At 42.0% G+C, this 72,089-nt stretch overlaps 2 long non-coding RNA genes across 6 annotated transcripts in view; both read right to left on the bottom strand.

The window, feature by feature from the left end:
- Positions 1-16,708: 16,708 nt before the first annotated feature.
- Positions 16,709-53,319, bottom strand: LOC131925323 (uncharacterized). Of its 4 annotated transcripts, none has more exons than XR_009383220.1 (3): positions 52,701-53,319; positions 50,518-50,609; positions 16,709-17,103 (listed from the first exon to the last, which is right to left on the bottom strand). It is a non-coding gene; the product is annotated as an uncharacterized LOC131925323 (long non-coding RNA). The 4 variants fall into 4 exon arrangements; XR_009383217.1 differs by lacking the exon at positions 16,709-17,103 and adding an exon at positions 23,795-23,923; XR_009383218.1 differs by lacking the exon at positions 16,709-17,103 and adding an exon at positions 37,013-37,111.
- Positions 53,320-62,757: 9,438 nt separating this feature from the next.
- The window catches only part of LOC131925322 (uncharacterized), a 10,051-nt gene continuing 719 nt past the window's right edge, over positions 62,758-72,089 (bottom strand). For both annotated transcript variants that reach the window (XR_009383216.1, XR_009383215.1), the window contains exons 2-3: positions 67,586-67,658; positions 62,758-63,040 (exon numbers count right to left, since the gene is read on the bottom strand). This is a non-coding gene — a long non-coding RNA (uncharacterized LOC131925322). The remainder of the gene's footprint in view (positions 63,041-67,585; positions 67,659-72,089) is intronic.

The following is a 72,089-nucleotide window of genomic DNA, read 5'->3' as shown; positions in this document are numbered from 1 at the left end:
TCCAGTCAACACAGACACGTGAAGCCCGGGAGCTAGTTCAGCATAAAGCTTTCATGGAAGCCTGACAACTTTAGTGTGAATCCCCAAACGCATGTTAAAATCAGTGACACAGTGTGTCTGTAATTCCAGAATGCTTTGGAGATGGGAGGTGGTGGTAGGAGAATCTCTGAACTCTCACAGGCCAATTAGCCGAGCACATGTGGCAGTGAGCAACAAGAGAGCCCGCCTCAGACAAGGTAGGAGATAAAGACTAACACCAAGTTGTCCTCTGACTGCCACACATGTGCTGTGGCACACATTTATTCACACTCACACCCAGACACATGAGCATGTACACACATGTGCACTCACACACACGGGTGTACACATGCATGCAGGAGCACACATATACACACTTGAGCGTGCACACATGCACAGAACATTCATTGCTGGAGTGTTGCTTCAGAGCCTGTAGACCTGGCAAAGCCCTACTTAGACCGCTATCCTCAGGAGGTTACAGCTCCATTCATTTCAGCCACTTCTCTAATACCGTTCCAGAATGCCAGGAGTTCTTTTTATGTCTGTCTTTGTCCTGAGTGCCCACCACTGGGTAACGGTGGATTGACTCTCAGTGACTGAGCCAGGGGAGACTTTCTTAGATTGGTGATGGACAGTATGTTGGGGCAGGGAAAAACATCTTTCCTTGTTTTTCCAGAGGGATAGTGGCTCGATGGGTCTTCAGAGAGTACCACTCTTCCACACCCACCTCAAGAGGAGCTTATTTCCACCGTACAGTGTTGGACTGGCCGTGTTGCCCATGGAGTTGTTAGGATCATAGCCTGGGCTCTGGCACCTTTTATAAGATGGGTTCCTTCAGCCAACTGTCTTCAATAGGCCAATTTAACAGACAAATAATGGTGACACACAGCAAGGAGGTGTATTCACTGTGGCCACACCATGAAGAAGAACAAAGGACCAAAGGTCCAGTGACCCCCCACCCCCACCCCAAGTCCATCTTTTGGGTCTTGACATGAAGTGTAAGTTTAAATAGAGGACAGGAGTAGTGCATACCTAATAAGTCCTGGTCATGGTGGGGTCCCCTCCATCAGGCCATGTGGAGAGCTACAGTCTCTCCTACAAGGTGAACTGACAGGCTGTTAGAACCCTGTTAAGTAAAAGATAAGCCCTCCTCACCCCCCACCAGCTGGCAACAAGCTTCAGCCCTTCCCTTCTCCCAGCAGAAGATTCCTGGGGAAATTCCAATTCCTTGGGCCCCATTGCTTCCATGGTCTGATAGCCAAGCGGAGGGGCACAGGTGTGTGCTGAGACCATCTTTCTTCCTGTCAGGATGGTTACAATGTGACTTGCTTTGTGCAGTAGAATAGGCTGGAAGTCTCCCTGTTCCTGTTGTGAGCTGAGACCCTAAAAGGCCCTGAGTGTTTCTGCTTGTTCTCAGGATCCCTGCTGTCACTCTGAAGGAATGTGTCCCTGGGGCACAAGACACACCTGGAGCTGCCTGGGATGGGCTTTTCCAACATCCTCCTAGACATGTGCTTGAAAAATAACACTTATTGTTGTACAGCTGGGATTTTTGTGTTGTTCTGCGGCAAAAGCTTACGGGTACCTAGAGAGACAGGATGGTGATGGAGTATAACCATGGCTCAATGTATGAGAGGAGGAGAAGGCTGTGATGCGTGATGTCTGCCTCCAGCACAGCTGAGGCTGTGTTGGTCCCTGTGGGGCGAGACTCTCCTGGGTGGGGAGCAGGATTCTGCTCCAGGCCTTCCTGCTCCGCCTCTCCCTGCTGTAGTTAACTCAGTGAGACAAGCCCATCTCTTCCAGGTCCCATTGTTTAATTCCCCTTCCTCATTCCACTCTGTAAGTGTCTCCCTAGCAACCTCCAGGCAAGTCAATTATGGGCCTCTGGATGGGCTGGTAACGCCACGATTATTCAGGAGGGATTACTGAGTGCTGCACATTTTAACGTTAAGTGTTATAATTATGTCAAAACTTAAATGACAACCGTTTGTCCTTTAGATAGCATCGTGAGAGATCTGGAGCTTTTTTTTAATGCTTTCTTTTTTAATGTGGTTAAACCACTAATGACTCCTTTCGCGGAATCTCAGTTCTGAGCTGCCTGTGTTCAGAAAGCTATCCTGGTAATTACAGGGAGAACAAAATATCAGTAGAGCAGCACGGAATATCGTTGTCAGGGACTCCCAGAAAGGTGAAGTCCTGAGCCATGGGTGTGACGTGGTGCACCTTTATAATCTAAAAATGTAAGGGGACATACCTCAAGGTCACAAAGCCTTTGGATGAAGGTGGGAACTGAAGCATGAATGCGCATGTGCTTGTGTGTGTGTGTGTGTGTGTGTGTGCATGTGTGTGTGTGTGTGTGTGTGTGTGTGTGTGCATGTGTGTGTGGATATATAGGAGAACATGTTCATGTGTATGTGGAAGTGTTCTTCGTTAGGTTCAGTCCATCATTTCTTTGAGATAGCATCTCTTATTGGCCTGGAGCTCATCCTGTAGGAGGATAGGCTGGATATGGGTGAACCCCAGTGAGCTCTGTCTCTGCCTCTACAGTTATGGGGTTATAAGCACATTCTACCATGCCCAGCTTTTTTTAAACATAAGTTCTGGGGTTTGAACTCAGGTCCTTGCACTTTGAGACAAGCATTTTAATGACCGAGCTGTCTCCCCAGCTGGGAACTTAGATTTATGGGGCATCTTTCAACTGTTTTGTTTTGTTTTGACTTTCTTTTCTCTGAATGTATCTTAATCTGTACAACAAAGCAATAAATACTATTTTCTCTCATTATTTTGTAGTTGGTTATTCTTCAATAACTGAGCCTTGTAGAACATAGCAACCAATTTCCTCCCAGTCCTCAGACAAGAGTATTCTTTCCTAGTAACGGCATACAGAATGGCCCTCCCAGGTATTCACTAAGCTCGGGGGTTTAATATCAGTAGTATGAAGGGACAGGAAAAGATGGCTTAGTCAGTAAATGGTTTGTCCTTGGAACTTAACCTGGGTTGATCTCTAGAACTCAAGTGAAAAATCTGGCTATGGTGGTGTGTGTGTGTGTGTGTGTGTGTGTGTGTGTGTGTGTGTGTAACCCTGACAGTGAGGATGTGGAGACAGGAAGATTCTTGGTGGCTGGGGTTTAGTGGAATTGGTAAATTTTAGGCCAGTGAGAGACCCTGTCTGAACAAACAAGCAAACAAACAAACAAATACCAAGGTGGGGGCGTCAGTGGTTAAGAGCACTCTTTCAGAACACCCAGGTTTGATTCCCCGCACCCACATGGGGGCTCTCAATCATCTGTAACCCCAGTTCTAGGGGATCCTACACCATCTTTTGGCTTTCGTGAACATCAGGCACACATACACGGTCACAGACATACATGTAGGCAAGATACACATACATATAAAAGTAAATAAATTAATTAAAAAACTTGGAGTGGACAGTATCTGAGGAAGGACAGCCAAGGTTGATCTCTGGTTTCAACAAGCACACACATGCGTTTGTGCAGCCCTCCTCTCCTGACCGGCACACACATACATAGGAGCATCCAAGCATTACACACCTCATTTTAACCTATTCCATTGTCATTGAGCCACCTGCTTGCTGGTCAGGATGTTTCAATTTAGTAGATATGTACCTGAAATCCTACTACATATCTGACTAGAAAATGGGTTCCATTTGGCTCACACAGTATACCTTAAGACAAAAGATTTGAAGTTTATAAACTGGGATATTTCACGCAGGCCTCACTTTCCTGATTCTATTCAAAGAATTGAAGCCTTGGCAGTACTAACTGCCACACCTGGCTCCCACATTCCCGTCTTTTGTTGTCTGGGTCTCAGGAGTCTTCCCCATCTGCTGGCCCCAAACCAACATTCAAATCTGCAAGTTTTCTGCACTGTGTTTTGTGGGGAGTGCAAATTCCCGAAGGAGCGAATGACAGGACTGTTGTAGAGAGAGCTTTTCTTTAGTGGCTAGGCATGTCCCCTGTTTCACTTTTACGAGCTTCTTGTGTTGGAGACGTTATCTGGGAAAGGAGACCAGCAGCATTTTGGTGACACTCTTTCTTCAGCAGATAAAGCAATTTAGTTTCATCCATACCATGAAGTAGCTGCCACCATGTAATTGTGACAGGGGACTTAGTTTCTTTCCCAGGAAACCCCATGCTGAAGACGAGAACAGGCTGAACCTGTGGAGTCAGAGGAAAGGCTGTTCCATAAGAAAAGACTTATCATTTCAGCCAGGACAACTCCTTATCTGACAGCAAAGTCTCCATATGCATATTTTCTCAGCTTTTATCTTTCTTATAAATTGTAACAGTGCCAAAGGCAAGGCAGAGAGAAAATAAGATTTCTTTCTCTTCCCAGTTCTGGCCCAAGTGTAAATAAACTAATTTCATTTTGCCAACTCTGTCTCCTGGTTATTTAGCAAAGTGCTGGGATGAATCCGAGACTCCAGTCATGATACAAGAAGTGTGTGTGACCAGTGAAGTGGCTCAGTGGGTAAAGACACTTGGGCCAAGTCTGATAAATTCAGGCCCCTAGACTTACTTGGTAGGAAGAAAGAACTGCCAGGTACAAGTTGTCTCCAAGCCCACCAAGCCCCCAGACAGACAGACCAACAAGTAAGTAAATAAATAAATGATTGGTTTACATGATGAACCAAAAATCATTTACTTTGAGAGAAGAAAGTCTTTAGTTCTTGTACACTGTGATGTTTGGGAGGGATGGTTACTTCTGGAGAATATTTATAGACTGGGAAAGTCATGTAGACAAAGAGAACATCAGTAGAAACAGGTGGACCCAGGGTATTCAACTGACCTTCAATAGCTTTGGGCTGGGGCATGAAGGTGTTATTCTCTCTGAGGACACCCAAAGCCCAAGTGTGGTGGAGGATGAGGTGTGTGGCTCTACTGACCCTGGGGAAAGCTATGTCTTCTCATGTTGTGTGTCTTCTCATGTTCTTCAGAGGCCATGGCTACAAGGAGAAGCTTAAGTTAATTCAATGTCATCTTTCTGTTGTATGGTGTGCACTTTCTGTGAGGAGACTGTCATGATCCATGGCTTCCTCCAGCATAGACCTGCATATGTACAGTGTTGTCCCAAGAGTAAGATTCCTGGAAAATGTTCAAAATCAGAAATCAGGATGGAGAATCACCCACAGAACTAAATTTAGAAGCATATAGAAATCTGGTAGAGATGACTTGCAGGTAGGAGGAGAGGATTTGATCCCAAGAACCCACATTAAAATGCCAGGCTTGGTGGCACATGCCCATAATCTCAGTGTGAAGAAAGGATGGAGACAGGAGAATTCCTAGGGCTCACTGGTCAGCAAGCCTGGCTTAGTGGGTGAGTTGCAGGACAGCAAGTGACTCTATTTTAAAATGTGTGTGGACAGATTTCCTGAGGTTGCTTTCTGGCCTCCACACATTCTCAGACATATGTGTACACACCTACACACACACACACACACACACACACACAGTGTGTGTGGGGGCTTCCCAGATGTCCTTATGTTTTCAGATAATTGTAGTAATTAAGAGGTGTTATTTTTCCTTTCCCAGGGCCTTCCTCTCTCCTTACTAGATGTATAGACTTTGTTTTATTGTGAAATGGGTCATTGTTGCCACAGATGGTGGGATAGATTAAATGAGGACATTTGTGATTATAGGAGAAGAACTTCCCAGATGCATGTGACAGATGTGCTTGTGCAGGTATGTGTATGTGTTAAGTGAATGCGTGTGAGTACATGTGTGTGCATGCACGTGTGTGTGAGTGTACACACACACAGAGACAGGAGTAAGCAAACTCATTGCCAATATTGCAAATGCATCTTGTCTTCTAAATACTCAGCTCATCTGCTTCCCTAACGTGTCCAGGAAGCTGAGGAGAAGTGATTACTCCTATTAGTCCAGAGGAATGTCAAATGAGCTTGATCTTCAGAGCATGTCATCTCAGAGCAGTCCTCTGAAAAAAATCATAGCAAATTACCTTCAGTTTGAGGAAGTCATAGGACTGCTTATTAAACTCCTAAATCAGCTTGCAGAAAGCCTGCACCAAAGCCACTGGTGCCTGTCTCCCTTGATGCACTGAGTCAGAAAATGAGGACATGAGACCAAGGACTCTCAGTAATATCACCAGGGGATTCCTACACTTGTCCTTTCTCATGGTCCTAGATGACCACCTTTGAAGAATATGGTTTTAAATGTTCTCAACACAAAGCAGTCATTGTTTGGGGAATGGTTAATTGGTATGGTTTAATCACCCCATGCATACCTGTATAAAACATCATGTTATGTACCATAATTATACATCATTTGCCATTTATTAATCAAAGCATTTAAATGAGAAGAAGAAACAGAGGGCAATCCGGATATATAGCATTCCAGATATATATAGCTTTCTAGATGACCTAACAGCAGGTACAAAGGTCTTGAGGTATGAATTGCAGTTTTGTTTACTGAGTAGAGAGGAGGCCTGTGAGTTCAGCTTGGCTGGAATGGGGCAGGTATCACAGGTGAGGCTGCAGCATGATAGAGGGAAACAGAGGAAGGCAGCCCTGGGCAACTGTGAGTCTGCTGAATTTGTCCTGCATTGTGAACGGTAGGTAGATCAGTGGTTAAGAGCTCAGGGATGGCGGGACCTGAATCACATCTGACAAGATCCTTTGGGCTGCTTTGGAAGAAGGGGGCCAGAATTCAGGAAACTATTATAATATGAGCTAATCAGTTGGCACTGCCTAGTTTCAATGCCCCTCTTCCTCTGCACTCCATTCCACAGCCGCTGAAGCTTATGGAAAAGTTGTTAGTAAATTACACGTGCTTGATAAAAAATACTTGCTGCAAATGGACACAAGATGTCAGAGGAGGGGGAGATAACACAGTTGGTAATAGAGGGTCCCTGCAGGCTTTACAGCAGGCAGGGAAAGGATCCACAAAAACACAAGAATGAAACTTGATTCAGCCCGATTTTGGTACTGGTGCTGGGCCAGGACTTCTAGAGTGTGACATCGTATCATTTATATTAGCCATAATTAAGCACAGCACAATTTTGGAAAACAAAATTTTCTGGTAGCAATTAACTTAGTCCCAAGTACACAACAATTTTAAGACCTGATTACATTGAGACTTTTTACAAAGTACATATGGCTTTTCACAAAGGCAGGTACTGTTGTCTCAGAAATAGTGTCCAAGATTTAGGGTCTAGGAAGACTGATAAATGTAATACCTGTGGATGTCAGGACTAGCCTGGCTGTAAGGTAACATAGAAGTCACTTAGGCTGTTGTAAAGCACAAGTGGCATCAGTCATAAGAGTAGGTTTTATGGTCTAAAAGCAATGCTCATAATTTTTGGGGAAAGGGTCTGGAATAAGCAAAACATACATTCTAGAAGACACAGGCTGAGCCTGGCTCACCAGACAGCAAAGGATCGCCAGGTGGTAAACTATATCCATTCCCAGCATTCCAAGAGGAACTGGTTAAACAATCCCTTTCTTTGAAGGATGTCTGCGTGTTTAACTTTCCAAGCTTCTCCAGTGCTTATCTGGGTTTATGGAGACTTTTTTGCGCCCCCAAAAGTGCTTTATAGGAGGAGTGCAGCCAGCTAGCCTGATAAAACTGCAGCTGCGCTGTTCCCAGTAGTGTACATAGGCATGTGTGCTAATTACTTTCTGCTGAGCCAACTTGGAGTCTGCTACTGCACCTGGTGATTGGTGACACATGACCATCAGAATGCTGGGGGCCAATGAGAAAGAGACAACACAGCTAAGAATCTCCATCTGTCAATGGGAAATCAGGAGGGGGTACATAGGTTCTTCACATAATCGCAATAAGCGAATCTGCTGTTTGCTTCTCATCTGACTCCCAGTGTATGAGTCATTGATGCTGCACCTTCTCACCTCCTCCCCCATGGGGTGTCCAGATAGAATGACCCTTAACAGTACTTGCCATGAAAGTAAGGACACCTGGGTCTGATCCCTTGAACCAAATAAAGAAGAGGGAGATGGTGGTACATGCCTGTAATCCTAGGGCTGAGGAAATGACACAGGAAGATCTCTGGGACTTCTGGTTAGCCAGCCTGCCTATCTGATGAGTTCCAGGCCAGGAATAGTTCTTATCTCAAAAAACAAGGTGGATGGCTCCTGAAGAACAATATCCAAGTTTGTCCTCTAGCCTTCACACATGTGTGCAAATGCATTAACACACATGTGAACACACACACACACACACACACACACACACACACACACACACACACAATGCAGGTAGCATAGAGGCCAGAGTGTGGGAATTTGGAGTTCAAATCTTAGCTACTCACTGTTGAGCTAGCTATGTCTCTGTCTAGACTCACTGCTTATGAGTGGGATTATAAACAGAAGCAATTCAGCATACTTGCAGAGAAGACAGTGTATACCAGGATGTATGAAGGGACTCAGTGTACTTGTAGAGAAAATGGTTTGCTACAATGTATGCAAAATGCTGGAAGAGAGACTGACCCATGGTGAATACTCATTAAACATCAGAAATTACTACTTTGAGAGCAAGACAGGAGCATACTTTTTGTATTTAAACAATTTATTGAGAATTCTATATAGACAAATTGCTAAAAGGTCTTATTCAATAAAAAACATGAAACCAGATATAGGGGTGAAAACTTGGGATCAATAGAAATAAAAAAAGCCACCAGTTAACCTCACCTCACCAACTCCACAGCTTTCCAAGAGAGCTACTTCCTGTCTAACCACACCTATATGCCTTTCTGTTCTATTCTCCCATTTGCTCTCTTAGCCCAGCTATATCACTTCTTCTTCCTGCCCAGCTCTGTCACTTCCTGTCTGTCTGTACAGCCCTCCAGACCTCTATGGTTGGTGCTGGTATTAAAGGCGTGTGTCACCATACCTGGCTCTGTTCTCCAGTGTGGCCTTGAACTCACAGAGATGCAGGCAGATCCCTGCCTCCCAAGTGATAGGATTAAAGGTGTGTGCCAGTATTGCTTAACTTCTATGTTAATATAGTGGCTGGCTTTTTCCTCCAATCTTCAGGTAAATTTTACTGGGAGACACAGTATATTGGGGAACACAATACATCACCACAATTCTACATGTATACAGTGAAATATGATAATATCCACCCTTCCATTTTCTCCATTCACCTGCCTCAGGATCCCCCCAAACACTCTCTCCCAGCTTCATGTTCTCCTCCTCATCTTCTTAACATCTTCCCTTTTACCCCCTCCCTCCTTTTCTTTTTAACAACCCATTAAATCCAATTAGTGCTGCCCATATGTGCATGGGTGGGGGCATCCGTTGGAGAATGGGAAACCTACCAGTGGCCACATCCTCAAAGAAAAATGACTGTCTCTCTCCCATCAGCCATCCACTGCCAATAGCTCCTCAGATGGGGGTGGGGCCTCATGAGCTCCTCCCCCATCTATGCTGATATTTTGGCTGGCTCGAGCTTGTGGGGGTGCCTCAGCTGCAGTGAGTTCATGAGTGAGTGCAACAGCCATGTCATGTCCAGAAGACATCACCTCACAGGCCTCCTTCCAGTCCTCAGCGTGTAGTCTTACTCCCTTCCAGGAGTTCCATGAGCCTTGGATAGGTTCATGATAAAGATGTTGTATTGAGAGCTGAGAACTCCCAGTCACTTATGCTCAGCGCTGTGACCACTTACGAGTCTCTGTATTGATGGCTCCTCACTGCAAAAAGAACTTTCTCTGACCAAGGCTGAGAGCAGTCCAGGTCTATGGATATAAACATAAACACAAATATTTAGAAGGCACAATGGAAGGTTCCACTACAGGGACCAATGACTTCCCAGGATTTGAACAGTTTTGCTGTACTATGTATGCATTCCAAGAAGGTTAATGTTGAAAGGAAAATTGAATCTTGGAGAATTGTTTGTAAATGTGGGAAGCACATAGAAAATGTGGGGTCATGTACTTTTTGGTGTGTTTCCATTCAAGTAACACCACTTTTACATGTTGTTATTTTTCTCTCCTGTTACAAAACCAGACTTGTTCCTTGGTTCTGTAAGTGACAGTTTGCTAGTGGTCCCTTTCAGCCAGCCCTAGGAAACGGGCTCCAGCACATGCCAGGCCCTCATTCCATCACACAGTAGCCCTGTATCCTTTGCCTTTGATCAAGCTTCATGGCAGTCACGTTGAGAGTTTATTACTAATGTTATTAGTTTCTAATCAGAGATGACTGTGATTATCACCTAATAGTTATTGCTTTGCACTTCCATCCAGATGTCAGATATAATGAGCCAATAAAACTGCTATTAATTTAGACCCAATGACAATTTTAGGCCTTCTGAGCTGAAGATTAGGGGGTCTCATAAAAGCAGGGCACAATTGAGTATTCAAAAGTAATAACGAAAGTAAAATAGTTGGAATATGAGTGAATAGGTGTTTCTGGCTTAGAAAGGAAATATAGCTCAGAATATCAACATTTCTGTTTGCTAGTGAGATGACGGAAACACTCCACAGGAGAGTCGGGCTTTCTAGGACCTGGACAGACTGGCTGGGAAAGTTGGCTCTTTAGCAAAGACACTGTGCTGTCTTAGGTTTGTTTGTCATAGATCTTGAGAACAAGGGGCCACAGCGATGGTGGTGGGAAGAGGGCTGCTTTCCCCAGTATCACTGAGAGCACAGTGAAGGATGCTCTTCCTCTGCCAGGCTCGGGTGTTTCCTGATGGCCACAAACTGATCTGTGTCTCACACTCCTGCCACTATTGCCCAAAGAAATGGAGCTAGCCAGCCTTGGACCAAATCAACTGCAACTGAGTAAGACTAAATCTTCCCTCCTTTGATGAACTCGGGTGTTTTGCCACAGTGGTGGAAAGCTGGCTAAGGTGTCACCTTATTGTGGTGGTGTCATGGAAAATTTACTCCCATGGTAAGTTTTCTGTTAATTTTATACTGCTTATTTATATTTTTAACATATATATCAATGACACATCACACTGTTTCATTATGACAGTTTCATAGATCTGTAGGAGATACTTTGATCATTCCCACCCTGTTTCCCTCTTTTCTTCTCCCCCAGCCCTGATTGTCTCCTTCCTCTTCCCAGTCAGCTCTTTCCTACTTTCATGTCTTGTTGTGGTTCTTACTGACCCAGTGATTTTATATAGTGTTGTTCATAAAAACATGTGCAACTTACCAGTGGATGCTCCACTGAAGAAAACGTCTCCACTGTAGATCTCACAGAAGGATGGGATTTCATGTGCCCTTCTCTCCTCCATGACACTCTTGTGACCCCCTGAGACATCCAGACCTTTTAACCCTCTATCACTGCTAATTTCTTTCTAACTAACGTCTCTTGTTTCTCCTTCTCCTCCCACTCCTGGAAACTCAAATAAGTGGCTGTTTTGAGCTAGTTTGGATTGCTCTACCTTTATATACAATGACGCATGGGCTGCTACGCAGTTCAGTCTGGTTCTTGCCTCAGTGGGTTGCTCATTCAGACCAAATGAAGGTCAGCATTGCTTTTCCCTGCTGGGACTGGGATGTTCTCTGTGCTGTGGTAAAGACACTGGGTGCCCAGGGCCTGTATTCTTTTCTCTGTCTCCTTGGCAGTGACCCCTCTATGCCTTATTAGCATATATAAATGTATGTGGGGGTTTGTGGGGGGTTGAGTGGATGTGGGCATGCCTATGACCTGATATGCAAGTGGTGGTCAGGGAGCATCAGGTATTGGTCCTTATCATCCACCTTGTCTGACAGAGAGTCGTTCACTGCTGCATGCACAAGGCTAGCTGGTCTGGAGGAATCCAGGAATTTTCTTTCCTCTACCTCCCACATCTTCCTTATAGACACACACTGCCGTGTTTGGCATTACATGGGTTCTGGTGACACAAACTCAGGTCCTTGTGCTTGCACAGCAAATGCTTTACTCGGAAGGTCATCTCTCTAGCCCCCCATGGCTCATTCTTCCCTTGGAATCCCTGGGATTCTGCGGATTAAAGCCACTGCATGTTCAAGTAGGCTGAGAGGACACAGCAATCCTTTTATTCCAATCTGTTTAAAATCCATCCTAAGTCCAGAAGAGGGGAAATGATTTTAAATTGATCTGAGCAGAGTTTGCACATGTTCAACACAGCTAACTTTTCCTTTGGTGCCCTGCTTGAAGCACGGCTTGCTAATTGAGTTGTCTGCTTGGCTTGATGACTTTTGCTGCTGTCGAAGGAGAAATCAATGTAAGTATTTCCTCACTGTTAACCATCTGTCTCGAACCAATGTTTTCCCTCTCCCTCTCTCCATGGTTTTGTTACCTGTGCATTTTAGTTGTGTCTGGAACTTATGGAGGTCTCTCTCTCTCTCTCTCTCTCTCTCTCTCTCTCTCTCTCTCTCTCTCTGTGTGTGTGGGGGTTGGGGGGGGTGTGTGTGGGGTGAAGAACACATGCTTTGTGATGATCCTGCATTCCTCATCTCATCTAGATTCAGTGTTTGTGATAGTCTATCCTGCTCAGCTCAGGAATAACACCCTCATTATCTGATAAAAGAAGATTCATTTTGTGGCTTTTTTCATAGGTAATGGATTCTTTTCAGGGTATTCTTGCATATTGTTTTCTGTGAGGGGAGGAGAGGTTTACCCAGTGTGTGCTTGGATGAATGTACCAGTCACTGAAGAATCCTTTGGTGGCCATGTACTGCTTACCATAGATCTCTGTGGCTTGCTTCCCCCTGGACCAAGATGGAGGTTCCCACCCTTTGCTTGTCAGGATGTTCCCTGAGCATATGTCCTCAGCCCTGTCGATACAGTGGGTAGCATATCTTCTGAATTGTGGGCACATAGCTGCTATTTCTACTGGCAGGACCTCTCCTTCTCCCCCTTGCCCTTCATTTAGTTTTTTAAAGTGGTTTTTTTTATTATTTAGTTATCTATTTTTGTGCATGGGTTTGTGTGTATGTATGTGTGTGTATAAACTTGTGTGCAGGGGGTGGTATATGCATGTACATATTCATGTGGAGACTAGAGATCAACCTTCACGGCAAATGCTTTATTGACTGAGCCATCTTACCCATCCCTCAAAGTTCACTACTCCTCTAGGAGTGTATGATCCCAACTCTTTAGCATGATTTTTGTTGCCCGCTATGATCTGTCTGGTTCTTGTCTCCTTGGCCTTACTTCCTGGCTTCTATGCTAGAACTTCGAGGTTTTGTCCTGCTGAGCTGCCTTGAACACCCTGAAAACACCTCTCAGAGATTTCATTGTGAGCTGCTCCTCAGCAGTTTCCTCCCCGCCAGCCTGGATCCCTTCAAGGCTGAGTGCTGGGGATCCATCTCTGCTTCCTAGAGTGTTATCACTTTCTGCCTTTCAGATCTGTGTTTTCTGCCTTTCTTTTTTCCTAACTAGACTCTGAGAACCTCGAGTGGAGCTTTGGGTTACCTGCCCCACTTGCTGTCATCCAGCATGTGCCCTGCTGTGTAGACATGATCAACTGTGGCTCACCAAATGCTGTCTTTTCACATCTCCTCTGGAAATTCCCTTCTGTTGTGTGACTTTTTGTGGGATATATGAACAAATGTTATCTTAATAGGACATCAATGACAGAACAAAATAAACAAACAAACAAAAAACTGATTCTACGTAAGTCAAGCTGAGTGAATTAGTGAGTTTGTTGTTGTTATTTAAAGAAGTATGGGCCACTCAAAGTCAGCTGCTTCACTGAAAGCCCACCTCAGCACCACCTAGAAGAGCTGCACCACTGGGAGTTTCTGTGCAGTCCATATGTAGTCTGGCTGATGAGAAAGTCTCATCTCCCTGCCAATTATTACTGTGCCTATAACCTTCGGGGTGGAGCCTTTGTGTATCTTGTAAGTTTCAGGAGTTTCTGAGACTTGTAAGTTTCATGTATGTCCTGCAATTGTTTGAATGAACTGTCCCACATTTTATGGGTCTTAATGTATTAATTATGAGGAGAACTGTCCCCCATAGGCTCATATATTTGAACACTTGGTACCTAGTTGGTGCCACTGTTTGGGCAGGTTATGGAGACTTTAAGAGGTGAGGTTTTACTGGAGGAATTATGTAACTTTAGGGTCTGGCTCCCTGCTCCTTCTTTCTGCTTCTTGTGTGTGGATGAATGTGATCAGCCAGCTTCTTTCTCCTGTTGCCATGCTTTCCCACCATGATGGACCATATCCCAATGGAACCATAAGCCAAAATAATCACATTGTTGTTTAGTTGTTTTTATCAGGGCAGTTTATTGTAGCAACAGAAAATACATTAATACATTTTATGGGTCTTAATGTTTTAATTATGAGGAAATAACTATACAGCAACTTCACATGCCTGGCTTCACTTCTGCAATGAAGGCACATTGCCACTCTCACAGATGAGTCACTTAGGGAACAGAGAGGTTAATAGATTATCTATAGTGGCTCAGCTTTTATGTAGACATGAGAAGAACAGAAGCCAAGTCTCTTGTTCTTTGAAGCTTCAGTTCTTTATGACCTTGGTTCATGGTCTTCTCTCTACTCTTTGCTTCTGCTCCTACATGCTGAGAGTTCCTGGTGCAGGATTTCATGCTTCTATCTCACTGCTGTAAAAGAACATGGTGAGCTCTGCTCAGTGTGACTCTGTCCTGGGCATGCACTGTGTCCTTGCTGTCTCTGTTCTTCCTGTAAAGATTCTGTGTCCCTCTGCCCTCCTCTGGTCTCAGGAGCAGAGTTCTATGTACTCCTTCTTTACCCCCTCACCTGAGCGTACCTTGTGTAAGGTCCTGAGATGAGGGAGACAGGGAAAAGGGCTTCCTGATTGTGCTCCTCAGAACAGGGCTCTGAGAACTCTACCAAGTCTCTGTATGGTGAACATTTCATACCTTGTGGCTCTAGAGATAAAATGAAGGAGATGATTTGCATCCAGACAGTTCCCAACTTAATAGGGTTCAACTTACAAGTTTCCAGCCATGTGACAGTGCAAAACCGGTATGTATTCAGTACGAATTGTATTTCCAGTTTTGAATTTTTGTGTGTATTCGTCCTTCATTGCCATCAGAAACCAGTTTCTTCAGCCTTCCAACATGGACTGAAGACCAGCTGCTATCCAGAAAATTTCCAGGCTTTAGTAATCTGATTGTGACTACTGAGAGGCCAGTCTTGGGAACTGAGCAGCTACAGGGTTCTCGGTCTCTCCTGCCAGGAAATGGCCATTGGTGGACCACTTTGTATCATGTTAGCCAACATAATAAATCTATCTTTGTAACAAGCATTTGTTTTGTTGGTTCTGTTCCTCTAGAGAGCCCTGGGTAATAGATCATCCTTGTGACTTCCCATAATGCTGCCCAAACCACTGCCTAGTGTCCTTATCCAGGCTCTTCTCAGCAGAACCTTTGTTTTTTGGAATCTTACTGATACTACAAATGATCACTTCTGGAACTATCCAGGAATGTGTATGCCTGTATGATTTTCATGGCCGTGCCCTCAAGGGGGAGATTTCTTCATTCATTTAGTCATGTACTGATTGAATGTCACCCATGTGGCTGGAGAAAGCATCAGTAAAGCACTTTCCCTGTAAACTCGAAAACCTGAGTTGTTTGTCCAGAACCCATGTTTTAAAAAAAAGCCAGGAGTGGTGGTGCATGTTAGTATTCCCAGTAATGTGGATGCAGAGATAAGTAGATTTCTGGGCTAGCCAAATATGTCTATTTCCAGACAAGTGAGAGACTGTTCCGCTATAATTAATGTGGACAACACCTGCAGAACCACATCATAGGTTGACCTCTGGACTCCATGTATACCTACACTCATACCACAGGAATGTACTCTCACCATGCATACCATGCACACTCACATACTATACCACACACACATACATACACACGCTCACATGTGCATGCACACACATGCATGTACAACTTCTCAGATGATGTAGGGGAAAAAGAAGGCATCATGGATGAGGACTCAGAGGGCTCTCCAGTAGCAGAGCATGTGTGGATGCGTGCAGGGAGGACAGAGGCCTTGGTGTGGCTTAAGAGCAGTGTGCTTGTGGTACCAGAGTTAATGAAGTAGTGTGTGGAATGACAGATAATTCCTGAGGAAGTAAACAAAGGCCAGATCATAAGATATTGATGTTGTTTGTTTTCACTCTTTATACTCTTTGTGTCTTTTGGAGGCCTACCACCCAGCTCCCAAATAAATCACACATGGAGGTTTATTCTTCATTATAAATGCCCAGCTTTAGCTTAGCTTATTTCTTGCCAGCTTTTCTTAGCTTTAATTTATCTCTTCTACCTTTTGCCTCTGGACCTTTTCCTTTTCTTCTGTAAATCTTACTTTCACTCTTAATCCATGGCTGGCTGTGTGGCTGTGTGGATGTCCCCTGATGTCCTCTTCTTTCTCTGGCTACTTCTTCTTTTCCTGCCATATTTCTCCTCCTATTTATTCTCTCTGCCTGCCGGCCCCACCTATCCATTCTCCTGCTTTACCATTGGCCATTCAGCTCTTTACTAGACTATCAGGTGTTTTCGACAGGCACAGTAACACAGCTTCACAGAGTTAAACAAATACAACATAAAAGAATGCAACACATCTTTGCATCATTAAACAAATGTTTCAAAGCATAAACAAATGTAACACATCTTAAAATAACATTCCACAACAGATGGGTTTCCTAAGAAAATCTATGGAAATTAGAGATTTTAATCATGGGATGCATGTACTACTTCCAGCAAGGCAAGGTGGTACATCCCTCTAATATTAGCTGGAAGGTAGAAGTTTGAGGATCAGGAATTCAGGGATCATCATCAGGTCAGTTGGAGGCCATTCTGAGCTACAAGAGATCCTGCAAAAAACAAAACCAAAAACAAACAAACAACAACAACCACCCCTCAACCTCCAAAATGGAAAAACCCCAAACCAAACCAACCCACCAACCAAACAAACAATGAACTTCCATGCCTGAAGTCACTAGACTGGACTGACTGGGTCAAAGTAGGGTCTGAGGGAATGACAGAAAAGCTTTATAATCTCAGGCTGGCCCAGGCATGGCTTATATGTCCTGTCGTGAATGTGTGAGATGTGGACCCCTTGGAGGTGGTGCCTTGCTCTGAAACATTGCTGAGACCCCAGATGATCCTTTCATTTCACCGACTGAAAACATGAAAGAGGTAAGGCAGTTAACAGCGGTACAGTGTCTGTACCCTGGGAAGCCAACGCTTCTCTGCAGCATTTACCCAGCACCTCGGAGAGTGCCTGTCAACGGACCTGCTTTGAAGGAAAGAAAGGTCAGCCTCCTCAAAGGTTAATTGTTACCCTTAAGAGAAACGCAAAACAAACTGCATTGTACATGTTTAATAAGCGTCTGCTACAGCATTTCCCAGAAGGCAATTCTAGGTGATTTGATTTCAATAAGGAATTGTCCAGAAATAAAATGCTCTTGGCCATGTCTGACTTGGAGATAGTATAATACACTGTCTTTGTGTGTGGTTTAACGAAGACTTTTTCTTCTGATGAAGTGTCCCCCCTGCCCCATTTATTTCTCAGAAAAAAAAAAAAACCCACATAGCACCTTGTGGCTGAATTCTTGGTCTTTGCTCCATGATAGTTGAACAAGCCTTCAGGATCTCCTCCTTGGCCATCTTCTCTCATCCACTCTTCCTTCCTCAGCAATCTCCTCCATCTCAAGTGACTGGACAGTTACCCTCTGACTCTGTCCTGTCCTCTCCATGGTGGCCCAAGAGCCTTCCAGGATGCCTGGCAGGTGTCGCCATACAATTTGCTTCATCAAGATTGGTATCTGTTGAGCTGTAATTATGCCCTGATTTCTCCCTCCCACAGAGCAATTTCTTCCTGTCTATGCTTGCCTTGTCCTGAGGCTTGAATTCACATTCATTGTCTACCCAGAACCCTGTCTACCAGGGTGCCAACTCACATTGATTTTTCCTCAAAATCCGTTTTAGGATTGTCTCTTTTCAATGTGCAACTCATCGTCCTCTTCAGCACCTCCGTCTTGGATCACTATAGTAATGTCCTCATGTGTGTTGTAGCTCATCCATTATCTAGAGACACACGATACATTTTTCAAAGATTCCTTATGATTCTGTAAATTCTTTTCTGTTCTTTCTTTCTTTCTTTCTTTTCTTTATTTTTATTTTATTTTATTTTATTTTTTTTACTGCTTTCTTGTATATGGAATAAGTTGTGGCTTGACTTTTTTTGTGTATTCCCAAACTCATTGTGAAACTTAATTCTCAGTGGAACCACGCTAGGAGATACTTAGGTCAAGAAGGCCCTACCGCATGAATAGATCAATGCTCTTAGAGAGAACTTCGTAGAGGGATTGTTCTCTCTGCCTTTCCACCGTTTATCATGTAAGGGTGTAACAAGAAGGCCCTTTGTCTGGGCTGGGGAAATGGATGTCAGTAAAGTTCTTGGTATGCAGGCATGAGGGCCAGAGCTTGATCTCCAGAATCCACATTTAAAAAGAAGCAAACAAATAAGCCCAGGTGTTGGTAATTGTAATCCCAGCACTAGGAAGGGAGAGAGATCTGTGGGGCTCACTGGAGAACTCAGGGTCAGTGAGGGACCCTGCTTCAAAAAAAGTAGGGTGGATGAAATACTGAAGAACACTCAAGGTTGTCTCCTCTGAGTTCACACATAAGTTCACAGAAGTACGTATGCACCTACACACACCTATACACACACACATACACACAGAAATCACATTTTCCAGTTATCAGTACTCTGATTTTGGACTTTCCAACCATAGGAACCATGAGGAAATAAACTTCTTTTTCAATAAATTGACCAATGTCACATTTTCTAGCAGGACAAAAAGGACTAAGGTAGACCAGGATGTTGCTGTAATACCTACACATATACAACTGACTTTAGAATAGGCAATACATAGAAGCTAGATAGTCTGCAGTGCAGGAGAAATTCCTTTTGTTATGAATGGAGCATTAAGGATGGTTCTTCTTATATGATATTTTGTTTGTGTTCTGACAAATAAAGCTTGCCTAGAGATCAGAGTGTGACCATAGAGGCCAGGCAGTGCTGGCACACACCTTTAATCCCAGCTCTTGGGAGGAGAAAGTAAGAAGATCAGAAGTTCAAGGCCACCCTGGGATACATGAGATTGAACCAGTCTAAAAGAGAAACAGAGCCAGGCAGTGGCAGTGCACACCTTTAATTCCATCACTAGGGAGATGGAGACAAGAATATAAGGTGGGTGGAGACAGGATCTTGGTCCGTTTAGTCTGAGGATTCATAGAGACAGGATGTCCCCCATTCGATCTGAGATTTCGTAGAGGTAAGAAGACTCTAAGTGACTGCCGCTCTGTTTCTCTGATCTATCAGCTTTCACCCTAACACGTGATTCCAGGTTTTTATTGTTAAGACTAATTAGGATCACACTTCAGGTTTTGATAAGGACACAGAAAAGGCTACAGGGAAAGTTTGAAACAGGCTAAAGATTACATAGGTGGTGGGCATCAGATAACAGAGCTATAGACAGTAATGATCATTCGGACAAGATCTCAGCCAGACAGCAGAAGAGGTATTGGAGAAAGGCTGTTTTTGTGATACAGTGGGCAAAGAGGGACTCAGTCCATAAAGTGAGTTTCAAAGCTGGGAATGCTGGTTTATGTCTGTAATCCCAGCACTGAAGAGATGGTCACAGGAGGATCTCTAAGGCTCACTGACTAGTCACTCTGCTGAACCAGTGAACTCTAGACTCACTCAGAGACCCTGTCTCCAAAGACAAAGAAAAGTCCTGCTGGGGTGATGGCTCAGCATTTAAGGGTAGGGTTGTTCTTGCAGAGGACGGGATTTGATCCCAATAATAGCTCACAACTATCTGTAACTCCAGTCCTAGTTTATCTAATGCCCTCTGCAGATACCAGGCACACATGTGGTCCACATACATACACGTAAGCAAAACATTCATACACACAAAATAAAAATAAATTTTAAAACTTAAAAAAATAAGGTGAAGAGCAATTGAGGAAGACACTTGTTGATCTCTGGTCTCCATATGAGTGAAGGCACACACACACACACACACACACACACACACACACACACTACAAACACCACATACACATACGTACACCACACATGCCCACATACACACACACCACAAACACCACATACATATACACAAATACACATACACACACCACACATGCGCACATACACACACACACATATACACACATATACATACATACACAGTAACAAAGAACTTGGCTGAATTAAGTTTGTGCCCCAACATTTTGTGGAAAACAGAATTTAAGAGCAATGAAGTAGGATATCCTGCTAAAAACAAGATGCTGGGGGTTTGTGGCTTCTCTTAAGAACAGGTAGCAAATGTTAAGTGAGGAAACGATTTAAAGGAATAATCCCTAATTTAAAAGGACAGAACACAAAGGTTTGAGAAACTCACAACTTAGTCATTAAAAAAAAATACAAATCAAGTTCAGGCAAGAAAAGCAAGGGCTGTCCAAGGAAGCTTGGGATGACTTAGTGTGAACAGGAAGGAGCTGGGAGCTGTACGCTGCTCTCCAGAAGATGGAGAGCCATGCTCGAGTCTGTAAGTAAGGACTTTCTTTTCAGAGTTGTTTAAAAGCTGCTTGTCCTATACCAACCATGAGTTCCAGGTTTCAGGGACAAAATAATTGGAGGAGAGGGATCCAGAGCTCCTATGGGACCTCAAGCCTTGCTGCTCAGGGTCACCTCACGTCCTCGTTCCTCACATCACAGTGCAATATTTCCTGGCTGTGTTCAGCTGCCTCTCAAGAGAGCTCAGGTCTGGCTCTAGCCTCTGTTTTAGAAGGTACAGCTGGCAGCCTTGGCTCTCTACATGGTGTGGGTCCTGCAGGTCCACGTAGTGCTACAGAGAGCTGCTGTGGAAGTGGATCTGGGCAGATATTCCCTTTGAGAATAATGCCTAGGGAACCCTAGGTCCTGGGAACCCAGGGCTGGAGAGTCATCTGCATGCAAGAAAAGCACAGGCAGTCAATTCCAACTCATAAGATTAGCTTAAGTTACATCCAGTAAAGTGAGGTTTCAGCATCCAGGAGATGTGAGGGCCCAGCCTCTGCCTCAGTGTATCCAACGGGAGGACATGGAATCAAAGATAATCATTCTCATTACTTAGGATGCACTGGTGTTTGCTTTGATGGATTTTGCTTGTGTTTGAGAACTGTTATCTCTTTCTCTACGCTCCCTTTTACCTTTACAGTGGGAATGACTGTCTGCTGTCTGTCCCAACATTGTTCTTAGGAAACTTTTATCTCATTGATTCTTCTTTTCAGGAAAACAGATGAAGGGGATTTGCCTTATGAATGGTGCCCTTATTCTCACTTATATCTGATTTAGATCAGACTTTCTGAATTCATTCGTGCGCATAGATGTTTGTGTGCATATGTGAGTGTAGATGCCTGAGGTCAGCCTTTGGGGTCTTCCTCAGTCACTCTTTACCTGGGAATTCAAGTGTGTGTTTACCTGCTTATGTGTGTGGGTGCACATGTTTCCATGTGCATGTGGTGGCTGGAAATGTCTTTTGTCTTCTTTAGCTGTTTCTCTGCCTTATTTTGCAAGAAAGGGCCTCTCACTGAACATAGAGCCTACTTATTCTTCTAGACCTGCTGGTCAGTAACGCTTCACCTGTCTCTGAGTACCAAGCACTGAGATTACATGTGCACACTGCTATGTGCAGCTTTCTATGTGAGTGCTAGGGATTCAAACTCAGGTCCTCATTTTTGTGTGGCATGTCCTTTCTTTACCAACTAACTGGTCCATCTCCCTGGCTAGATCCTGAACTGTGAACTTTTGAGTTGATGCTGAAACAAGACATCATTAGGGACTATCAGGATAGAACAAATATTTTTTCATGTGAGAAGGACATGAAGTTTGTGAGGCTATGGGCAGAAGACTAAGGTTTGGATATTTTTGTTCCCTAGGATATCAGTGTTTGAAATAGGAGGAATGGGGGAGGGGCTGAAGAGTTGGCTTTGTGCTTAAGAGCAGGTACTGCTTTTGCAAAGGACCAGAGCTCAGTTACCAGCATCCCCGCTGGATGTGAGCCTCCTGCAACTGAAGCGCCAGGGCATCTGGCATCCTCCTCTGGTCTCTGTGGGTACCTTGTGCGCGCGCACACACACACACACACACACACACACACACAGACACACACAAATGAAAGCAAATCTAAAACTCCAGTATTTGGAGGTGGTCTTGGAGGCCCCATCCTTGTGCTCCACCAACGATCTTTAAAGAACAGTGGAGGGACTTGCTATCTCTTGCTTTTCCACTTCGCTGGTAGGTGGTAGAGCAAGAATGCCCTCACCGTCTGCTGGTTCCTTAATCTAGCCTCTAGAAGATAAGTTTCTCTTCTCCATAGAGTATCCAGCCTATGTTTTCTATTGTAGCGGCAGAAAATGTACTCAGAGCAGGGAAACTGGGGTTCAGGTTTCACTGTCCTTTAGTGTTGATCTCTCACGGACTTTTCTTTTTTGACAATCCTTAGCACTTCCGCTTCCCCAGCTGAGGCCCATCTCTCTGCTTCAGTGTCCTTGCTGCTGCTGTTTCCCTGAGCCCTGTGTGGGAGTCTTCCCTCTTCTGGGTGTGAGGTGGGCATCTGGACTGGTGCTGTGGGGGCTCCCAGCCCAGTGTCTTCTCTGATATACGTTCTCATTTGGAGATGGCTGTGTACTACAGCTGTTTGTGCCATTTGTGTCCATGGCCTGTGTGGCTGTTAATACTGTAAACTTGGGACCTGGAGACATCTGTTGGAGAACTTTTAGAAGGGGGTTAACTGACAGGGGGACCCACCCTAAATGTGAGTGGCACTGTTTCATGGGTTGGGTCCTTCACTGGATACAGAGGAGAAGGTGAACTGAGCACCAGCGTTCATCAATTTCTGCTTCTTGACTGTGGATGCCATGAGACCTCACACTCCTTTTACCGTGACTCCCTGTCACTGTGGGCTGTTATCCTGAACTGTGAGCCACAATAAACCCCCTCCCTTTAGGTACATTTATCAGGTGTTTTTTTTACATTAATGAGACAGTAATTAATGCAGGTCATTAATCCTGTTGGATGACAATGTATTTACCTTGTCATCCCCACAATGAACCACTCTATATTTCTGTTTTATTTATTTAATTCTACTCCAGAATAGAGAAGATCATTCCTTCATCATTGGTGTCTGGATAACGTTAATTGGACCCTAAACTTTGAAATAAACATAGTCCAAGCATTTAGTTTCATAGACTGTGTGAGCCCAGAACTCCCTGCATAACTTCTGCAATTCCATACGTAAGTCTCACTGGAGCCAGACTGAGTTCCTTCACTGACCTATACAAATTTCTGCCTATTCACAGTTTTCCTTAAAAAGTCTGCTAAAATCCAGCTCATGGCTTGTCATTTTGAGCTGTTTGTTTCTTTTTCTTATTTGTTTTGTTTCTGGGTTCATTAGGAAAGAGCCACTATAGACCACTTAATTTTATTTTTCCTTCCTCGATTATGATACATAAAATTTCCCCTCCTTTCTTCGGTTAATAATTTTAAGTTGGGCCTTGCTGGATCACAACTATTATTGTAGACTCAGTTGTAGGCACTGTTTTCAATGTGAACAGGTTTTTATTGTAAATGAGGAGGATGGTGGTGATTACCCAATGGTATTTCGCTTAATAGGTACAATGTAGTATCAGAGAAGTGTGAAAACGAGTTAAACTACTAATTCCCTATTCACATATGTTTTTAAAAAACCCACGCTAGCTTTTCTGAAAAGTATTTTAAGTTTTTTTTATTTATGTTTTTATGTGTGTGGGTATGTGTGTAAATATGTACATATGTAGTATAGGTATCCCAGAGGCCAGAAGAGGGTGACGGATCTCTTGAAGCTGGAATTATAGGTTGTTTGGAGCAATCTGCTGACATGGGCTCTGGGAACCAAACTTGGGGCCTGGGCAAGAACAGAAAGTGCTCTTAACTTCTGAGCCATTTCTCCAGCTCCATATGCTAGTCTCCCCCTCTCCATTCCTCAGCTGTCTTTTTTTTTATTAAAGTAATTGCAATTCATATTATTATGCACTTACTGTATTACTACTGCAAGCAAGATTTATAATATGTATCAAGCAAACATCCTCACTGACTTGCTTTTGGGAATTTGCTTAGTTCCAATTTCCAGTTAATTGTTAAATCACCATGACTGCAATTCTGGCTTTTATGTTGAGGAATAAATGCATTTATCTCACATTTCTTATTCTGGGGGTCAGATTGCTTCCTAGACAATCCTTTTCTGAAATATCCAGCCTTTCAGAAATCTAAGCATGACTCATAATAGGAATTTCTGCTAAAACATTTTAAACATTTAACTACTTAGAATAATACTATCAATTTTACCACCTCAAGGCTTTTCATGAGACTGGGGTTTAAATATCTGCAATACGTTCTTGTCTGAGGCAAAGAACAGCCTCTCCATAGTTTTAAGATGAAAACTTCATTCCCATCCGAGTTTTAAGTGGTACCCTACTCTCACTTAGTGACCACTGACATCTTCATCTTTATTTAAGTATAGATTCTGAAAGTATCAGATGCTCATGAAATTTATCTTTTTATTTTTGTTCCCTTATCCTACATACATTCCAGTGCATTATTTTATTGTTGTTGTTGCTATTGTGGTTTGTTTGTTTTATGGACAGGGTCTCATTGTAGCCCAGACTAGCTTCCAACTTGCTATGACAATAATAACCTTGAACTTGTGATCCTCTGTTAATCCCACAAATGCAAGGAGAAAGACCAGCGACCCAAATCTTATTCATGTACGCATCACAGCCAAATCAGTGGCTATCTTCCTTTAAGATGGGGTTCATGAGACCAACCTTGAGCCAATTTCCCATACCCCTTTTACAGGACAAAACCATAAAATGAAGAGTTTTACATGTAAGCATGTTTACAGAAGTGAGAGCAGGCAGTTAAGGAAAGTGGCTCATGGAACAATGGGTACAGGACATGTCTGCAGACAGGTGGCTCTGAGGGGGAGGTTGGTTTACAGTTCATTCTATGGTTACTGTGGGAGGGCACAGCCTAGGTTATGAGAAACAGAAACTTAAGTTTTATGGTAAACAGAAACTAACTAGAGGATCAAAATGATGCCTGATTACACGATGGAGGTGGACTGGTTTCTCATCTCTCATTTCCACTTCTCAGTATTGGTATTATAGGTGTGCACATTGCACTCAGTTTATGTGATGCTGGTAAACAAACCAGGGGCCTTGGGCATGCTAGGTAAGCGCTCTATCAACTTCTTTCTCAGCCCATAAATGTGTGCTAATTGACTTTATTAGATATGTTTCTTGTGGCTGTAACCAGATAATTGGCAGTAAGCAATTTGATGGAGGAAAGATTTATTTTGAGTCGGGGTTTGAGAGTGTAGTTCATCATGGCGAGGAAGATGTGGCAGAGGAATAGTTTCTGTCTTTGGTAGCAGTGATATGAACCTGCTTATTCACATCTGGGTGGCTCAGAAGATAGTGAAAGAGGGGTTCAGGTGTCAGCAGACTTTCTCCTTTTCCTCCTTAAAAGTATTTATTTTTGTAATTTTAATTATGTATATGTCTGTGCATGTCTTAATGTGGATATGTGCAAGTGAGTGCAGGGGCCTGCAGAGGTCAGAGGAGTCAGATTCTGGAGTTAGTTATAGGTTGTTGTGAGCCACCCAGCCTAGATGCTGGATACTGAACTGGGTCCTCTGGAAGAGTAGCACATGCTCTTAACTACTGAACTATCTGCAGACCCACATTTCCCCCATTTTATCCAGTCTGGGTCTCCAGTCTGTGGAGTAATATTGTCTACATTCAGGCAAGGTCTCTTCACCTCAGTTCATCCTTTCTGGAACCACTCTCATAGACCGATCCAAAGGTGTGCCTCACTCATGCTGTGAGACTTCTTAATCCAACCAAGCTGGCAATTAAAGTTAGCCACCACAGTGACATATCTGTATCTTCAGTATTCAATCTGTCCTTTTTCCAGGACAGCCCTATGTGCCCTTGCCTACCACACTGCCTTTAGATGAGGCTTTAGAAACACTGCCTGGATAAGACTTCTTGTCCGCACGGCTCTACCTCTATGGCTTCCCATAAATACTCATTACCCCTCAGGTCCCCATCTGCAGCAGCTTGTTAATAACTGTCCATTCTCACAGGACTGAGGTGTCATTACATGAAAAGCCTTTGTGTCAGGGTCCGACGCATACTAAGCCTTCAATAAATGCTTCTTCTAATTCTCTTCTCACTCTGACACTTATTTTCACAACTGTCTATACTGGAACATGCCATTTGGTTCACAAGGCTCCCTGTGTGTCTGTAGCTCTGCCCCCTCCCCAGTTCTTTTCATTCTTGGGTTTACTATGAAGCATCCTCCAGAAATTCTCTATTTTGTGATTTTTCAGGTAGAGTAAAATGAAGTGGCTTTGTGTGGAGACCAGCTGGCCATCGTGAATTAAGTAAAGGAAGGAAAATAGCAATTCTAAAAGAGCAGCTGCTGCTTTTGAAGATGTAGGTGACAAGATCTCCGATGTGCATGCTTTGTTTGACAACATGCAATTTATTTCTCATAGAGAGATGCCAACCAAGAGGCAGCACGAAACTTAGGAAGTGGTGTATGGAGGAGTGTGCATGCATGTGTGCACATGTCTGTGTGGGCTCATGAGTGTGTACATGTAATATTAAAACAACTACATTTTCTTGACATGAGCCAGCTGACTCTCTAAAGGAACTGGTCTTCAGCTAATTCCATATCAGTCAATACTCTTACCTCTGTTACTTATTAGTCCAGATTATACCATAAGGAGTTTAACCTGTTGAATTTCCCCCTCTATCACAATCTTTCAGCCATCAAACAGATAGAATAAGTTGTCATGGAGCTTTACACATTTATAAAATACTTGAAATGTAAATATAACTGTAGATGCATGTTTATAGCACATGATAAAACATTATGCAAATAAATATGAAGACCTTAATTCAAGTACCCATGACTCATGTAAATGCTGGGCATGCCTATGTGCTGGTAGCTCCAGTACTAGGGTTTGGTGACAGGGATCTTGAGAGCTTGCTTACCACCAAGCCTGGCTGAAACGCTGAGCTTTTTACCTCAATGAAAGTCCCTGTGTTAAGGCAATAATGTGCAGTGATAAAGAAGTCTCCTGATCGCTCTGATCTCTGCATGCATGCATTAGTCAAACACCCACATTCTCAGGTGCATGAACACGCACATATACACCACTATTAATGTAAATATCTTATTACAGCTATACATTTTTTAAGAGAGATAAATTCCAGTAATTGTTCTAACTCACATTTTCAGGAAGCTTAATTTCAACTGAAATTGGTAATAGTAGGCTTTATGAACGAGAAAAAGTTGAGATGTATGGGTCACCTATAGGATGGGGAAAACTCTGTTCAGAACTCTGTATGATCCAGGCTGCCCTTTCTTCCCAGACACACCTTAACTTCTCAAAGACCACCTGGATGAGTAGGTGAGAAGACCAAGAGCTAATTCATAGACTTCTCTACTGTGTGTTAGTGAGGTAGTACTTCGAGTAAACTCAAACACAAAAGAACAAAAGAACAAAAAAAAAATCTTGCATGAAAGAAAGAACAGTTGATTTAAAATTAGAAGACCCATAGTAACCTTTGGGCCTCCTGAATTATCTCCACTAAATCCAAGGCTGTTTCTCTTTGACCCTGAATTTCTACCTTCTTGTAGATTTATGCTGAAAGATGCTCTCTGTCCTAATTGTTCAGATACCTAGCCACTTCTGTTCTGAGGATCACTAGACTCCAATACTAGTACTTTGTGATTACAGTTATAGACAACTGCACACACAGGGTCATCAAGATGGCTTCAAGAGTAAAGATGTTTGCCATCAAGCCTGACAACTTAAGTTTGATCCCTATGCCTCACATAGTGGACAAAGTGAACTAGTCCCACAAATTGTCCTCTGACCTCCATATGTGTGCCATGGCATGAGTGAATGAAGACTTATACAAACACACATAAATAAATGAATTAATTTACAAAAAAGAATTAATAAAAAAGTTAAACAAAACTGCACACATAGCCAATCTAGCTAGCCATATTGATTTCCAGAACTTTTTGGGAATCATAGAGACACTGTAGTTCTGCCTCAGAACTACTGCATTTCTGTATTTTAATCTGTATACCAATCTCATACTATCCTTCAATTAGAAAATAATATTTATTAAAATAAGATATTGAGAGCCTAAGAAAAGATTAATTTTTTTAAGAAATGGAGGATATCAGTTATCCCTCCATTCAGATCTCCCCCAAACCCTGTGGCTCTGAGCAAGGATCACCATCTCCTCTTTTGGGCCCCCTCCCTATTTTGGGACTGTAACTGAAAAATAGAAGACCCAGAATAGATACTGTAGTTCTAAACACCAGACAAACAGAAATTGACATCTAATCATGCTATGGATTAGCTCCCTGGTGAACATTTTAAGCATCTCTGTTAGAAAAGAAGGAGGAGAAGAAGAAGAAGAAGAAGGAGGAGGAGGAGGAGGAGGAAGAGGAGGAGGAGGAGAGAAAAGAAAAGGAAAGAAGAAAACTAACAAACTAGCTCCAGATGTGAGAACTCCCAAATAGAAATAAACACACACACACACACACACACACACACACACACACACACACATACACACACACATATACACGGGTGTCCTCCGAAAACCTACAAATCTCATTGTAATGGTCCTTAATTAAAATGACCTAGAAGAGTTTCCAGAAAAAAAGTTCAAGAGAAAAACAGACCCAACAAAAATTAGGAATTATAGGCCGGTACCCCACAAAATAGATGTAAAATTATCAATATAATACTTGCAAACAAACTTCATTAACACATGTACAGATTATCCACACAATCAAGTTAGCTTCATCCTAGAGAAACAGGGATGAAGTCGTAAAACAAATACAATATACCACATAAATTGACTTAAGCATAGAAACCACAAGATTATCTCATTAGACACAAAAAAGGCCCTTTACAAAAATCTAATATCTTTTCATGATAGGAGTTCTGGAGAATCTAGGGATACAGGAAACATATTTTAATATAATAAAGGCATTATACAGAAAACTCATAGCCAACATGAACTAAATGAAGAAAAAGCCAAAATATTTTTGTTACAAACCACCTATATTACAGAAAAACGTCCACTCTCAGCCCACTTTCAGAGACTCAGCACCAGGAGTCACATGCAACATCAGCCACCAAATGCAACATGTGTACCCTGTAAAAAGTCCCCACCATCATGGCCCACTCTCTTGCTCTGTCTCTCTCCCTCTATCTCTGTCTCTGTCTCTCTCTCTCTCATCCCCATTCAGAGACAACCTTTTGCTCCCCACACCGTGCATAAATCACTTTCACGAGATCTGTTGTGTGGTGTGATTTCTGCAACCTTCCTTGACCCTGATCTGCCAAAGTCCTCTTCCATCACAGAACCCTAACAATTTCGACAAAAATCAGGAGCAAGACAAAGATATCTACTCTTCTCCCTTCTGTTCAATATAGTGCTTGAAGTCATACCTAGAGCAATAAGACAAGAGGAGGAGGAAAGGAGGACAAATAGAGAAGGAAGAAGTCAAAGTATCCTTCTTTGCAGATGATAAGATTCTACACCCTACCAAAAAACTCCCACAACTGATAAATATATTCAGCAATGTAGCAGGATACAAAATTAACACACCAAAAGTAGCCTTCCTTTTTACAAACAGCAAATATACCAAGAAGTATTTGGAGAAATAATCCCATTGATAATAGCCTAAAAATATTGTAAGAAATCTAACCGTGGAAGTGAATGACTTTTACAATGAGAATCTAAAGACAGTAAAGAAGGAAGTTGACGAAGACAGCAGAAGACGGAATGACCTCCCATGCACATGGATTGGTAGAATTAATATTGGGGAAAACGGCTATTCTACCAAAAGCAATCTACAGATCCAATGCAATCCACACCAAAATCACAGTGCAATTCTTCACATAAATCGGAGAAAATGATCTTAAATTTCATATGGAACCTCAAAGACCCAAGATATCCACAACAAACTGGAACAACAAAAACCTATGGATGTATCATTGTCCCAGATTTCAAGTTATTCTACAAAGCTATAGTAATAAGACCAACACGGTACTGTCATAAAAACAAGTATAGAATTGAAGACACACATCTAACCCCACACTCCTACAGCCACCTGATTATTTGTAAAGAGGCCAAAAATATACACTGGAGAAAGATGATATCTTCAACAAATGGTGCTTGTCAGACTGGCTAGCTACATGTAGAAGAATGATTCTTCTTCCTCTTCTTTCACCCCACACAAGACCCAACTCCAAATGGATCAAGGACTTCAATTTAAGACCTTGTACCTTAAATCTGTTAGAAGAAAAAGTAGGGAATCTGCTTGGACTTAGGTTCAACAAAGGCCTTTCTGGACAGGATCTTGTTAGCATAGGTATTAAAATAAAAAATTAATAAATAGGGTCTTGTGGAGCTAAAAAGCTATGGTATAGCTAAGGACACCATCTTTAGAGGGAAGGGCCAGCCTACAGAATGGGAAAAAAAACTTTACTGGCTATACATCTGACATATGGTTAGTGTCTAGAATATACAAAAAAACCTAAAATAACTAAATAAATATCAAGCAGACCAACCACCTAACAAAATGGGGTGTGGAATTCCTAAACAAAAAATTCTCAAAAGATAAAATACCAAGGGTTGAAAAGCATTAAGAACTGGTCAACATTCTTAGACATCAGGGCAATATAAATTAAAACTACTTTGAGATTTTATCTTTCCCCAGTCAGAAAGGTCAAGATTGGAAAAAAACAAAAACAAAAACAAAACAAAACAAAACAGGCATGGTGGGACACATTTTTCAGTATTCAGATGGCAGAAGCAGCTGGATCTCTGTGAATTCAAGTTAAACCTGGACTACATAGCAAGTTCCAGGCCATCCAGAGTTACATAGTGAGACCTTGTCTCAAACAAAACCAAACAGAAAAACAAAAGAAAACAAATAAATGACTACTAATGTTGATGTGTACATGGTGAAAGTGAAGTATTAATTCATTATTCCTAGAATTGCAAAATGGTGCAGACACTATGGATATCAATGTGGAGACTCCTCAAAAAGCTAGAAACAGATCTACCACATGATTCAGCCATAGGACACAATTTTGAGTGAAGTAATCCAGACTCAGAAATACAAATGTCTCATGTTTTGTATCATTTATGGATGTTAGCTTTGAATCTTCAAATATATAGATTTCACTTGGAATACCTATAGAGTCATGAACTCAGTAAGGTGCCATGGACATATTCAAGACAGGGGAAGTAGAATGCAGTGTTGTAAAGGGGTGAAGAAAAATAACAGAACAGGAAAAGTTGCATCTGGTGGGAGATGTTAGGGAGAAGAAATGCTAAGGACCTTGTGTAAAGGTCATAAAGAAATCTGCTATTATAGATGCTTCCTAAAATGCATACGTATAAAAAGAGTTTAAATGGAGTCATCCCATAATGGGGTGACATTGCCTCTACTGGACACCATGGGCTATCAAAAACCAAACCAAATCATACAAAAAGATAGCCCACTGTCAGAAATGGGTTACCATTTTTGGAGTTGCTGCCTGGTGAGGTCCCATGGACTCCTAAACATTACAGGCTATTGTCAATGCTCTTGGTTATCCTCCAGAACTAGATAGTAAGACCTTGATGAAGACACCACATACTTGAGTGATTGAATATGAATAACCAAGATGGTACTCATCCAGAAGCTTCATCTCTGCAGGCTAGCTTTCAAAGTGCTGGAAGGTGTTGGAAGGAGAAAAGTAATTGTTAATATTGCCCAGATGTGAGTCCTGCTGTTATATAGCAGTTTCTGCCATGACTGAAACATTCTATCCTGTAGAGAAGCTTCCTAAAACAGAAAGTAAACAACTCAAATTAGCTCCAGGAACGAGGCTCCTCCTTCCCAAAAGCAAATAATAAAGCCTTCTGAGAGTCATTCCCAGGCGAACTAAGCTGCAAAGTAGACTGAGACCAGACCAGCTGCCTCAGAGAAGAAACCAGCCAACCTACTGAAGCACCTGGAAAGGGTACTCTCCAACCTGTTAGCCTCTGAAGGCTGTGTGGTATGCTATAGGTTTCCAGCTTATATGAGCTGTCACTCATGCTGGGGTGGGGCTTGGTGATACTGCTGTCTTTGAGTCATTTATACTCCTATGAGGTAATCCTTCACCCATGTTACTATATCCCAATAAGACTCTTTGGTTCACTAAGTTGGATTTTGGTGGCATTTGTACTTTGGTTTGTTGTGGGCTTCCTATCTGGTGTGAGTAGGTATGTGTGTATGTGTTGTATCTCCTCAGGAACAGTTGTCATGCAACACAACACAATGGGTACCTAAAGAGGGACGGGACAGAACTAAAGATGAGTTGTGGAGAAGTGAGGGCATGGTCCTGGCGGTGGCTAGTCAGGCATGCCATTGAGGCTAAGCAGCCTTAAGAGGAGCATATGCTAAGGACATTTCTATACAAAAGTCTCTTCCTGGTGGCTGTGGTGGCAGTTGTGTGGTTCTTGATGTGGGTAGTGAGATGTCCCACTAAGGCTGAGCCATCAGGGTTAGGACTGTCTGAGGGAGGAATGTCAGGATAGAAATCTTCATCTGTGTGGTATAGAGTGGCGTACCTGCTTGATAAGTGGCCTTCACCACGTGACTACAGAGATGCCCTGAAAACAGTTAAGGGGTAAGAGCAATGGTTCTCAGTATTCCTAATGCTGTGACCTTTTAATACAGTTCCTCATGTTGTGATGACCCCGACCACAAAATTATTTTCATTGCTACTTTATAACTGTAATTTTGCTACTTTTATTAGTTACAATGAAAATATCTGATGTACAGGATATTTGATATGTGACCACTTTGAAAGGGTCATTTGACCCCCAAAGGGTTCATGACCTACTGGTTTAGAGGTCATTTTGCAGTCTTTGAGATTAGTGCACAGGAGCTGAAATAGTTGGCAGTTAGGAAGGGAGGTTGTCTGGCTATTGTTATCTATAGTTAGAAATGCATCTGAGGCTAAGATGGTGGCCAAGCAGGAACTTGTTTGTGTAAAGGAGAAATTGCAACATAGAGGCCGATGAAGCCAGTATCCTCCATGTTAATCTCTGTTCTAACAAGTAAATTAGATAAATGAGAGGATGGGAGAGAAGTGGTAAAAGTGATAGAAGATACCCCATAGGCCCAACCTTTGCTTGAAAAAGAGGGAAAATCTGTGCTCTAACTTGCTGATTGGGGTCTTCACAATGGTCCAGTGCAGGAGACCAAGGTCATCAGGAAACACTCAACCCTTGAGCTGTTCAATTAAGGAGGAGTTTTAAACAAACCATGAAAGAGCTGTCACAGCCTGGTCTGTGAGGCCATGAGACATGGGAATGGATGGAATCAATATCTGTAGAGGAAGAGAAACTGAGTAATTTAACTACATATCCATCCCTCCTTAAATCAAAGGCTGTGTAACCTGAGACAGTGGGAGGGAACTCAGCTCCTGATGGACTGGCTTATCAGAGCCATTAGGAGCACTGGTTATCTCTGTCTGAGGTTCCCACAAGTAACAGGGGCTGGAGGACCACAGAGAAGGGATGGACACTACTGAGGGAAGGAACTATTAGAAACACTGTGTTGGAATCCTAGTTCTCTAGACCATATAGAACTGTGTTCACTAAGATGTTAAATAAAGGTTGATTAAGTGGGGACCTGGAGATGGTACGGGGCTTTGGTGGCTTTGGTAGGTCAAAGACTTTAGAAAGTAGGAAAGGCCTTGGCTGATCCCAGTGGCTTAGAACAGCATGTAAAGAGTGTCCAAAAAGTAACAGAGTAGCCTAAAGGAGATAAGAAAAGAAAAAGGCAAAACAGGGGGAAAGTTCTGGCTGGATTACTTGATAAATGTGGCAAGATTTGTGTTGAGCTGGAGTTCCCAAGGACAAAACTATAGAAAGCTGAATTCTGTGCTAAGGAGCTTTGGAGGCTTTGGAGCCAGAGGAGCAGTTCACAGAAAACAGAACAACACAAAGGAAGAAGATCAAGCCTGTTCCAGGGGTGGGTAATTATATCCACAGTCTAATGAGGGAACTCTAGCAGAAGGTTGTGCTAGGGGTGTAGATGGTTTCCCCAGCCAGGAACTCTCCCAACAGCTGGGAATGGTGAATGAGGCAGCTACAGCTACAAATCAGGGTCTCTTGGACCCAGTGAGCCAGAAGGTGCAGCAGGGGCAGACAGGGCCATGTTCTCCCTTGATCCTGGGTGATAGGTTGATCAGATTAAGTTTGGCCCACCGAGTTCATCTGGCATGGAGAAATGTGGAGAGGCTTCATGGAAGAGCTCCAGGATATGGAAACATAATGGGTCAGAGAGAATGATTTTGGATTACAGGGAGGTAATTAAGTTAGCACCTTCTATCCATACTTTTGTACCAAACCTTGACTGGTCGAGGAAGCAATTGATATAATTGGATGGGGCCTTTCCATGTTATATTAGACCTTGTTTATGTTTAACTGTAGTATATTCTTAGTTGTGAACTTTAGAGATCACCTTACACTTGCAGAACAGATGACAACAGGCTTTCAGAGTACTTCACTGTGGTGGTTTGAATAAGAGCTCCTATAGGCTCACATATTTGAATGCTTGGTCATCAGGGAATGGCACTACTTGAAAGGGATTAGGAGGTGTGGCCTTGTTGGAAGAAGTGTGTCACTGGGGGTGGGTTTTGTGGTTTCAAAAGCCCAAGCCAGTCCCAGTATCTCTCTTCCTATTGCCAGAGGATCCAGATGTAGAACTCTCGGCTACTTCTCCAGCACCATGTCTGCCTGTGTGTCACTATACTCCCTGCCATGACGACAATAAACTAAACTTCTGAGCTGTAAGTCAGCTCCAATTAAAGGTTGTCCTTTATAAGACTTGCTGTAGTCATGGTGTCTCTTAACAGCTATAGAACAATGACTAAGACGTTCACCAGGGTTACTTTTGTAACCCCTTTTTGTTATGTGATGACTGTGGTTTAGGATGGTGCCTTGTCCTGCCCATCCTCTGGAAAGGGTTTTGTTATATGATTTCATGCTGTTAACTTCTGAGTGTCTTACAGATTTAAAGAACATACAGGTGCATCTAACGTGTAGTTCTCAACCTTCCTAATGCTGCAAAACCCCCTTGATACAGTTTCTAATGATGTGGTGACCCCTCAACCATAAAATGATTTTTGTTGCTACTTCATAATTGTAATTTTGCTACAGTTATGAATCATAATGTAAATATCTGATATGCAGATGGTCTTAGGTGACCTCTGTGAAAGGGTCATTTGACTCCCAAGAGAGGTCATGACCCACAGCTTGAGAATCAATAATCTAAAGGAATGGGAATGTATGATCAGTCTGTACAGGTACAAGGGCTAGACATATCTGTGAAATTCTTGCAAGTGTTATGGTCTTCCAACACTCTGTGCCTGTAAATGTAAAGAAGATGCAGGCAAAGATGGGGGGCTTTGGGGATATTGGAAGATTTTCATACCCCATATCCTAAGTTTCCTATCCTCTGTATAACTTGATAAAGAAGAGTAATATATAGGATTGGAACAAAGATGCCCAAAGGCCTTTTGAGTAGTCTAAGATCCTTGTAGGACAGGCTAAACAGATGTGTGCCTCACTACCTCAGTGTCCCTTCCTGTTAGAAGTCACCAGGAGTTCAGAGGCTATAGCTGGGGGCCTATGGCGAAGGCAATTTGAACAAATGATCATAATGGAGTCTTTGTCTCCATCTTAGAAAGGAGCACAGCGCTAGAACAGCAAGTATGAGAAGCATATAAAGCTGTCCAGGAGGTAGAATTCATAACAGGTCAAACCCCTGACTATAAAAACAGATTACCTAAAAGGGGCTGGATTGAAGGCCTTCTGGTCAACCTCCTTCTGCTGTGGCACAGAATCAAATTCTACAAAGGTGGGATGAACATATACAGCAACGAGGTGTGATATCTGAAGGCTTCATTACAAATGCCATGAAGGCTGTTCTAGGACCAGTGTCTATTAAACCACTGAGCATCCTCCAGTAATTGAACCAACAGCTAAGCCAGATAATTTACTGCAAGGGATACCTGCCATCCCTGTAGATGTTAGGTACCCAGATGGCACTAATAGGCACACCAAAGGAGAATGGGTAGCTACAGCAATACAAATACCATGTGACTAGAAAAGGAAGAAGCAAAAATAGCCAATAGGCCGAGTTAAGAGTGATATGGATAGTAATAATGCATGAGACTTGGCTCCTGATGATCTATACTGACAGTGGAGCTGTATATAGAGGCCTCACTATATGGATGGTCCTGTGGGAAAAGGAGGACTGACAGGTACTTGGCCACCCATAGTGAGGGCAACAAATGTGGAAAAAATATATATAACAGAGTTCAACAGGAACCATAAACCCTGGTAATTTTCTATGTGGTAATCCACAGCCCACTAAGTCCCCCTGGAAATAATGAAGCAGATGCCCTTACTAAGCTATGGACCATTTCCCTCCAGGTACCATTAGAAGCTACCCACTAGGTCCATACAAAATCTAGTCATAGGGGAACCACTATAGGTTGGAAAATATCTAAGGCTGCTGGCATTTCTGTGAGATATTCTGACATTTTGTGTGCTGTCCAAACATGTAAGACCTCTTTCTTGATTACAGCCTTGACAAATGGATGCCCTGGTGGGACATGCACATAAGTCAACCTGTCTCATGAGATAATGGCAGGTAAAGTTCCTAGGGTCTATGCCTGTCAGTGAGGGATGCAAATATGCTCTCACCCATGTAGACACTGCCACAGGCCTCTTACAAGCATTTTTGTGCAAATGACCAATAGGTGAAGCCACCATTAAGGGTCTCACCCAAGTAACTGTTATGTATGGGAGTTCATGGAGAATAGAGGGTGACTGGGGTAGCCATTTTATTAACACTGATGTATAGAACTGGACTGAAGATAGCCAGGTACAATGGTCCTTCCTCCTACCTCACAACCCCACTGGGGCTGGTTTAGCTGAAAGAAAAAAAAAATGGGTTGTTAAAACAGAAGCTAAAGAGTCTAAATAGGTAGAAAAAGAAACTCCTAGAGGCCACAAGTGTTTGATGGGAGCTCCACCCCAACCCCTGGCACCCTGGCATCCTATATCCATCCTATACCCAAAGAGTCTGGAATGGTTGGGTGGGAGCTCCACCTCACACAGCTCCTCCGCAAACCTGTCCCTTCAGAGCCCGCCAAACACAGCTGCTCCCCCAGAGAGGCTCAGGACGACTCCTATAGGGGATATATAAGCAGCATCCCCCAAAATAGACTCGTGGTTCTTCTGGTCTCGTGTCCCCATCTCCTCTCTACAGGGCCGGGGAATTGCCCGGGAGTGCTTTACCCATTAAACCTGGACTTTTCGTTTTGGTCTGAGTCGGTTTGTTGCAACGGCTGAGAGGCCTGCAGGAGGCCTAAAATTTATCAACAAGGTTATTGAATGAAAATCCCACTGTTAGGGGTGGGCTACCTCTTTATGAGTTGTTGGCCAGGGAAGCCCCTGAGGTCCCATAAGCCATAAAGGCTATTGCTACTACTGTTGGTTATATGTATCTCATTCGATAGTGAGACCCTATTGCTGAAGATACTATACACTTTGACTGTAGGACATGGAGAAATTAAGCTGGGCCTGGCCTGGTTTCTAGCTTTCATAGTGCTGGAGTGGGCCATGCAGGCTGCTGGTGTAGAACAGTCATCAACATTCCTGATCAGCTATGGATACCAACATGCCAGGCAAGATGTGCCTGCTTGTGCAATAGTGACTTGACTATCACATGTAAGACCAACAGCTTTCCAATTGCATTTAAGGCCTGCTCTGCAAGAGGGAAGTCACATCTGGTACTGAAAGCCAGGACAAAAATCTGTAGCTGGGGTGGTCATAGGTCCCAATAGGGAGGCAATTTCTATTGTTTTACTAGCTGGATGTGATGTGACTGTCAACATGCATTCTGAACATTTATGTTTACACCTGTAAATCACTGCTGTTGTCAACCTCATAACCGCTAGTGAAGCCCCTGAGGACAAGTGACTGTTACTGTAGCACAGTGGCCTACTCTTAGTCATACATGGATGCCTATAGTCACTCCCTCCCAGGCCCAGGGATTATCGTGGAAGACAGGGAAGAAAGAACTCAAGAGCTGGAGGAGGAAGGGGTGGAGTGTTGTGTAGCCATTTCCTCCTAGACTGAAGTAGTCTGCCCTGCAGGGGAGTTTCTGAAGACAAAAGAAGGTAAACAGCTGAAAATAGCTTCAGCAAGTCCTTGAAATGGACTCGATTCCCTAGGTCCCTGGCTCCCAATAGTAAATAAGAAGCCAGCTGAGACTGGTCCTTAGGTAAGTTGAAAAGATGACTCTGAGACCAGAGCATGTGCCTGGAAGAAGCAGAAACTGGCAGAGCTGCCTGGGAGGGTAAAGTTTAAACTAGCCAAGCCCCTTTGCAAGGACATCCCCAATTCATGGAGATGCCCGCAGGCTGTGCAGTGTGCTCCAGGTTTCCAGCTCTTATGAGCTGTCACTCGTGCTGGGGTGGGCTTGGGTGATGCAGCTGCGTTTGAGTCATTTCTGCTTTTGTAAGGAACTCCATCACCCATATTCTTGTAAGTAACCCTAATAAAAGTATTTTGTCATTGCTATGACAGTTACGGCACCATTGCACCAAAGGGGCATGCCTTGCCAGGCCAGTCATTACTGTCCCTTTATCACTTTCATGCTTTGTGTGACAGACATTTCCTAAGGAGATGAAATACACCCATCTACTCACCCCAGAAAAAGAGCTCATGACAAACCAAAGTACAAATACCTCCCAAGTCCAACTTTATGAACAAATTTGTTTTCTTAGGAGAGGAGACCCTTGCAAATCGGCAGATGACTTACTTAAATGGTGTTGCTCTATTTTGGGGGACTTTGGAATCAGTCAAGTTGGATATCTCTAAATCAACTTTCTTTTTTCATTTTAAAATATTTATTCTTTGAGAATTTTATACATGTTTTCAATGCATTTTGATCACATCCACCCCTTGGTACTTCCTGTAGCTTTTGTGGATCTCTTCCCTTACATCCTCCCCTCCCCCAACTTTTTTTCCTCTCCTCTCCTCTCCTCTCCTCTCCTCTCCTCTCCTCTCCTCTCCTCTCCTCTCCTCTCCTCTCCTCTCCTCTCCTCTTATCTCCTCTGCTCTCTTCTCCTCTCCTCTCCTTTCCTCTCCTCTTCTTTTTCGTTTGTTTCTTTATTTATAATCCTCTGAATCAATTAGTGCTGTCCTTATGCAAATGGGTGTAGGGCTGTCCACTAGAGCATGTGTGATTCATCAGGGAACACACCCCTGAAGGACACATTTTTCTCTCCTCTAATAGCCTTCAACTACCAATAGCTTCTCAGATGGGGGTGGGGGTCCCATGAGGGCTTCCCCACTAGCTCATGCTGGACCTTTGGCTAGCTTGATCCAGAACAGGTCTTATGCAGGTAACCATAGCTGCTGTGAGTTCACCAGCTCTGCTCTGTCCAGAAGATACTATTGCCCAGTAGTTCCCATCTTCCAGCTCTTAGAGACTTTTTGGTGACACATTTTTCTAAATGAAACAATGAGGTCCTGACCTTGTTTCTTCTTGTTGCTTTGGCAGAATGCAAAAGGGAAGGATAAGGAGGAACTCCTTAGCAAAAAGAAACCAACTGTGAATAATTTAGAAGACTTTTTTCAGTGTATCCTGATGGTGTAGCCCTGGAAACAGGACTCAAGTTACGGCCAGACAAATCATTCACTGAGGAGATCAGGTGTGTGGCCTGTGCAGCCAAATACGTCAGAAGAAATGCTGCTGGCATGATGGAAGGGACAGAGGTGGGAAGAAGAAAGGGTGTGGAGGTTCTCAGACTCCACAGGCAAGGATTGGACATGGAATGATGTTTGGCTGAGGAAGAGTTACTACAAGGGTAGTAGACTAGTCAATGGTCTCATTGCTGTGACAAAATGTCTGACATTGCAACATAAAGAAGGAAAGAAGGCTTTGCTTTGGCTCACAGTGTGATGGTCCAGTCCATCATGGTGGGGAAGGCATGGTGGCAGCTGGCTGCATCACATCCTCAGTCAGGAAGCAGAGAGAGAGAGAGAGAGAGAGAGAGAGAGAGAGAGAGAGAGAGAGAGAGAGAGAGAGAGAGAGAGAGAGAGAAAGAGAGACAGAGACAGACAGAGAGAGAGAGAGAGAGACAGAGAGACAGAGAGAGAAAGACGGATACTAGTATTTGACTCACTTTCTTCTTTTTATTTAGCTCAAAACCCAACAACCCACAATTAAGGTGAGTCTTCTCACCTCAATAGAACTAATTTAGATAATCCCTCAGAGAAGTATCCTGAGGTAACCTGATCTAGATAATCCTTCATAAGTTGCTAGAGGCTTGTCTTATAGTGACTCTGGATACTGTTAAGTTGATAATATTATCATCACTGATAGTTTATGTTGAGGAAGTACATCTACTGTGACATCAGCCACTAGGCCTTCTCTTATATCTCACATGGTGTGCATGAGGACCCTTTGTCTTGTGGCCTCAGCTTGCTAAATCAGCATTAGTTGAATTCTGTTGTGTTTGCATTGGACTTCTAGTCATTATTCAGTTTGGTAAGTAGGTTTTGTCTTGGTTCCCTTTTGACTGATATCCTTGATGGAGTCAGCCCATGTCTGCTCATCTTCTCTTTGCTCCCTTTTACATTTCCGGTTTAGATTGTACTGTTTAAAAATGTCGCTCATCATAAGAAGGGGGGTCAGGGTAGAACGTGAAGATGGATACTCCAAAGCTTACTGTTGAAGCCACCTTCACAGATAATGGGTTTATGGTTCCCACTAGACTGCTCTCTGCCTGGACATATGTCTTTGTAAAGAATTAATAGAATTAGAAGAGGTTTTCGGATCATCTTACTGTTTCTGTTTAAGTGCTTACTTAGCTCTGAATTGAAGAAAGTGATCTCGCTTTGTTGCTGCTTACTTTTGGCTTGTCTGCTAGGGGTGGATCACGTCTGGGCTGCATTTCAAGAGGGACAGTCATCACATTGCACAGCTGGAACATGAAGTATGGGAACATCACCTTCCTTCTGAGCTGAGTCTCCTTGGGTTGTCTGTGTCTAAATCTCACCTCCTCCAGGTTGCACTCCAGGTTGTCCTGACCTGTTCCCTCATTATACACTGAATTCTTCTCTTCTCTCCAAATGACTTCCTTCCACTAGTCATGCCTTAGGCATCCTGTGGCTGCTCTGGAGAAGACTTGGTTGAAAAAAAAATTGTTCATTTGGCACATACCTTAGAAAAAAGTAAATATGATTTGTGAGGTTCTTCCAGGGGCAGGTTTGATTGGAATGGAAGCAAATACCTTTCAAACAAAATTCTAATTGGATAAATTCTTCTCTGAGAGACTTTGGCCAAAGTTAATGAGAAACAAGACTAATTTAAACAAAATTCCAGGTTCATCTTCTGATAAATCTGCCATGTTGTCTGCTAGTGGTGTCCCGTTATCGGTCTTTCCTTCTCACTCCTCATCCTCTGTCCTCTTCCTTCCTCAACTCCACCAGCTCACACTCCCACTTTCTCTCATCTGTCAGCAGCCACCCTAATGTTCTTAACGTCAGTTCCTTTGCCACCATGAATGGAGTATGCAGGCAGCTGAAGAGGGGAAACCAAGAAACTAAACTGATGAGAACATTTTTCTACAAGAAGCTGGGGCCAGCAAGTAACATAACCACATTCAGAATTGTTTTGAAGGCATGTGACCCAGTGTATCTGATGACAGATTGTGTGCAGACTTCAGAAGCTAAGTGTTAAATGATCAGAGTGGGCTGGAGAGGCACCTGCAGAATGTCCCCTTGAGAAGGGTCAAGAAAAAATATCACAAATGCATGTCAAAATCATTCTGCTGGTGGAATTTTAATTTACTTGTGTAAACAGAAGAGATGCCTGTAAGAGATTTTCAAGACAGACTAGGGCATATTTTCTGACCATATTCATAAGAACCCTGTCATAAATTACTATTTCATTTCAGTTTTGTTGTTGGATTTAAATCTGAAATTGGAGACCTAATTCAAAAATGGAAATAATAATGGCAGATTGCCTATGTTTCCTGAACTACTCCTGAAAGAACATTTTTTTCCTCAAATTTTAGAATAAGACAAAACTTATAAGTGCATGCTCTGCAGATTAAACAGGTAGATGGCCCATTTCTCAATCAACTAATTACTGATCATGATATCCATCCATATTATAAGCAGAGGCAAAGACAACCACTTAGTGGAAGCTATTGCATATAGTAGAGTGAGGATTAAAATAAATCAAATATGTTGACCACAGGTCTATGAGATACATGGGGACCCTATGAGATACACAAAGACCTTAGGTTGCTCTCCAGAAGTAATGTCAAAAAGATCTGGGGATAGTGGCATGTGCTTGTAATCCCAGTGCTATAGCAAAGGGGTTAAGCAGAACTCTAAGACTTCCAGCTTTTTAGTGAGCTCCAGCTCAGTAATGGACCCAGTCTCAAAAACCAAGATCAGGCATCTCCTGACATTTCTGATATCCTGGAGTCTCTATTGCAATTTAGGCTTCATCTTTGTGTCTTCCCATAATGGTCTCTCAGGGCCTCGTTACAGGGACTCCAATACAGCCACAGATCCCCTGGTTGGTTTGAATGAAAAATGTCCCCCATAGGCTTATTTATTTGAACATTTGTTTGGGGAGGTTATGGAATTTTGAAGACACAGAGTCTTGCTAGATGAAGTATGTCTATTATATCACAGTGAAAAAATAGTAACTCTGTTAATTTGAAAGAGAATGACCCTTGTAGGCTCATATGTTTGAGTACTTGGTCTCCAGTTAATGAAACTGTTGGGAAAGGATTAGGAGGTGTGGCCTTGTTGGAGAAGGTGTGTCACTGTGAGCAAATTTTGCGGTTTCAAAAGACTCCCACCATTAATAGCGTATTCTCTCTCTGCCTCCTACTTGTGGATCAAGATGTGAACTCTTAGCTGCTCTTGCCAATATGCCTTTGCTCCACCATCACTGGTGCTAATCCCCTGGCCTGTAGGCCAAATTAAACACTTTCTTTTTATAAGTCGCCTTGGTCATCATGTTTTGCACAGCCATAGAAAAGTAACTAACACAGAAATTGATACCAGGAGATATGGGTTCCTTATGCTGAAGAACCTGACCATACTGGTTTTTTGAGGAATGTCCTTGAGCTTATGGGACCAGGAAGTGGAATGTGGTAGCTTGAGTGAAAATTTTTCTTATGGGTTCATGTATTTGAACACTTACAGATGTTTTCCAGTTAAGGCTCCATTTGTGGAGGAAATACACAACTGTTTGCAGGCTTTCAGTGTTTATAAGCCTCTCCTAATTTTCTGTTTCCTCTATGATTTCCATGTGTCATTGGAGGTGTGATCTCTCAGCTGCTGGCTCTGTCCTCTGCTGCCAGCCTTCTTCACCGTTACAGACTCTCCCTCTGGAATCACAAACCAAAATAAACTCTTTCTTCCATAAGTTGCATCTGGTCATGCTGTTTTATCATAGCATAGAAAAGTAACTAACAAAGTATCTATTTTCTGAAACCATGAAGCAGGATTCTAAAACCTGTCACTCTTGAATCTTCTGTGCCTGCAAAACCAGTACCATGTGGATGGTGCTGCGGAGTTCTGTTGCTGGGTTAAGACATAGCCTGCCTCATTTGGATCACAGCTGTGTTCACTTCTGTGTGTTGGCCCTGGTGCAACCTTCCTAGGCAATTGCCTTTGGGAAGCAGGGAGCCCTTTTACTTGAGGCTTTCTTTCTTCAAATGAAAACATGTCTTCACAAGATACAGTTTTGAGGGTGGCCTTCTGCCCTCAGGAAATTTTTTCTATTGTCCCAGTGTGGCACAGGTGTCTCTTCAGTGGTGCTGATTTCCTTAACTTATTAAGGTTTCTTTCTCATCCCAAATATCATCCTAAATGTGCAGTTGCTTTCTCAGCCTAGCATCTCAGGCTGGATGCTCTTCTGCCTTGAGATGCTAAAGACTTAGTCCAGTATATTTAAACTCATCTTCAATCAAGTTTTCAGGATATGTGCAGAATGAAGCAAGAACCCTGACCATCTCACACAAATGGCACCTACCCTTTTCTCAGTCTTTGCTTTCTTCCAAATCCTCACAATCTGGCTCCCACTGTCTGCCTTTCTCTCAGCATTCTTGTCTTCCAAGCTCTCACTAGAAGGACCCATTAAGCTCTGCTTACAGAACACTAGGGACTTTCATAGTCCCCAATTCCAAATTCTTTTAATAGTCCAGTCACAAAACAGTTCCAAGGGCCTAAGAACCATGTGATAAGGTTGATCACAGAAACAGTTTCACCTCTCCATACCATTTTCTGTCTTAGTTTCTTTATCTGTGGTAATGATTAAGTGCTCTGATGAAATCAACTTAAGGAAAAAAGAGTGTGTTTTGACTTATATTTCAAGGGCATAGTCCATCAAAGCAGCAGAATCCTGAGGCAGGTGGTCCCATCATGCCCACAATCAATGAGCCAGTGTTGATCGGTGTGTGTTCTATATCGATTCATTCCTGGTCTAAGTCGAGCCATTGGTTTGAAGCATCTTACAGGGACTATTCATTGTTCTGTTTAAAAATAAGATTTATTTATTTTATGTGAGGAGGTGTTTGGCCTGCATGTATGTATATGCACCATGTGCCTGCCTGGTGCTCATTTAGAAGGTTGGATTCCCTAGAACTGGAATTATGTATGGTTATGAGAGACCATTAGGGTGCTGGGAGATAAAATTAGTTCCTCCACAAAACAGCAAGGGCCATCTTAAACACTGAGCCATCTCTATATCTCTATATAATTGAACCTTTTTTCTGTTACATTGTTTTTCTGCTGATCTGTTGCATTCTACATGGAATCTACTCACTCCTATGCAGCTTTCTCTTGTTGGATAATTGTCCTTATGATACCACCCCAAGAGTCTGAGATGATCTCATCATAGAGGACATGGCAAAAACTATTCCACCAGTCTCAGAGGGCCTACTTGAATTTCTATCCTTCTCTGAATTGGTTAAGCTTTCATGTAGAAGATATTGAACAACCGAAGGGATCAAGAGCCTGAATAATACACAAGTGACCGATGTTCAAATCACCTGTACTACAAGGTGTACATCAATTCAGTCATTCCAGGAAGCCAAGTCACACTTCTGCCTCATTGTTCCATCATGGTCCAAGTGTAATCAAATCCTCATGAGCTCCACACCTGTGGCCAGGGCTTGATCAAAGTTCAACAGCGTCTCTTGTTTTTCCTCCATCCACCATCTTCTCCAGTTCAGGAATAACCCCAGAAAGTCAAGTGTGGTCCCCTGACGGATCATATGAGATGCTTTACTTCTGCCTAGCTCACTTCCCTGCCCTCATGCCAACCGCCTGTCAGTGTGACTTGAAGCCTTCCCTTGGTCTCTCTTTTTTATCTCAATGCTTTCTCCTGCCCCTGCCTTCCTTTGAGTCTCTGCCAAGCTCAAGGGCTGGTGGCCAACTCCCTTGCTACAGAGATTTATGACTAAATAGATTGTTTGTTCTTAGTTACATGGTCTTTACTTATTTCCAAAGTTCTTAGCAATAAAGAATAAAGGGCAATCTCACTAATTAAGAATAATGAGCATATGGGTGTGAAGGAGGAGGAAGTTCTGAGAAGGGCAAAGAAGAAAAGGTTAGTCTGATTTAGTACAAAGGTTAAATAAAGAAAAATTTTAGTTGTAATTTTTTGAAACACCAAGTTACTTTTCTTCAGGTGCATTGTCTCGTACTTGACAGACAACTAATACATTTTTGTTGAATGAATGGGGACACTGGGAATTGCTCTTCCTGCCTCTAATTGGTCACAACAGATCCTTAGAGCGCCTGTCATTTGATGCTTTCACCCAGTTGGTCACATGTTCTTGTGGCAGAGCTATGATTAGTAACCTTGTGGTTAATGTTTGTTCTTTCCAGTTCTCTTTGGGTGCCGAGGTGGGCTTTGACTGTTACAGGAGCTTTTATCTTTAAAAGTTACTATTCATGTAAATACATTTCTTAGGTATGGAATTCTAAAAACTTAAAAATGTTTAACTGTTACTGGAGAGATCATTTAGTGGCTAAGAGGGCATACTGCTCTTCCAGAGAACCCATGTTTGGTTCTCAACACACACACACACACACACCCACACCCCCCCCCCCACACACACACACAATCAGGGCCTTAAAACTCCTTCTGACTCCAGATCTAATGCTCTTGACTTCTTCTTCTGTTGTCCACAGGCACTGGGCTCATGTGCACAAAGCCTTAAACAGATATTCATACATATATATAATTAAAATTAATTATAAATATTTTTTATAAACGTTACTACTTTCAGCTGGGAGATCAATAACTGGGCAAAGTATTTGGTGGGCAACTGTGAGGACCTGAGTTTGAATCTTCAGAATCCACATAAAAGATGCGGGTAGTAGCATGAACCTGTAATCCCGGGGCTCATGATGGAGAGAAGGAAGCAGGAGACAGGAGAATCCCAGAAGGTAATAAGTCATTTAGTCTAGTATGCACAACAGTGAACTAGAAAAAGGTGGAAGGCAAGAATTTAGACCCGAAGTGTTCTCTGACCTCCATTCACACACTGGGGCAGACCCATGCCCACATTCCTACACATGAACACGAACACACACACACACACACACACACACACACACACACACACACGCAGGCACAAAGATAAAAAAGTTACTAATTTCTGTTAGATTCCTTGTATTCAAGAGAAAGACCCTATATATTTGCAAGGGGGAAAATGATTAATAGCATTTTGTTTCTAAGAAATTGTGCCAGTAATATTTCCAAATTGTAGAAGTTCTCATACTGAGATGTATAAGATACACAGTGTATTTCTGTAGTAAATGTTTAAAAAACCCTAATGTATATTTTAGTGATTTAAAAGAAGGCAAAAGTAGGTGCAAGTTATGACTTTACTTTAAAATCCTTGTGGTCTAATCTATGTGGTTGGATAAATACGTCTACTAGCCTCTCCTCTAAGTCATGGGTACTGGGCATGTGTGATATGTAAATTTTCACAGTGGAATTTCTTCAGTGATTTCTTTCCTCTTGTCTTCTGGTTTTCACTAAAATCAGTCATTTTGTGACAGTTTTCATACTAGCTTAACATCACTTGCCTGTATTATTGCACTCTAGAATGTCACATACTTCTAAACTGAAATTCTTCCTTTAGATGCCTTCTTTAACTTGACCAAAGCTCGGTATCAGATGTGTTTCTTTTTTCTTTTCTTTTTTCTTTCTTTCTTTCTTTCTTTCTTTTTTTTTTTTTTTTTTTTTTTTTTTTTTTTTTTTTTTTTTTTTTTGGTTTTTTCGAGACAGGGTTTCTCAGCATTGTTTTGGTGCCTGTCCTGGATCTTGTTCTGTAGACCAGGCTGGCCTCGAACTCACAGAGATCAGCCTGGCTCTGCCTCCTGAGAGCTGGGATTAAAGGAGTGCACCACCACTGTCCAGCTCAGATGTGTTTCTTATTGTTTTCCACCTCAGTTTTTGAGACAGGGCCTTTAATTGAACCTGGAGCTTACAGGTTTTGCTAGACTGGCCATACAACAAGTCCCAAGGCTCCCGCTGTCTCTGTCTCCCCAGCAGTCGGGCTACAGGCTTGGCATGGAACCAGGCTTTTCATGGGGGTGCTGGGTAAAGGGATCCATGTTCTCATGCTTGCATACAATTACCTACTGACTAAGCCATCTCCCCCGCCTAGCTCTTCTGGCTTTGGTCCATTCTGTCTGTGGTTTACTCTCAGGACACTCTCAACCTAACTCTCTCCCATAGCTTGTTCAGATGATGATTTTGTTCCTGTTTCCTGGGATCTGATTAGCCTTTGCCTCCATCAGTGGGCCGAGAGTTACAACTGCTTTTGTTCGTGATTTAGATCTATGCTCAGCGGCGAGTGGTGGTTCAATAAATTATTACTGAATTAATGGAATGAAAGTATTGCAATCATCTAATTACTTAGCTATTTTCACATCTCTTTCCTCTTTAGTCGATACTGATTCCTCAAAAGCTAGGGTTGAGCCTGACACAAACTGGACACTTGATAAATGCCCACTGTTGAAATGAACAGGCTGTGTCTGTTCGGTGTCACTATAGTGTCCCAGTAGGGAGTGTGAACTGACAAAGTGTCAGTGGACCTGATGCAGGAATTACATCAGTGGGCCAGTGAGGAATTACAAAGAAAGTGTGGCTCCATTTCTTGGAGAAAATGTATGGCCGAGTAATATTCTAATTCTGTGGGCAGTGGCGTGTACTTATGGTCATCTAAGATTGTTGACTAGTTGGTTAGCTAAGGAACTGGAGAATGTTCATTAAGATGGAGTAGAAAGGGGGCTGGGGAAGTGGCTCCCAGTGCAAAGTGCTTGTTATGCAGAACGTGCGGGTCTGAGTGTGAATCCCCACACCCATGTACAAAGTTGGGCATAGTGGCATATGCCTAGTGTTGAGGAGACAGGCAATCGCTGGGGTTCCCCAGACAGCCAGTCCAGCCGAATCAGTGAGCTCTAGGTTCAATGAGACTCTCCAAAAATAGGGTAGGGAGCTGGAGAATACATTCTATCCCATGTTGATCTTGCCTTCCCGGGTTTGCTTTCTAGATTTCAGTATTTCATTTAGAATGAAGATTTTAGCATAAAAGCTTTCTAAAATTTCTAACCTTAACATTCACTGTGCCATTTTAAATGAGACAGGATGCAACATTTGACTTTTTTTATTATTGATCTTACTCATTCTTGCAGGTTTTTATTCATTATTCTAAATACACCTCAAAAAGATTATTGAGAGCACAGAATGTGGTTTAACTGAAATAAGGCAAATCAAGCTGAAACACGACAAAATTCTATACATAGTAGGCTATAAATGACTTAATTGATACAGTGCTTGCTGCACAAGGATGATGTCTGAGTTTGGGTCCCCAGCATGCATGTATAAAGCTGGCATGGTGGCACATGCTTGTAATCTTAGTGCTGGGGAGACAGAGACATGAGGATCCCTGGTGCTCCCTGGACAGCTAGTCTCGGTTTAGTGAGAGGCTCAGCTCTTGGACTTACTGAAAGATTTACAACACGCCCCCACGGTCAGGCGTGTTCGCATATCCCTGGCGGACACTTCCGCCTAGCCAGGCCCAGGTCAGGATAGCCATTTCCGGGTCAGGGCATCTCGCGTGACCAAGATGCGTGACGTTTCACTAGCCACGTAAGCGCGCAACGTGGCCATGTGATCTACGCGCTTGCGTGTAGTAGTGACGCTGATCTGTCCACGCCCAGCCTTTAAAATCAGGCGCCATGTTCCCGATTCTTTCTTCTCCACACACGTGTTTCCCACAGGCCTGTTCACTCTCTGTCCCTTTACCTTTAATAAAACTCTTTGTTAGCGGATTCTGTCGTGTTTCGTGGCATTTCCTTGCAGGGTAAGAACACAACGCAGCCGAAAAACTAACACTTACTGTCTGCCTTCTTTGAGAATTTGTTACTCTGGCTGTCAATCTGCCTTTTTCCTCTAAGAAGAGATGATGGTGGTATCTGCATCATATCATTATATTTTCATAAAAATTATAAGCATTAATCAGAACAGAAGAGGGCATGAAGGAGACTCGGTTCCCCTCCTGGTACTGTTGCACACAGTGGGTACATTAGTTTCTTCTTTCAGTACTGCAACTAAGCATCATCGGACAAAGGCAATGCAGGAAGGTCTGTTTGGGCTCACCACCGTTCAAGGACACAGTCTATCATGGTGGGATGGCACTGTGGCAGGGGGGTGAGGCAGCTGGTTACATCGCATCTACAGTCAAGAAGCACAGAGAGATGCATGCTGGTAGCCAGCCGACTTCCTTCTTCCCATGCGGTTTAGGACCCAGCCCATGGTGCTGCCCACTGTCAGGGTAGGCCTTTCCACTTCAGTTCACCTAATCCGTCCCCCTCCCCCCACAGCTGTGTTCCCATGGTGATGCTAAATCCCGTCAAGTTGACAGTATTAACCATCACAGTAGGTGCTTAATCAATGCAAGGCCCTCACCTTCCACAGCACTCCATAAGCTTTGTGAAGTAAATGACTCCTTTTCTCCTCTGGAAATAACCATACTTCACATAAACAGCGGTTTTCAGAGTGGGAGCTTAATAGAGGCTCATGGTTGGAGTGAATAACTGCTCAATGCTGAGAAGCAAAACAGAATTGAAGAATGCTTTCTTTGGGTCAGGGAGTTAGGTTAGATGAGGAATAAGCCAATAAAATGCAAATGCCTTTACTGAAGACGGGTGACCTCAGGAGCAGGATGAAATGCACCCAGAGTTGTGCTCTCAAGATTGACTGAAAAACTATTACCTCTTAAAATGCTTCTCTTCTGGCTCCTCTCTCAAGGCAGCAGAGCTGTAAAAGTGTGGTGCATTATTTTCTGGTAAGCCACAATGGAAATGCTGTGGAATTGCACAGAAGAACGTTAAGGATTCATCATAGTTTATTCCATTACAATAAACACCTAGAGAGCCATAATGGTGTGTCATCTATTATGTAGTACCATCGACCTTTTTAGATGTTACACAGTCTCCAGAGGCTTGCTAATGGCAGAGAGGTTATACACTCTTTACACAATCATGTTTAACCGTGTCTGAAAGAGTGGGATCTTCTAGGGTACATAAGTGCTTTGGTTCTATTTGTGTCTTGTGTGTGTGTGTGTGTGTGTGTGTGTGTATTGTATATACATATTCATAAGGGTGTATGCACATGTGTGAACGAATATACATGTGGAAGCTAAAGGCCAATATGCAGTGTCTCCCTTGATTGTCCGTTTCCTTGTTTTGAGACAGGATCTCTCACTAAACCTGGAATTTGGCCAGGCTAGGCTGGTCATACAACCTCCAGAGGTCTTCTGGCCTCTGCCACTTTAGTGTCGGGGTTACAGATGGGCATTGCTGCACCCGGCTTTTCCACGGTGTTGGATTCTGAAGTCAGGTTCTCATACCTGTCCGACATAAGCTGAGTACCCAACCCCAGTGATCTGGTTCTGTCTTCTCTAAGAGAATTATCAAAAGTACAGCAGAAGGACTCAGGAGTCCTCTTTTTCAGGATAGATGACAATCTATAAATAATCTTTGCTTGAATTCAGTTTTTAAGACATTGTCAAGCTCATGTATGATAGCATGTGTACGCACTCATCTAGACTGAGACTTTCAAATTAACAAACCAAACAAAACATAAGGTGGAAAATGGCTATGTAAGTTGCAAAAATCACTATTAACTTCCCTGTTAAGTTTTACCTTGTTTTGCTTAAACTGGATCATGAGCCAAATTCATTGCTTAGCTACTCATAGAAAATAAGCATGCACATATTGAAAAGGGGTAGATAAGAAACCTTAAATGGGGGGAGAGACTGGGAAGAGAAGAAGGAGAGGACACTTTGACTGGGATATAAACACAAAACAAAAGGTAAACAATAACAACAAAGAAACCTTAAATGATTCTTATAGTGAGTCTAAAGTGAACATGTTATTTCATTTATGTGACTGTAGTGACTTCCTCTTCTCGCCAGCCCCATCTTCTTAATTCCTCTTCATTATTTAGTTTTATTCATTTTCTCTCTGCCACCATTAAATCACCCTTTTGTCCCTTTCTCTGAGTTTGATACACTTCTTAATTGACAAAGGGATAACAGAATTTTTTTTAAAAAAACAACACAGCAGGGCTGAAGAGATGAGTCAATAAAGTGCTTGCTGCATAGAACCAGGACCTGAGTTTGATCCCTGGAACTCATGTGAAAAAAGCCAGGCATGTTGGCAGTAGTGGCATGACTGGACAATGGTGGTATGGTTGTTATAAGGATAACCAACAGCTTACTGCTTGGCTTTGAGGGCTCTTCCACACAGGAGGTAATTCATATTTTCTACTATAAACCTTTTCAAAAGCCTGTGGCTTTGGAGATCTTAGGTCTGAGGGACTTACTAAATGGATATGACATACTTATCAAAATAAATTGCAGTACTTTTAACTGAGAGTGTTCACCTGTGAAATGGAAAATGCTAACTAATCCAAGACAAACTTGAAGGTGCATGAGATGCTTATCTCATACCATTTGTGTGTGATTGATTCACTAAGTAACACTTGTTAGTAACTATAGCCATTTCCCACAGCTTATAGCAGGGCATGGTGGAACCAGATTCTGACCACATGTATATAGACCTAGAGTTTTGAGCATTCTTAGTCCTGTGTAGAAGAGAGGAAATAAAGTCCTGAAGGCAGCACCCATCTTTCTCTGCTGCTGACTGCCTGTGTGCATTTTGCTCATCTTTGACTCCATGTAGGCTTTATTCCAGAAATTAGCTAATCACAACACATATTTCATAAGACTACAGCTGGAATTCAATGCAATGCATGCAAGCATATAGAGGAGAGACTGAATGCTTGTTAGTAGTCTTGGAGTGAATTAAAGTGACTTGGGCAATAATAGAACACTAGAAGAGTTTCCCTTGATAACGGGATAATTTTGTCTTAGACGCATCTTTAGGAGATACCTGGCCAATCAGCGAAGGAGAGAGACCACTTCTCACTTTAACTTCTTGCTATCCACACAAATTGAAACACATCACAGGTGCTTGAAAATCCCCTTCCATATCCAGATATCTTTAGCTTTACAAAAGAGGAAATAGTGTTTTGTCAGGTCATAAATATAAAGACTAGTTTGGCAAGGGTCAGCAGGTGTATTAATTGATTGGATGAATACAACATATTTAGCTTAAAAAGTCCAATGGACATGGTGGAAGGGGAGCAGTTCAGGGAGCCCGGGCTGAAGTTCAAGGTGGGGTCTCACTGCAGGGAGCAATTGGTGGAACAAAGACAAAGACCACCAGTGTCTCTAGTTCTTCCAGAGTCATTAAGAGCTCAGGCAAGTGACAGTTTCCTCCCTTGGGGGTTCCAGCAGGGTGTTTTCTCATTAAAGCTGAAGGAAGGGCACTCAGTGGAGGGAAGGTTTTATGGAAGTCTTCAATTAAATCTCAGTGGCTTACAACAATGTATTTAATTTCTCTTCCTAGAGCCGAGTAAAGAATGACACCCCAGAGTGCCACAAGCATTGTACGAGAGGAGGAGCCCGTGAAATAAACTGAAAAATGGGGAAAGTGTGTCAGAACAGATATCAACTTCACTCACATTTTAAAGTTTTTCAGATTGGCTCTATTCTCATCTAGAATTCACAGTTAATCCCAGAGAAAGCTGAAGAACGTGCTGAGAGAAAAAATACTTACAAGACATTTCATACTTGTCATGATGAACATATGGCAGTGTTTGTAGCTATGACTCTCTAGCTCCAATAGTTTTTCACTTAAGACCATGTTCCCTGCATCACTGTTGTGTCTGATGTTCTGATCCACACCTTAGGGGAATTCTATTTGTTTGTATCTTCCATGGAGTTTTGTACTAACGGTTCACTAGAGAAACATCCTGTCCCCATATAGGTCCACGTTAGCCAAATACACCTGAATATCTCCCTTTTGTGTCTGCCCTTTGCCCAGACCTTTTCCATAGTGAAGCTTCCTGTCCTTCTGATACTGAAGGGCCAATGTAGAATGTGAAAAATGTCCTAGTATGTGATGGGTACTGTAGAGCATAATTGAAGTATGGTATCTGCTAGAGACGGAAAAATGTTTTAATATTTTCTTTATTAGGATTTATGAGAATAACTTCGAAACTGGAGATCACAGCCAAACATAACTGCCAATGGACAATGTATCCCCTTTCCATTTATTTCTCATCTTCTTTCTTACTTTGTTCTCACAGTTCTTCATAAAATGCCATATATTAGTTGGCATTGTTTTTCTTAGAGATTTTGAATTTTATTTTTCTATGATAGAGAAGGCTAGGTATATCAGAACATACTTGTTATCGCAGCTCCTCCAGAGTCTGAGGCAGGAGGATTGCAAGTTTTGGACTGGCCTGGCTATCTAATAGAAGCACATCGTAGAAATTAAATAAATATACGTGAAAAAAGTTGATTAAACAAAGCGCTGTTAGCAACCTGTTTTTGGTTTTGCGCTACATTAGATGATGGATGAGCTTGCACACACATAGAAAAAGATATTGTACTCCTAAATTGTTGTTCTATTGCAATTTTGTATGGGAATAAAAGAGATTAGGTTCAGAAAATTAGATGTTGAGTGGATCAACATATAATCAAACTGATAACATATAAATCAATGATACAGTCTCATCTGAAGACTCAAGATAATTGTGCTTAAAAATGAGTCTTACATAATTCCTGTGACAATTTAGTCCCCCTCCATGGTCAGTGCCTAATACCTATGCGGAGTGGTCACTGAACATGGGTCCCAGTGCTTGCATATAAAATTACATGGGTGGGCCAGTGAAGTGGCTCAGCAGGTAACAGTGTGAACTGCACATGCCTAACAGCCTGAGTTCCATTCTTAGACCTACAGAGAAAGGAGAAAATCAGCTCTTCAAGAAAGCTGACCTCCAGACATGTACTGTGGCATGTACACACATGTGTGTGCCCACCCACACATAAATAGTAAGTGAAATAGTTTTTAAATCCCACATGAATGTATTTTACATCCTGTTTGAGGACTGAAATAAAAGTATGTAGAAATAATATAAAACAATATATTTTCTGAAACTTGTGAACAAATATAGTTATACCTCATGTTTTAAAAAAAGTAATTACATGGTTACAGAGTATCATTATACATTTGTCCCTCTGTTTACATTGGGGAGCAATTTCAGGTCCCCATGCAATACCCAAATCCAGGACCCTTGAATTGCCTTATATAACATGACGTTGTATTTGGGTGTAACCTGCATATATTGTCCCATATGCTCTAAATTGTCTAGATTATTTGTAATACTCAATCCAATGTAAATGTTGTGCAAAAATTGTTACATTATGTTGCTTATACATCTGGTGAAGATATAATGTTTTTGGCCATTTGACGCCTTCAGTTTCTTTCTTCAGTGTGTTAGAGTTAAGACTTTAAAAAAATGAAGTTAACAGCCCCTGAGTTTGATGTATAAATGTTTGGATTTGTAATATCCTTGTACTGGCTGGTTTTTGCCAACTTGACATAAACCTAGCTGTATCTGGGAAGAAGGAATCTTAATTGAGAAAATGCACCTGAGATTTGCCTGTAGGAAAGTCTGTGGGGTATTATATTAATGATTGGTATGTAAATGCCCATCCCACTGTAGCAGCGCTACCCCTGGCAAGTGGTCCTGAGTGTATGTGAGCAATCAAATGGGAGCAAGCCAGTAAAGAGTGCTCTTCCATGGTCTCTGCTTCAGCTCCTGGCTTCAGGTTCCTGCCTTAGATTCCTGTCCTGACTTCCTTCTGTGATGGCCTGTGATGTGGAAATGTAAACCAAATAAATCTGTGGCTCCCCATTGCTTTTGGTCATTGTGTTATTGTGGTAATAGAAACTGCAACTAAGGTGATGGTTTCCTTTGAGAATATGGAATATCCTTCCCTGTCCCTTCTGACAAGTTTGGCTTGAAGTTTATTTTGTCAGGAGTCAGGATATCCATGCATGTCTTTGATCCGATTGCTTAGAAGACCTTCCCCCTCACATTTCCCCTTAGGTGGTGTCTATTTTTGATGGTGAGATGTGATTCTCAGGGCACGTGAAAGGATGAATCTTGTTTTCTAACAGTCTGTTAGTCTGTGACTTTACTGGAGAAGTGAAACCATTAACATTGAGAGTTACTGGACAACATTTATTAATTCCTGTTATTTTGTTGTGATGGTGCTGTTTTCTTAGAGCTCTTGGATATCTGTTCTGGGATTATGTATTTCTTGGGTGTGTTTAATCTCTTCAAATTGAAGTAATCCTTTAAATATCCACTGTAGAGCTGGTTTTGTAGGCAAAATTTCCTTAAATCTGGTTTTATAATAGACATTTTTCCTCCTTCAACTATGACTCATAGCTTCACTTGGATATAGTAGTTTGGGCTGGCATTTGTAGACTTTTAGACATTGTAGAAATCATTCTTGATCCTTCTGGCTTTCAGAGCCTCCATTGAGAAGCTATGTGTTGCCGGGCGGTGGTGGCACACGCCTTTAATCCCAGCACTCGGGAGGCAGAGCCAGGCGGATCTCTGTGAGTTCGAGGCCAGCCTGGACAACTAAGTGAGTTCCAGGAAAGGCGCAAAGCTACACAGAGAAATCCTGTCTCAAAAAACCGAAAAAAAAAAAGGAAAAAAAGGAGAAGCTATGTGTTATTGTGATGAACCTGCTTTTGTACACAGAGAAACCCTGTCTCAAAAAACCGAAAAAAAAGGAAAAAAAAAGAGAAGCTATGTGTTATTGTGATGAACCTGCTTTTGTACAAGACTGGGTCTTTTTCTCCTTCCTCTTTGAATATTCTTTCTTTATTCTGTTCATTTAACATTTTAATTATTCTGTTATATAAGGAGTTTCTTTCTGGTCCTGTCTCTTTGGTGTTCTCTATGCCTCTTTTTTTCATTTTATTTTATTTTATTTTATTTTATTTTATTTTATTTTATTTTATTTTATTTTATTTTATTTTATTTTACAATACAACTCAGTTCTACATATCAGCCATGGATTCCCTTGTTCTCCCCCCGCCCGCCCACCTTACCTTCCCCCCAGCCCACTCCCCATTCCCACCTCCTCCAGGGCAAAGCCTCCCCTGAGGACTGACATCAACCTGGTGGACTCAGTCCAGGCAGGCCCAGTCCCCTCCTCCCAGGCCGAGCCAAGTGACCCTGCATAAGCCCCAGGTTTCAAACAGCCAACTCATGCAATGAGCACAGGACCGGTCCCACTGCCTGGATGCCTCCCAAACAGATCAAGCCAGTCAACTGTCTCACCCATTCAGAGGGCCTGATCTAGTTGGTGGCCCCTCAGCCATTGGTTCATAGTTTATGTGGTTCTATTCCTTTGGCTATTTGTCCCTGTGCTTTATCCAACCTTGGTCTCAACAATTCTCGCTCATATAAACCCTCGTCTTTCTCACTAATTGGAATCCCGGAGCTCCACTCGGGGCCTAGCCATGGATCTCTGCATCCAGTTTCCTCAGTCATTGGATGGGGTTTCTATCACGACAGTTAGGGTGTTTGGCCATCCCATCAGCAGAGTAGGTCAGTTCGGGCTGTCTCTTGACCATTGCCAGCAGTCTATTGTGGGGATATCTTTGTGGATTTCTGTGGGCCTTTCTAGCACTTTGCTTCTTCCTATTCTCATGTGGTCTTCATTTACCATGGTCTCCTATTCCTTGTTCTCCTCTCTCTGTTCTTGAAATGGATGAGATCTACATGAACAGCCTGGACATGAGTGGGAGAAATGAAGGGTGAGGGTTGAGAGAAAGAGAGCTTGGGGGAGCGGGAGATCCCAGCTGGTTCTCTATGCCTCTAAGACCTTGATAGGCATCTTTTTTCTTAGATTTGGAAAATTTTCTTCTAAGATTTTGTTGGAAATCTTTTCTGTGCCTTTGACCTTGGCTTCCTCTTCCTCTAAATCTATTATTCATAGATTAGGTCTTATTGCAGTGTCTCAGATTTTCCTGTGTGTTCTATTCCTCTTTTTAAGTATATTTAATATTTTTTGAATGAGTGATCCATTTCTTCTGCCTTGTCTTTGAAATCTGATATTCTCTCTTCAAAAAGTTCTCTTCCCAAAGTTGGTGACAATTTCCTTTGAGCTTTTCATTTAACTTCCTGACTTTTAATTTTGTGTTTTATCTCATTTTGGCTTTTCTTTAGAGATTTCATCTCTTTATTACATTCCATCTTCATATCTTGGATTGTTTTCATTATTTTATTCAACTCTTTGTATTTTTGCAGTCTTCTTTGAAGGCATTTGTCCACATCCTTTCTGAGCTCCTTGAACATATTACAGTTATAATGTATGGTTTGAAATCATTGTTTTATGCATTAGTTAAGTTGGTTTTCTCAGGGAACATTACAGTGGGGATACTAGTTTCTGGAGGAGACATTTTGTCTTCTTTATTCATGGTGTGTATGTGTGTGTGCGTCTGCTTTAGTGGGACCTACACATCTGGAATTTGGTTACTGATAGTGTTCATTAATGTGAATATCTGGTCTCACCCTTGTTGAATGTATGTGTGCATCTTCGTTTGCTATTTCCACAACCTGTGAGGTTGTGGCCCAGCTGAATGGTGCTGAATATTCTGTCTTGGGGCTACTCTGTGTTCGTGAATGGGGTGTCAGAAGTTATCTCAGTATTGCTAGTGATAGGTACAACTTCTGAGCCTAGGAGCAAACTTTCTCCAGGTTTAGAAGATTCTCCCTGCCAATCCTCTGAAGTCTGTAGAGACTTACTTCTGATTTTAGTGTCAATGCTTTCAGTCTTTCTCCACTTAATATGGATTTGGCTATAGTTTTATGTTTGTTGAGGCATATTCCTTCTATTCTTTGTTCTTGGGTCTTTTATAGTAAAATTATGTTTAATTTTGTCAAATCTATTCTGAATCTGTTGAGATTGTCATGTGATTTCCATCATTAAGTCTGTTTATATGATATATTACATTTATTGATCTATGTCTATTAAACCATCTCTGTATTGCTGGAATGAAGACAACTTGACCATGATAAAATCTTTCTTGATGTGTTACAGAACTCTTTTTATAAATGTTTCATTGAGAATTTTTATACCTTTGTTTACCAGGGAGCAAACTGACCTACAGGTTTCTTTTTTTGTCCTGTGTTCATCTGTTTATTTTTATTTTCGTGTTCCTTTCCTTCCTAATTTATGGACTTATTTGAGAAACATTGATGTCAGCTGTTCTTTAAAGGCCAGGTAGAATCCAGCAAGTAAATCCATATAAACACTGACATGTTTTAGCTAGGAGATTAAAAAATATTGCTTCAATCTTGTTTGTTATAGATTTATTTAAGTTGTTTATCTCATCTTGGTTTAATGTTGGTAGGTCATACTGACTTTATTCTTAACTGCCTTATAATATTGCAGTGTTTAGATGGACTGAAATTTGTTAAACCATTTCCTTACTCATAGGTACTTAGAGATAATTTCTTACTACAAATGATACATTTAACACATTAAGATTTCTTTTCTTGAACATTGTGGGTTATATGTCTATGAAAATTTGCCAAAACCAAAATTTTGGCATCAAAGGAGCTGCAAATTTTATTTTATTCATTAGCACCTGTAAAAAATATTTTAAGATTTATTTTTTAATGAATGTTTATGTGAAGATGCTCTTGGAGTCCATAAGGTGATCCAATCCCTTCGAGTTACAGTGGTTGTGAGCTGCCTGATGTGAGTGCTGGGACATGAACTCAGACACTCTGCTCTTAACTTCTGTGATATCTCTCTACCCACTAATTAGCCGATGTTGATGGTATAAAACAATGTATTTCACTGTGACATTTTAATAGATGTATATAATGTATTTCAGTTTTACTCCCTTGTCCCTCTTCTCACACTGTGTCCCTTCCATATAGTCAGCATGGACATTTCAATTTAGGATTATTATGTTATAATATTGAAATCTGTCTCATTTTGGTTTTCAGCACCAGGATAGCTGAATATCTTCCATAATAAATTAGCACATAGTTTAAGCTTCAAGTTATGGTACTTGGGAATTGCATTTTATTGTAAACACAGGCTTAATAATGCTTAAATTTGAATTTTTATCACTGAAGTTAGAATGAGATGAATGCTTTCATTTGCTACACATAGTTAGATTTATTTTAGAATAGGCTTATGACTTCTTTAAATTTTTTCTTGAATTTTCTTATGTGTGTATAATTTTGTGTTATGGATAATTGATTACTTGTACTTTCTCAGTGTTATTCTTTTCAATATATAAATATCTTTATAAAGGATAAGCAAGGTGTTTATTATAATTCTTTTACTGTTTCCAAATATTTGTGGACATTTCTTAATTTTATTTATTTATTTTTTTTGAGACAGGGTTTCTCTGTGTAGCTTTGCGCCTTTCCTGGAACTCACTTGGTAGTCCAGGCTGGCCTTGAACACACAGAGATCCACCTGACTCTGCCTCCTGAGTGCTGGGATTAAAGGCGTGTGCCACCACCACCCAGCTTAATTTTAATTTCTAATGCTGTTTCTTTTCCTTTTAATTCTTTATGTACCTAGGCGTCTTATCTCCAAACATTAAAAAATTTACTTATTCACTCAGTAGTTTTTTTTATGCTATAGTACTTTATTGTTGTATTTTTCAAATTAATTTCTGTATTTCTGTTTTAGATTGTTTTGCTATTTGCTTCTTCCTCTGTATAATTTAAGTGATTAATCAAATTATCCTAATTATTACTATTTTAATGTTTTATTAGCATATATTAATATACATAATAATGGATGTCTTAGTCAACTTTAACTGTCCGTTTAACATAGCCTAGAATCATCTGAGAAGGTAATCTCAGTTGAAGAATTGATCTATCAGACAGGCTTGTGGGCATGCCTGTGAGGCCTTGTCTTGATTTCTAACTGATGTACAAGGGCGCAGCCCATTGTGGGCAGCACTATTCCCTGATCAGGTGGCACTGGGTTGTGTAAGAAAGCTGGCTAAACATGAGCCTGTGATGAGCCAGCAGACAATATCTTCTTCAAGATCCTGCTTGACCTCTTCTATGGTGGACTGTGACCTGCTGGTATAAGTTAAATGAATCCTTTTCTCTCCTGAGATGCTTTGGTCATGGTATTTGTCACAGAAGCAGAAAGAAACCAAAGCAACAGGTTTCATAACAATAGCTTCATATATGTGTATAATATATTGTATTTCAATTGTATTTCAAGTAATAGGGCAAATTTCAATTGTATTTGCCCTATTACTTTCTCTTTACAAGTGTTCATGTAGTTACTTCTACCCTCAGTGTTAAAGTTCAGATAGCGCTATCAACATTAAAACATTTTAGATATCGTATAATTTGATTTTAGGTTTTCATTTAGAACCATTGATTATTTAAAAGAGAGATACAGAAAACATCATTGGTTTAACATTTTGTTATCTATTGGTATTATTAAGTTCTAAAATTTTGTGATGGAAACAGAGCTTAGAGAATTGTATAGCACATGGGGGTGTATTGGACACTTCTTTGTTGCATGGTACATGCCAACCAAAAATAATATTTAGGGGTGGGGTCATGCTTCATTGGAAAAGATACCAGATGAGAGCTGGGGATGGTGTTGTATACCTTTTATCCCAATACTTGGGAGGCAGAGGCAGGCAGATATCTGTGAGTTCAAGGCAAGCCTGGTCTGGAGAATGAGTTCCAGGACAGCCAAGGCTACATAGAGAAACCCTGTCTCGGGGAAAAAGATACCTGCTGAGAAAACATGAGGATATGAGTTCAGATCCCCAGAGCCTACATAAAAGCCAGATGTGTATGCACATGTCTGTAATCCCAGTGCTCCTAAAGACAGACTGAAGACAGCGACAGAGGCCTCCTTGGAGGCTCACAGGTCAACTAGCTTGGTGTGCGCAGTAGCAGTGAGGACTTTTCTCAAACAAGGTGGCAGGTGGGGATTGACAGGTGGAGTTATCCTCTGACCTCCATGCATGTGTGATGGCACAGAGATCCCTGCTACTCACCCACACATTCACTTAAATGCTCATTTGGTATGTGGAAAGCAGCTATGTGTCATAGTTGTAAGGTGCAGAGTTTTCTGATTCAACTACAGCTAACACTAGTCAAGCAATTTGAATCTGCTTCATTTTCTGTGACCAGAGACCTCAGAGAAAAACACAGGGTCTTTCCCTTTATCGCTCTTGCTGCTCTTGTAATGAATGCTTGTGCTGTCTCAAGTAAGGACTGCAGGCCTCCACTGCGATGGTGCCCTCTGTCCACACGTCTTTCTTTCCATCTGTTTCTACTGTGTGTTGTTACCTGTCACCTTTCTTTTCAGATGAGTCTTCTGTTGGTGTCTCTTCTTTATAATAAACATGAGGATGAGTTTACGTTTTATGAAATCTGACTAATAAAATTTTCTTTTAAAAGGCAAGTTTACTTTATTGACACTGACATATGTGATTCATCCACTCTTCCGACTTTACATCTCTTTGTTTGTGTGTTTGTTTATGGGGAGAGTGCACTTGGTACAGTGGTATATGAACAGTAGAGGACAGTTGGCGGGAGTCAGCTCTCTCATTTCACCTTGTGGGTTTGGTGTTTGGACTCAGGTTGTCAGGCTTGGAAACAAGAGCCTTCATCCATTGGGAATCTCACTGGCCTCATCACACATTCCTTTTTAGCAAATAATTTCAATATTTTTAACATATTTTGTGATTTTTTTTTAAAAAAAGATTTATTTTACTTCATGGACATGAGTACTTTGCCTATGTGTATAGATGTGCACCACGTCTGGACCTTCAGAGGCCAGAAGAGGGCATCAGATTCCATGGAACTGGAGTTACAGATGGTTTTAAGCCACTATAGGAGTGCTGGGAAGTGAGCCCAGTCCTCTGCAGGAGCATCAGGTGGTCTGAAGTGCTGGACCATCTCAAGTCCCGTTTTCGGTTTTCTTACCTAAGGATGCACTTACACCCAGCTTGAGAGCCTTGAAAGCTTATGCTCTGCTGTCAGGATTTCCCATTAACATGGTTTAGTTATTATTATTTTATTCATACTGTAGTAATGTATTTAACCACATATTCTTTGATTATGAACTTCTGGCGTACTAATTAATGTTCTCCTATGAAAGATGAATACATTAACGACCTGTGTTTCTTTTTTGCTGCTGTTTTCTTCTTTGACCCGACTCTTGGCCTTTATCCTGTTTCTTAGCTCCTCACAGAGGAGCCCCACATGTGGTACCTGTGCACTTTTGGTAACACGGGTCTGAGCCTGTCCCCCAAGTTCTCTCCATTCACTGGGCAGGGATCTGCTGGAAAAAAAATATAAGGAGAATGCTAATTTATTTTTAACAGCAGGGTTTCTATACTTAGAATTAAACTCTTTAGACATGTGTCAGCAGGGATAAAGTCCTTTAATTTTCACTTTTGTTCTTTTATTGTTTTCAATTGTGTCCAGAGGAGAGGTTGAAATAGAAATGATGTTGTCTTTCATCTTTAATTAGTGGCTTCATACTGTTAGATCACAGGCCCTCTAGCTGCCTCTCATCTCTCCCTCATAAATCAGACTACACCTTCTGCAAGTCTCTGTGGGACAGAGTTGAAAAGAAGCTGTGGTGTAAACTTTAACCATTCCTTCCCACTGGTGGCAGCTGCAGAATTAGTTTATGTTACCACATAGTGCCTATCACTGTGCACATGGACCAACCCAGGCTAGGCTAGGTGGTCTGAAGTTTGCCTACCCACTTTTGAAAAATCTGTGGGAGCCAGAAACTCCCCTTGCTCTCTGAAATTGAAGGACATCTAAAATCTCCCTCCCCTGTCAAAATTCCATTCTAACTGCTTATGGCCTTGATGTTCTCTCCCATATTGCTCTCCCATTTTAAGGACTAATCATGGTTGCCTATGAATGCAGGGCTCCCCATCAAAAAAGCTCATATGGAGAGTAAATTCATATCAGTTCCTTTCAATGCCCCTGCATTTCATTTATTTATTTATTTATTTATTTTTTTGGTTTTTCGAGACAGGGTTTCTCTGTGTAGCTTTGCGCCTTTTCCTGGAACTCACTTGGTAGCCCAGGCTGGCCTCGAACTCACAGAGATCAGCCTGGCTCTGCCTCCCGAGTGCTGGGATTAAAGGCGTGCACCACCACCGCCCGGCCCTTCATTTAGTTTTTAATGTGTGCTAATCTTTGAAAATAAAAGGTGAGAAATAAAACTAAGATATAAAACTAAATTTTGAATTTGATATTGACTTTTTGAAAAACATAAAGAAAAAGTATTGCTAAGTCCACATTCTTGAGTTATCTAAAGTGTATTATCTGACTTTTCTCAACTTTCCAACAGACAATTTTTTGGGGGGGAAATTTTCAACTAACTCTGCAAACAGAGTCATCACTGTTAGGGTCCTGGAGAAGTCCCACAAAAGATCACCATCCACATCAGCAAGAGTGTTTACTATCTCTAGAAAGATTCCAGCATGCTGGGGCAGACCATTCTACACAAAAGCAAAATGGTGACAGCCCTGAGAGGAGCTCCTTTTAAATAGAGCCAAGGAAAGGTCCTAGAGCAGTTAGGTCACTTTTGATATGATTGGCTTAAAAAAGTGGCAATCATATTAGTATGTTATATTTGGCCAGGGCTAGTAGGGGTTGGCTAAGGCTACAGTTTTTCCATTTTTTGGCAGGCCTGAAGAAGTACCAGGCTTTGTCCTTATTTGGTTATTACCTTGAGCTTGCTGATTGTGGCTCAGGCTTGGCCTGACCTGACTGATAATGCATGTTCCAGGCCTCCTTGTTCTTGCTGTTGGGGGTGTTGGAGAATGATTGTCCTTTGTTTATGGCTCTTTTAGAAACTGCTTGTTCAGTCTCAGGAAACTGAACTTGAGGCATGATCTCTGAGAGAAGACTGAGCAGCCTGCTATGGCGTCTGCTTGGTCCTCTCAATCATGTGTCATTTATAGATGAAAAATAACAAGATTAAAACTCAGAAAGATATCTTGTCCCATTACCTTGTGTTTGCTTGGTTAAAAGTTGTCTAGAAGCTATTCTTGGAGGATTCTGTCAGACTAGGTTGGTCTTTGTAGAACTAATAAAACTCTCTAAAAGGCTTACTTAAATTTCAAGAGATTGGTCCTACTAAGATAGCTCAGAGGGTAAAAGCACTTATCATGCAACTCTGGTGATCTGAGTGTGATACCAAGATACCCATAAAAAAATACACAGATGTGATGATATGCATCTATAATTCTAGCACTCCCACAGCAAAATGGGAGGTGAGACAGGAGAATCATGGGGAAGCTTATGGGCTAGTTGGTCTGGAGTACACAAAGTATCAGAAATCACACAATAGTAGGTGGAAAGAGACCCAGGATATGCACACACCTGTATACACACACACACACACACACACACACACACACACACACATACACAAATTTTTTCAGCATAAAACCTTAAGACACACAGAAGTGTGAAACTAGACAACTGAAGATGAACAAACACTGACTTCAAAGAAGCCAGCCTAGAAGTTACATTTTTTTTTGTATGAAGACAAGGGCTAGGCAATTATGAACAGCTCCCACACATGGAGTTTGTGTCTAGCTGAATGAAGGAGGCCTTCATCGTTAAGCTGAACAAACTAAAAGCCAGATTACCACTCCACTTGGCAAAGCAACAAGTTTTCAAGCCAAATTTCCCATCTGTTTTGGAGATCGCCTTTGTCACTAGGGTGTTACACAGTGTAGTGACACAACTTTTTCTTCCTCTTTAGCTGTTTTTTTTGTTCTTGTGTAGATAACAACTTTTATTTTGATATAAAATTACTTGGTAAGATAAAAATGAAATGATGCTATCTTTTAAATAAACCTGTGATGGCCACGATGGTTTCAGCAACATTAATTGACTAGCCCATCTCTTGAATCCAGAGAAATCTCTAGAAATGCCTTCAGCACTTCTCTTCACAGTGCCTGTGGTGACGATCACTGTGTCTCAGAGATCATGTCTTTCTTCTCCCCTCTACTGGCTTGTTATCTAAATTGTGACCATTTTATATGTGAGTTGTCCTTTGACCGTGTGTAGGACATTTTGAGATGCCTACAGGAAGGATTGACACTTGGTAGTCAGCTCACCTGTCCTCAGAAATGCAGAAGCTAGTTCAACAGCTGTGTGTGTGTGTGTGTGTGTGTGTGTGTAAGCATGCATGTTTGTGTGCCACAGCACACATGTGGAGGCCAGAGGACAACTTCTGGGAGTCAGTTGTTTCTTTCTTCCACAGAGTCTGGGAACAAACTCAAGTCATAGAGAACATTCAAAACTTTGAAGCCATCTCTCCAGGCCTAATTCACTTTTTAAAGATCCTAGCATTTGGGAGACTGAGACAACCAACTACCATTTGAGGTCAGTCTGGGGTGTAGGTAGCAAGAAACCTCATTTCAAAAAATGGTAAAGGTTTAGGAAAAGAGTCTGCTGTGTGGAAGGACTGAGGGAGGCTCGTGCAGTGAAGCTGTTGACACTCAGTTCTGAATGAGACAAGGGTCATTGGAAACTAGGAACTGAGGGGCTTTGTAAGAAATCAGTGTAACCAGCCTGCAGCCAGTGGACTCCCTGTCTGGTACTGCTTTTCACAGCCACATTGTGTATCTGGACTGAGCCTTAGATGATTGTCAAGAGTGAAAGCAAAGTGTCTGGAGAAAAGAAGGTCGAAAGTCACCAGTGGATCAAACATGAAGACTACTTAAAGTGAATCCCTCCATCACTCTCTCAGGGCCAGAACAGACATTTTGATGCCCTCCTTAAATGATAACGATCAACTTAGAAAACTATATATCAATGCCCAAACTGTAGGGGTTGGGAGTGGGGGGATTTGTATCCCATGGTGAGAGTTATTTAAAGTCGTTGAGATAATAAACCCTTCATTCTCATAACAAGAATGAGATAATGAGATGTTAATCCTTCCAAGATTTAATAGATTTATTATTGTAATGAGCTACACCCGGCAGCTTTGAACTGTACGTAAAAGCATATTAATCTTTTGACAGATGTTGAGGGTTTTTGTCACTCGGTCTGGGTGTGTGATTAGAGAGTTATAGCTGAAGTTTCTCATTAGAGTTTTCCTTATGGCATAGCAGAATACTGAGGATAGCTCTCTCTGTCATCCTGAATTTATTGAATTCAACTATGGGAATAAGACTGCACAGCAGAAATATGAGGAGCAATGATGAAGGAGATTAAGTGCTATGTCGGTTCGGTGATGAGCAGAATTCAACGGAAACAGAAGAAGTTCTTATCTGCTGCTCATTGTTTGCAGTCTTACTAATTCAACAGCCTTGATAATTTGAAAAATATATTATGAACGTCAGCTTCGTGCCAGGCATGGTGTTGATGCCAGGAATGAAGGGCATTTGGGATATGCTTCTGCCTTGGAAGATCTCAGCATGAAGGGCATATCTGGTAAAACTGGCCACAGATTTCCGGCTTCACAAGGGGAAAAGTGATCACCAGGCCTGCTGGACCAGGAGGCTCGGCGTAGTGGAGAACTGTTGTGATTGAGATATAAAAATGAGTAAGAAAATCAGTAAATGGTGGCTGCTAGGAGAGTCAGTTTAGGAATGCACCCCATGAGAGGCTACCCATGCTTTGGCAGGTGGTCCTACACCTATGCACACACTAGCATCACTGAGTGAACTCAGTGAGATTTTTTAAAAGTGCACATGAAGTTGGGAGGGGAAGGTGGACATCAGGGGGTAGGGGGAGAACCATCAAGGGGAGAACGGAGGTGGAATTTTTCAAAAACATTATGTGTGTGTGTGTGAAATTCACAATAAAAAAATCTGTAATAGGCTGGGCATGTGGTACATACCTAAAATCTTAGCACTCCAAAGGTAGAGGTGTGAGGATGGGGAATTCAAAGCCAACTTGGGATAAATGAGATCCTGTATCAAAACAGTAACAACAATTACAAATTGTAATAATTTTGAAGTTGGATGTGGTAGTTCACACCTGTAATGTCATCACTCAGACAACTGTGGCAGGAGGATCACAGATTTGAGGGCAATTTGGGTTACAAAGGGAGCTAGATAGCTTACCCAACCTTATCTCAACATATGTAACCCAAACCCTATACCTAAATGGTCATCATCAAAATAGTACAGATTTATAGAGGAACCACTACACACTTGTTTTCTCTACCATATCATGTAAGCTGATAACAATAAAAAATGCTGTGCTCCACTCTCCTTTGTATATTGTCACCTAGTGCTGTCCCTATCACTTATTTTGTGCTAAAAAACATTTATATAATAAATACAGAGATACGAGAGAGAGAGAGAGAGAGAGAGAGAGAGAGAGAGAGAGAGAGAGAGACAAGGAGGCAGAAATAGAGACTGAGGAGTCTTCAACAGAAAGTTGATGGTAGATGGTCATGGGCGATGTACCCTCCTGGTGGTTATGGGTGATACACCCTTCAGGTGATCATGGGTGATGAACCCTGCAGGTGGTCATGGGTGATGTTCCCTGCAGGTGGTCGTGGGTGATGTACCCTGCATGTGGTCATAGGTGATGTACTCTGCAGGTGGACATGGGTGATGTACCCTCCAGGTGGTCATGGTGATACACCCTTCAGGTGGTCAATGGGTGATATACCCTGCAAATAGTCATGGGTGATGTGCCCTGAAGGTGGACATGGGTGATGTACCCTGTAGGTGGTCGTGGGTGATGTTCCCAGCAGGTGGTCATGGGTGATGTACCCTGCAGGTGGACATGGGTGATGTACCCTGCAGGTGGTCATGGGTGAGGTACCATGCAGGTGGTTATGGGTGATACACACCTCTGCAGTACATGTTTGCAGTCATGTTTGGCCATGGTACAATGCAAGTGAGATCTTTTTCACATCTGACTCAGTACACATGCAGATAACCTAAGCAATTCATCGTGAAACAAGTCTTAGGCTTCCATACTTCAGCATCAGACCTTGCAATGTCCTTTTTTACTTTATTCTATCTTACATAATTTAAAATCTGATTCACCAACACTTTGACACTATAGAAAAATACAACATAACAAAAGAGTGAGGATAAGTGGCTGACAACTTGACAAGAGAGAAAAAGTAAACTCATGGGCAATGAGATGGTAAAGGAACTGAGGAGTATTAGGAACATTGACTGAGGGTTTTAAAATCACCAAAAATTTGTGATAGAGGCAATGAAGAAGAGAAAAACAGTGATCTGGAGTCAGAATCTTGAGGATAAGAGGGAAAATGACCAGGAAGAGAGCAGGAAACAGTGCTAGGAGAGAGGGTGAGTTCTACAGCTGATAGGCTGTGTTTCAGAGGAGTTAGAAGTCAGCATTAGCTGCCTTTCTTGTTGCTATGACAAAAGCACTTTGGGGATGGAGGGTTTACTTTGGTTCCCAGTCTGAGGGTGCTGTCCAATATGTCAGGGAGTCATTGTAACAATATCTGGAGGCAGATAGTCACATTGCATTCTCCGTCAGGAGTCAGAAAGAGGTGAATGCTAATGCTCAGCTCTTTTTCCCCTTTTTCTTCACTCTGAGATCCCAGACATGGAATGACACTGTGTTTAGGGTCAGATTTCCCATCTCAGTTAACCCAATCTAGAAAATTCTTACATATGTCTTAGGTGATTCTAGATCTATGTCAAGTTGACAATTGATATTAAGCATCATGGGGTCTTTAGTGAGCCAGAAGATTGTCGATGAGAAACTCTGAAGAGCAAGAGGGAAACTGTCCTATGTTGTGGGAGAAACAGTTCACACTTGAGATGGTTTCAGGGGATACAGGAGCCAGGGAATGAAAAGTTCCATAAGGATGAAGGATGAAGTGCATCATATGTGGAGGGTAAAGGGAGAGGACTGGGAACATGTTACACTGTTGTCAAGATTTTAGGATCAAGAAAGGTAGGAGTTTGGGTCAGTCAGGAGATATGCCAGACCTTGGGGGCATCAGTCAGTCTTAGAGATTTGTCTTAGGTTTCTCAACAAGACAATGATACAGGTACAGTGTGCCACATAGAGCTCTTCTGGAGATGGCTAAGCATACTATGTAAGTCTTTTGAACAATAGGAATAACTGAGTCAGGGAGCATTCAGGGGTGTACGTGACTGATGTTTTTAGCAAGAGTAGGTGAGGGAGCATAATGGAAGATCAGGTGGAAATAATTTAAGAGCCAGATAATAGAGAAGAGTGTTGTGAAGTACTGTCTTTTGGAAGTGGCATGGCTGTTGTAGTCATGGACTCAGCATCTGTGGTTACCTACACAGGATCTGCACAAGATCAAACCAGCCAAAATTTCAGCATAGATGGGAAGGAGCTTACCCACTCCTAACAGAGAAGCTGTAGACAGTTGATTGCTTCTTGAAGAGGGAGAGTCATTCTTCTGTGGTACAGCCACTGGTAAGTTGCCCATGCTCCAGTGAATTATCCCATGCCCATGCACATGTTGGTAGCATTAATTGGACTTTGTGGGTTATTTTAAAAAAAGAAGACATGAAATTGGGAACATCCAGAGGAAGTTGAAGTGGGAAATGAGAAGTGAGTAAGAACATTTTTATGTATACATGTATCAATTTCTCAAAGAATACTTTTTTAGCAGACAGGTGAGGAAAATAGGCAAGGTAATATCTCTATCCTTTCTATAAACAATGGCATTTCAATGACAACCATGACAAAATCAATCTCCATGGGAGTAAAGAGATGCTTTCTATTTCTAAGTTTTTGGGAGAAAGTAAGGTATCACCACAGAGAGGGTAAAATCTCACTTGGATTTTGAAGAATGACGTCTACGCCCTGTTATCAAAGCAGAGTGAAGTTGTCCAGGAAGTGAAGGAGCTCTTCAGAAAAGACAGAGCTAAGAACCAGATTAGCAAGTAGAGAGAGTGAAGGGCCTCCTGCGCTGGGATGAAGGCATGCTAGACTAGCATGTATCTGAATCTCTTTTCTGTGGTAAAGCTCTCAGAGAAAAATTAACAAGGGGGAGTGAATTTATTCTGGCCTACAGTGCAGGGAAGTCAAGGTGGCAGGAATCGAAGCCATTGGGCCACATCAGTTTATGATCTGGAGGCAGAGAGCAGTGAATAGATGTATTACATAGCTCCCTTTCTCTGCTTAGACAGTCTAGTACCCCATCGGGGGGAATGTTGCCAATCACAGTGGGTGGGTCTTCCCACTTCAACTAATGTAATCAAGATAATCCTCCACCAGCATGATCAGAGAGGGTGATCTTCCAGGTGATTCTAGATTCTGTCAAGTAGAGAATTATCACCAACACCAGCTCTTCAAAGGTCTTTGTTTCCTTTCTTCTTGTTGGTATTTTAGGAACCTGTGAATCTGAAGGTAGATTCCTTCTCAAGGGACATGGCTTATACACAAGGCTTTCGCCTGAATAGGTCCACCTCCTTCTGTGAGAGAGGACCAGAGCCACTTGTTCACAGCTTTGTCTCAGCAAGTGTCCCAGCAGGGTGACAGATTCAGAGGAGTTCCTACATTATGAAGACAATGACTGGACTGCCTTTGGTAGTTTTCCCTAGGCTACTCAATCATCTGTCATTCATTATTCTACTGTAGACTCACTGTACAGCATTCAACAAGGAAGAAAATTGTGCCACTGAGAAATCTTCCTAGAGGAAGTGAGACCCAAGCTGGGTCTTGTCAGTGGCTTAGAACTGAGAGCTTTAATACATTAGTGTGCCTGCATTAAGATTAAAGTAGTAGGCCAACTTTAGCATGATTTTTAAAGTATAGAATAATCTAGAATATAAAATATAAGGTAGAGAAATGGCTTGGTGGGTAAAGCCTTGCCACACAAGCATGAAAACTTGAGCTTGGATTTCCAGAACCCATGAAAATTCCGAGGTGTAGCACCAATATGCAATTACAATGCTCTTAATGCAAGATGAATGGGGTGTATGAAGGAAGAGAATCCCCAGAAACTCACGGGGCAGCTAGACTGGTACACACAGTGGCAAAACAATTAAGAATGTTGACTCAAGCTATGTGTAAGGCAAAGACTGACACCCAAGATTGTCCTTCACACATACACCATGTGTGGACATATGCATATCTACCTTATACACACAAATAGTGTACACACATATCACACACACAGACAGTATATACATATACCATACACACAAACAGTATACATATATATCATACACACAAATAGTATACACACATATCATACACACAAACAGTATACATATATATCATACATACAAACAGTATACACACATATCATACACATAGACAGTATATACACATATCATACACACAAACAGTATACACGCATATCATACACATAGACAGTATACACACATATCATACACACAGACAGTATATACACATATCAT

Source organism: Peromyscus eremicus, chromosome 15 (assembly GCF_949786415.1).
Source record: "Peromyscus eremicus chromosome 15, PerEre_H2_v1, whole genome shotgun sequence".
In the NCBI taxonomy this organism is placed as follows: domain Eukaryota; kingdom Metazoa; phylum Chordata; class Mammalia; order Rodentia; family Cricetidae; genus Peromyscus; species Peromyscus eremicus.
This window is presented reverse-complemented; position numbering and strand designations above follow the sequence as displayed.